Below are 62500 nucleotides of genomic sequence, written 5' to 3' on the forward strand. Positions count from 1 at the left end.
ACACACACACACACACACACACACACACACACACACACAAGCAGCGTATGGATTTTTTCTTCTGTTTTATGGATATCTCACTCGCGGGCCTAATATCCCCATAAATGTCTGCATACACAAACAGAAATAGATCGCCATCCTTTTTACCCGCAACTCCCTCTCGCTGCTCATCTGTGCCTTAACCCTCCCAGCCTCCTGAGACTCGGATTGCAAACCTATAATGAATATAATGACTTCTTAATCGAGCGATTTCTTTAAGCACGCTTTAAATTCAATAAATCTTTGTTAAGGTGTGTGTGTGTGTGTGTGTGTGTGTGTGTGTGTGTGTGTGCGTGTGTGTGCATGCGTGCCTTGTGGTGCAGTGTGTCATACATCCATGTTGAAGTGCATTGATATGGAGAGGTTTCATCAACAATTTAAGGCCACTCAGCACTTCAGGGGCTGGATGGAGTTCCGACGAAATGAGGATTCTCGCAAAAATATTAAGGATTTCAAAAACAGCACACGCAGCAGCATGTTACCGCGAGTGTGCAGTGCACGCTCAAGCGCCCTGCTCGGTCTAAACACACACACACACACACACACATGCACTGGCCAAGATTTAGTCAGATGAGAGGTAGTCTCGGGTTGCCAGACAGTCAGAGATCTCCGCCTAGCGATACATCTGGGGACATCTAAATTCAACATCCACCATAGCTGCTATATAGAAAGACGTCGCTAACAAACCTATGCCTGGTGCTTTGCAAACAAATCATCTCACCCACCCTAAAGACTTGGAATTAGAAAACCCTGGCTTACATATACGCCGGTATAGTTAGTTGAACACAGTTCCCCAGGGCGCTATCTTTGGCCCATAGGATTTTCCCACCCCAAATCTCTGCGTTGTGAACTTGTAGATCTGCTATTTGCGTATGAATGTTCACCCCCATAGCTTGTCACCAGTCACTAGTTGTTTAGAGACTGTTTGTCACAGGTCTGTAAATGAGCCAAGTGTTTAGAGACTGTTTGTCACCAGTCACTAGTTGAGCCAAGTATTTAGAGACTGGCTTGTGACTGGCAAATGCTACTGTAGATCGGTGGTTCTCAACCTTTTCTGGTTGTCCCCACCCATCCGAACCAGTTAACCACTTAACACGGCAGCCATCAGCCTGCACGTAAAGTGATCGAATGGGTTGGCCATGTGCATTTTTCAGAGCATGTTTAATGTAAAGATGGAGTGCCACGATCTATTATTATAATATAAGGAGGAAGAACTTTTTCCAAAAAGTGTACAGCATTTGTTAAAATCATGATGTTATGTGGACACGCCCACCAGTTCATTAAGTATGCCTGGTTTGCCTGGTGGGTGGTGATCCACCTGAACTGAAGCTGCACCCACAGCTGTAGTTGGGGCTGTAAAGGGGGAGGGGTTATGGGATGGGCTGATTGTGTGTCACTATATTACTGTTTATTTACTTGGCCCGTTTGACTGTCAAGGGTTCAGCCTCCAGGAAGAGACCCTAAATACAAAGTTAATACACCATTGCACATAAAAACGACTCCAGGGTGTCTAATGAAGTACTGTCACCTCAGACACATGAAAAACTGAAAAAATACAAAACTTGTGGCACTGACATAGTAAACTTTAAGTTACCGTTTCTCAGTATCGAATGAATGAACCAATTTTCTTTCAAACTAATATTATTAATACTGTCTACATATTTGTGGACCCACTTGCAGTACATCAGTGGGCCCGGCCCGCATGGTTGAGTGCCGCTGCGGTAGATGACAGCATGGTAAAAGACTCGCCTCTGTGACACAAGGTGGCACTGAGAGCTCATTATGTGACACATAAGAACATCTTAAGGACATCAAAGCCTATATACGGCTGACACATGCCACCGTGTCCTGTCTCGTCTATCTATCTGTACCTGGCTGCAGCAACACAAGCAGAACAGCACCGATGACTCACAGGTAATCAGGCCTATAACCCCCCCTTCCACACACACACACACACACACACACACACACACACACACAGTTGCGTGAGGAAGTCAGGGCGGCTGCAGTCTTTCTCCGCCCAGAGATAAGGCTGTCTCCAGCCAGCCTCGCACACCTCCTGTCATCTGTCTGCTGTCCTTATCAGCTGGCTGGCCACTGCAGCTAGGACGGCAGTGTTGAAGCTCTAATTAAACACACACACGGACGCACGCACGCACACTATCCTCCACCTTACAGTCTTCTACACCAATGTTTCCCAAAGACTGGGTCGGGACCCATTTGTGGGTCGCGTACACATTTTTATGTGTCCCTTTATCTTTGGTTTCCTACATTTTGTTTTTAATTATTAGCATTTCAAAATATTTTCATAAAACGTTCCCAAAACAAACAAAAAAAATCACGTGACTCCGCGTGGGGGTCCACGGGGTTCCCCGGAACTTCCAGACCCACAGGAACATGCCCAGGGTTCCAGACCCACAGGAACATGCCCAGCCCAGGGTTCCAGACCCACAGGAACATGCCCAGGGTTCCAGACCCACAGGAACATGCCCAGGGTTCCAGACCCACAGGAACAGTTGAGAAAGGACAGTTACAGTGTGGGGGTCCCTGTCCTGTACTGTACTGTACTGTACTGTACTGTACTGTACTGTCACACCCGAAATATATAGCATATATACAGTTAATATGTGTGTATATGTTAGGCTGTGCAACAGTGACACTTGGTTGTGAAAACCAACAAAACGCTATTTTTCTGACCACTTCACATGGCAGCCGATACTGGTGCATGTCAATGCTAGGTATTGTATGAGAGATTGTGTGGTACTGCACTAATGTCTTGCTGTGTCTTGTGGTAATGGGGTTGTTGCAAAAATAAGTTATTAAGAGACCAAAATCCATATAAGTAACTTTTGTTTTCTCTTCTCTTCATCTCTTGTATCTTAATATTCTCTTCAAGAGCCTGGAGTCTTCTGCCTGACGCCACTTTGGGCCCTAGACATTGTAGGCTATAGAAACACACACACACACACACACACACACACACCACCACCACCCCCCCCCCCCCCCCCACACACACACACACACACACACACACACACACACACGACTGTGTGTATTGTGATCCCGTTTGCTCAGCTGATAAGCGGAGTGAAAAGATAAGTGTTGAAAAATGCATCTGTAAAGCATGTTTCACAGCTCAAGTGGGGAATGAAAATGTTTGTTATTCAATTAGCAACTGTCGTTGTTATACTTAATGTTTCTAATGACGAGTCTTATCGCATTAAGGCTTGCGTTCAACAGCTCTGGTTAATGGCTCTGACAGTTCCACAACACTCAACACATTTCTCCTCATCCTTATCTGTGTAAAGTGATTACAAAGTGGGAGTGGTGTGCAATGAGTTATCTGGTATTATTTTGTATTTACCGCTACTTAACATCAGCATCGATTTCCATGCGTAGTCAACTGAGCTTTGTGTGCGAGGATTTTTTATTAAATATTTCACACCTTTTCTCATTTCTTATCTGTGCCTTTCCACCCAGAAACTATTCAATCTCCTAGCTAAACAGAGTCAATAATATATCAGAAAGACCCATATCTCAATCAATAAATTACATTGGACCAAGCAATAAAGCATATAACCTGTGGTGTCTCTTTTGGCCATGTCATAATATAGATGAAAACCTAAATCCCTCAAACATTTTCAAAAACTATTTCATAATGTTTGAATTGAATCCCAACACGAGTTTGTGGATCGGCAATTTTCTTACCACAAGTGGTTAAATTAGTAGCACATTTTTTGCCTGAACTCTTTGAATTTCCAACACCATGTGTATGATAAAGGGTCATTGATACAGATCTCCAGAGATACTGAAGCAGACGGCCTCTATGAGAGGGAATACTCATAAATCTTTATGGCTCACCATTAAACTTTGCTTAGATGTTGAATGTGCCACTCACTGATAGTAGGGCCTGACGGGTGATTTACGGTCAGCCTGCAGATTGCCTTACTGACGCCTGGAGAGGACTTACAACTGTCTCACATACTGTATAGGGTGCACTGGATGATATGGAGAGAGAGAGAGAGAGAGAGAGAGAGAGAGAGAGAGAGAGAGAGAGAGAGAGAGAGAGATACAAGAAGAAAGAACAACAGAGACAGAAGGAAAGCAACAAAAGAGCAAAGAAATAAAATAGACAGAGAAACCGACAGAGAGTGTGTGAGAGAGAGAAAGAGAGAGAGGGGGGGGGGGGGGGGGGGGAGTCTATGAATTTGCCTGGGGTGGTTAGGGGGAGAGTTTGAGGGTCCCTGAAGTGAATGGTCAGTAAACATGGCAGACATCTCTTCATCTGCCCCGAAGACACAAGGCCAGACTCCGTCTATTTGATCAGATCTGTCCTGCTTTACCTTGTTAGGCCGTGGTGTTCAAGGATCCATACAGGTTTAGAAGTCTGCAATTTATACAAGTGCACATTTCACATTTAAAACTGAATTTAATGGTGATCATTATCTGTTGTATTGTCTTCGATATCAAAGTTCTGCTGTTCTGGCGATCCATTTAGGCAGGCTTTCAGTTGGTCCATGTGGTCAACAAAAGCACTAATGCAGTATTTATCCAACATGATATCATTATCCTGAGTGTGTCCACCTTCTGCCCTCTCTCTCTCTCTCTCTGCCCCTCCTCTCTCTCTCTCTCTCTGCCCCTCCTCTCTCTCTCTCTCTTACTCTGTTTCTCTCTCTCCCACTTGAGACCCCAGGCCTCAACACCATTTATCTCAATCAACTCTCACTGTTTCCATTTGGTCCTTAATACCCATTCAATATTGAAACCAGCAGCGTATACCTCAGACACTCAACCATGCACGCACGCACTCACACGCACGCACCCACGCACTCACGCACCCACGCAGAACACCAGCATCTCTCACAGCCATGCACCCCGCCATAATGCCATTTAGAATAATAGCATTGTGAGCAAATAGCACTTAACTGTGTTAACATCTGAATCCAGCTTACCCTGCCTATGAGAGCATCTGTCATCTTTATCAAGAAGCAGAACCTCTGACATGAATCCAATTTGCTCCTCAAAATCTTTTGTCCCTGTGTCATCTACATTCAAATAGAAGCGTGCACACACACAGACACAGACACACACAGACACACACACACACACACACACACACACACACACACACGCACACAAGATTGTGACAGGTGCCCGTGCTGTCCTCTGACCTTAGAAGTGAGTGTTTTCATGGCGGTGGGCTTCCTTTTCTCTCGATTAAGGCACGCCAAATCACGTCACCTTGCCCCTGGTTGAACCTCGGTAGTAAAAAAAACACTAATTTTTGGGGGTCGGCTTCTTCGATTTTTTTTTGCGGGGTGGGGGGGCGGCTGCAACATGTAGGAACCGAGGAGCCGGGCCTTCCCCCTGACACTGACCCCTTGACCTACTTGACCTCCAGGGCGACTCGGACAAAGGGAGCCTTTCCCTTTTAATTGTGTCCAGGGAGGACCTGACCCCGTGCACCTCTTAACCTTTGGGACCTCCGGCCCGATGTCCGTGATTTAGGGCAAATTTCATTACATGCATTCTCCGGATGAGACTGTTGACTAAAAAGGACGTGGCACTGCAACGACTCAGTCTGATTAAGATGTCAGCTGAGATGACAGCCAGCGTCTCTTGTGGATACGCCGGCCGTTTCCTGACTTTGATTCATCAGGGTTAGTCTCGCGTGTATTGCCAGACGATCAGAGGTCTCCGCCTTCTCTGATACGTCTGGTGACATCTTAATGTAGAGGCTGACAATGGGTGGAAGCAATTTGGAGTTTTAAAAAAAATAATAAAAACTACTGCAATGCAGAGTGACTATAGGGCAGTCCTTCATATTGGGACGGTATCTGGGGTGGTTTTCAAAGCAGGAGGCGTAGCTTTGTTGTCAGCCATTTCTTACCACTGTTCCAGCCACCGCATTGAATTTTGATGTCACCAGATGTGTTTGTTGGCAGATATCTCTGATCGTCTGTCTACGCGAGACTGATTGGCTAAATCATTCTCAGCATATGAAATCGCAATGTACTGTAGTAGCCAGGCTACTGTATGTCTTACATGTACTGTAAGTGTATGGTTGATAAGGACAATAGGCTGGAATGGGAGATAGATATCCAAGAACAACTTTGGTTTTCACTTTTCAGGAAAGCACAAATTTGGCTCCGTTTGTCCCACTATGATACTGTTTGTAGTACTGTACATTTGGATCTACGAAACGAGTAATACGCGCAAACGCGGGAAGCGAACGCACTCAGCTCCATATATGGGCACAAAAGGGGCCAGGTCCACAACAAACAAATCACTGGACCCTTTTGTGCCCATATACAGTAGGGAGCTGAGTGGACCTGGCCCCTTTTGTGCCCATATATGGAGCTGAGTGGACCTGGCCCAACGACGAAGAAGGGGGGGAAGTCCCCGCGTTGTCTGGGCCAGCCAATGGCCAGCTGGACCCAAACGGATCTAGAAAGATGGCGATTTACAATTCAAGGACTGACAGGCTTCATCTTACGTCCATATCAGACCCGGAGAACGCTTTGTCCATATCCTATGGTGCTAACGTACCTGTGCCATGGCGATAGCCCCCCTCTTGGTGAAGGTGTTGTCGTTCAGGTTGAGGACACGGAGGCCTGGGTTGTGCTCCATGGCGTTGGCCAACGCCGTCACACCGCCGTGGTTGATGCCGTTCTGGGGCATGTGAACCTCCTCCAGGCTGCCCGTCAGCTGGGAAGTAAATTAAGTCAATTATAAACAACGTTTATAGTAAGCTAGAATTAGAACTACAACACAGGATTATTTTTTTCCCTCACTAAAATACCGTATCCGTGTGATTAGACAGGAAGATGACAGTCAATGACATGCAATAATAGCCAGTCATGAATATTGAATGGATCAAGAGGACTGCTCAATGTTACCCCATTACACCCACGCCAGGATTAATTCATCTATTTATGAGACGTGTCCACAGGTCTTCATAATTACACCCGTAGGAGGCCCAGGACATGTGGACAGACACGTCTTTAGGTCCTGGTATAAAGCGCAATCGCTAAAATCCATTTTTTGACAGCTGCCGTTGCTAGGCTGGATCGCGATGGTGGCATATTTATCGGTTCGACAAGCCATGGAACTATTTGCAGGGGGATTTTTATGGATCAAAAGGCGCAAATACTTAGCCGTATGCTCCAAACGGTAATTAAACAATCTCGGCAGCCTCTGCATATTGGATATATTAATTTAACCCATTTTGGGGCGGGAACCCCGTTTGGTGTTAGCATTACGCTATGCTTTAGCTATTGAGAAATAGCAGATCTACAAGCTCGTAGCGCGCCACTCGGTGGCGCGCTATGAGCTTGTAGATCTGCTATTTTTGAAAAATCGAAGAACGACTGACATAGAAACATAGCTTTTTCAGAAAACTGTCATTTTCAAACAGACATTTTTAGAATCTGATCTCAGGTCAAAATGTGTTAAACAATCTCGGCAGCCTCTGCATATTGGATATATTAATTCAAAGCCCTCAAAAGGTGTTCAAACAAAGCTCCAAAATGCAGTTACCTGGAAGGCCTGCGCCAGAGCTGTGGCAGCGTCGTTCTCCAGGCGGTTCCTGCCTGCGATGAACACCTTCAGGCGGAGCGGGGCTCCCAAGGCACTGGACTTCTCATGGCACTCCGTCAGCGCAGCGGCCAAGATCTGTACACAAAACAACACAGAGCAGAGATTCAGGCTATACAGTAAATCAAACGAGTAAGACGCGCAAACGCGGGAAGCGAACGCAGCTCGTACATATTTGGGTTTTGGACGTATAGCTCCATATATGGGCACAAAAGGGGCCAGGTCCACAACAAACAAATCACTGGCCCCTTTTGTGCCCATATATGGAGCTGAGTGGACCTGGCCCCTTTTGTGCCCATATATGGAGCTGAGTGATTGCTGATGCAACACACTCCATATTTGGATAGCGGGACAGACACACGGACAGACAGACAGACGCACGCACAGACATGATCTGCTAGGTCTCATAGTAAGTGCTCACTGCGTTCGCAATTACCCTTCACGCAAAAGGTAACGTGAGCCTTTTGCCATTCTCCCACACACACACACACACACACACAAACACGACTCCGAAGAGTGCACAAATGGAACCCAATGGACCCTTCCGGGTCCATGTGTGCACTCTTCGGAGTCAAATGAACACTAAGGACTTTACCCTGCAGAGTGATAACCATCATGCCCCATACAACCACCCCAGCTGGGAGACTTGTGTGAAGCCGTAACAAGCGGAACAGAATGCCAACACCACCGGAGACAAAAGGGGTGAGTGAAGGGGCCTCAGAAAGAGAAGCCTCTTGAGATCGCGGCTGCCACGCTAGGCGCCTGGGCCCGTGTGTCTGTCTGTCTGAGTGTCTACCTGCCCCTCTCCCCCTATAAACTGCCATGTTCATGTCAGGCCTGACACCCTGTCAGCCTCACCTCCAGTCGGGGCCCTGTGGGGAGCGGGAGCGGGGCGGGCAGGCAGGCTGAGGTGGAGGTTCAACAAAGCGAGCAGCCCCGGCTGAATGGGGCTTGGACGGGGTTGGGCTCCGCGTGGAGCCAACCTCCCAGACACAGACAATAGCGGGCCCCGAGGCCTGGGCCTGAAACCCGAAGCCCCGGACTGGTATTTTAAGAGGGCTGAGTGGCTCTGGAGCCAGTTGTCAATCAATAGGTGCACACAATCACGCCAAAACAAGACCTGGGACGGGAGGAGAGACCCTGATGATGACAGAGGGTGGAAAATATTGACAGATATTCTCTCTGTTTTTCTTTTTCTTCTCTTTTTTTTAAGCCCGGTGTTTAGACTCATCCTTTGATTTATCTTTTTACACGACTGCCTTCCAATCCACACACCTCCCTCTCTCTCTCCTTCTCTCTCCTCTCTCTATTCAATTCAATGGAGCTTTATTGGTGTCTCTTTCTCTCTCTCTCTCTCTCTCACAAACACACATACAAACACACATTAAAATTCAACTTCAACTTCATTGTCGCATCGTAAAGTGTAAAATAAAGTTCTTTGTCGTATAAGCTCCCATCATTTGCAGCTTCAAGAAAAACAGCAACAGGAAAACCGGTCAGACGTCGCATCAATATGAGAAGTGTAAAATATAGACAAAAAGGTGCATGGATAAAAATAGCAGCAGATATAATAACTGGCACTATATGTGCATAAGGTGCATGGTTTAAAAAACAATAATACGGTATTTGAAAATAGCACCAGATACAATAAGAAACGTGCCAGTGTATTCAGTTAAGTGGCACGCACGCACGCACGCACACACACACACACACACACACACACACACACACACACACTCTCTATGTTCTGTATTTCTATTCCCTCTATTCTTTTCAGATCAAGGTTGTAGCAGAGTGTACATGTAGGCCTCATTGTCTAAAGTGCACTCCCTGGGTGGAGGAGGGGATCATCAATACACCATCTAATGCTTTCACCAGTCAACGGTACGGTAGCTGTGCGTGTACGCTTGCGTGCGTGCATGTGTGTGTGCGTGCGTACATGCGTGCGTGTGTGTGTGTGGCGTGCATGCATGCGTTCGTGTGCACACATGCGTGCGTGTGTCTGTGTACACATACTGTGCATACCCCAGGTGGGAACTGCAGCCAAGTTGTTCACCCTTAACTTCCTTTCATAAACACTTGCATCATGTTCTTTTTTTTTTGTCAGGAAGGAAAGAGCCGTTCTGACTCTTCTCTCCTGTTCTCTAGACACCTCTCTGACATCTCTGCAACGTTTGAGGCCGTGCACGGTGACACCTACGTGACATCTCTTTGGCATCGGAGGGCATGGTGACACCTCTGTGGCGTCTGTGTGACATGTGAGGGCATGAGTGGAGGGTTTGATGATGCCGCCCGGGGAAGCTACTTCCTGCTTCGTTCACACTGTAGCCGCGATAAAGCAACAAACAGCCTATGAGTCATTTTCAATGGAGGCCGGCGACGTGAATCTACAAACAGACGGCCCGAAACTTGTCACTGCGTGACGGGCGTGACGCGATACGGAACGAAAAAAGATTTGAGCAGGCTTCAGCTTTTTTCAGCGCTCCAATGACGCGGTGAAACGTCAATCAATCATCTGTTTTTGTTTCGCCCATTTCCACTCCCCAACTTACACACACAACATTCAGCAATATTTAGTCTCATCTCTCGCTTTTGTTTAAAACTACGTCCGTCTGAGATTTCTTCACTCGTTAGCACTTGAGGTGAGGTTAACTCCCCTACCATTCGATGTGGGGTCCTTCAGGAGTTTCTAATGGGTGCCTAGATAAATAATTGTTAGTTCCATTTTACTCTCTCAGAGGTAGATTAAGATGATTTTACTTTAGGATGGGATAGAGATTATGAGATACCCAAAGATAAAGAGATGCCCAGAGATACACAAAATGGGGTAACACTAACACATATCCAACTAGAAATACTAAGTTTGAGAATCACTGTTGAACATCTCAAGTAAATGGTTCCATCTCAGGACTGCAACTGTTATGCAAGAGAAAACCAATCAAAATAACTGTTCTCCTGAGACCTTTTATGATGTCGCTTTCTCAAACTGCAGTTGAGCTTGATGGAAATACGAGAAAATAAGTTGCTCTTGCACAAATATGTAGTGCAGGAACAAGTGGTGAGGAACTTCGGGGCGTGATCCAGCGTTTCCCCTACCATGATTACCAGAGACCCTGAAAAACACTGAAAGAGTGGAATGTTATGGGACCTTTAAATGAGCACCGAGCATGTGTGTGCTACTGAAACTCCCCGCCACAGTGCTGAACAATCTATTAGTCAACTCATGTAAATATGCACGCCGTCAGGAGATTGGTCAAAACATTCCCATCAAGCGGTTCGGGTGTCTGAGGTTACACACGCGCGCGGTGGTGACCGCGGTTCTCCCTGCATGCCAGCGAGACGCAGATTAGAAGTGACCGGACGGCTCCGACAGAGAGGCAGCGCCTGCCTCGTGTGTGTTTGTCGGTGAAACATGCGTCCGGACACATCTGCAAGCAGTTGACTGACTGGGGCCTGTTCCTGCCGCTTGCAGTGTTCCTGAGAGGTCTGGAAGGGTGACACGCCAACGCTGACCTTATTGTGCCCCGGCTGTCACTTAACCTGCATGTTAGATGTCAGCTCCCCTGCCGACACAGCTCAATCGCCTGAACCCCCGACACCGCCACGACACACGTGCTGTTGCGAGGTCCTGACCTCAAACTGGGGGAGCCGAAGGAAAGAAAAAGCATTACGGAAAATAATCGTTCATTTGAATAGTTCAGTTGAATGTGTCGTTGAGTTGTGGAAAGATCAAAGTGAAGATAGAAAGAGAAGCCTCTCTGTCTCTCTATTTATGTACTCACTGTATCTGTCGGTCTGTGTGTCTGTGTCTGTCTGACCGTTTATGTGTGTGCGTGTGTGCGTGCATGCACGTGCAATCGTGCATGCATGCGTGTGCATGTGTAAAGAGAAAGAGGCGGGGAAAAGAGAACACAACAGAGAGGTGAGACAATCTCTGTAGGATAAATGGATATTTTGTTTGTGGTTGTGCAACACACTTACGTTACGTATGTTCAAGGTAATTGCCCTGGCATAGTGATGAACTATGAACAGAGACATGGATACATGACAGCTCAAACGGAGCTCTACAGGAAAAGGCACAGATACAACCGTGATAGCCAGCAGAACATTCACTTGACCTCGCTTCACGAAACCCAAACGGCCAGACTTAAGAGTCAGATACAGTGTACGCTCTCCAGGAACACACCGCCTAATAAAGATAAATCTGCAACCCTGCAAAGCAGCCATCCCTCATCTGAGGAGGCTATCATCTTTGACTTTTGATACAACGCTGGTTCCTGTGATAAACTGTTTCAAAAAGTTTACATTTTCTTTGCCTCTGGAGCCTTGGAAACACAAGCTCGAGCTGCGTAAATCTGTCAGAGGCGCGGAGCTGAGCATATACAGAGCCTTGATTTACACAGTCCAGATGGGAGATTACAGCACTGCGGTGAAGCGCTGAAGGAGAGCCCACCCCACCCTGCTCCATCCGCCCGTCCACCCACCCAGTCCCAGCCACCCCCGCCTCCTCCTCTTGGACCAAGATCCTCTTCGCATGCATTTATGCATTAAAAAAAAGCTCGGTCACAAACAAACAAAAGCACAAACGGAGCCATAAATTCAAGCTTTTGTGGGATACTTGAGATGGAAATATGGGACACATCTGTGCCATTTACAGTAGACACTGTACATATAGTGAAATCCTCCACGTTGACTTAACTCAGAAGAGTGTACACATTGAACCAAATGTGGACCCTTATGGGTCTATTTATATAAAATTCATAGTTAAAATAGCACGAAGTATTTGTGTATCTGGTCCCAATATAAGCCTTTAAGAGACAATACGAGCACATGAAGCCCTCTGCATGTGTCAGACGGAGGATATACGAGTATCCTCTGATGCTTCGATACAATAAGACATTGTCGATTATGTGATGAGGAATTGCTCTGTACTCCTCTCATGGGTGGACTTGCATAACAGGTCTCAGATACAAAGGACTCACACAGAAAATTAGAGAGCTCAGTGAGACAATTCAGTTAGTGAGAGCACACGCGCTCGTGTGTGTGCGCGCGTGTATGTGTGTGTGGTGGAGGCAGTGCTCTTTCCTCCCTGAAGGCTGAGCCAAGGGTGAGTAAACAGTGATCCCATGGTGCTGGGCGGAACAGTTCAGCATCAGGGAAAAGGTCAGCTATCGCTTCTCAGCCACATCAGGACAGAGAGAGAGAGAGAGGGGATAAAGTGGCGAGGGCCTGGAGAATATGTTTCCAATAGACCCTCGTCAGGCTGCGTTAGCATCTGCGTCCGGCGCATGCACCGCAGGGATCATGACCCTCCACTTCCCCTTCCCATGTTCTCCCCCAGTGGGCAAAGCACCACAGCAAGGTCACCGCGGAGCAAAACGGGGCTGAGGGAAGCTCAGCCCCACCCCCCCCCCCTCCCCCCCTGGATCCCCAGTCTCAGGGTAACATCATCCCTGCCAGGGTCACTGTCAGTCTGCAAAATCACACCAGTGCCTTAAGTCATGGGTCTGGGGGGCAGGAGAGCGCCAGGGTTCAGGGTGCGGCCCTTAAATTGGCTGCTGTGAACCGGGATGGGAGCCAAAAGAGTGCATATCCAGTCAGAAATTGGGCGAGAGAATGGCATTTCCACTGCAGCCCATCACCGGAGGCACCCTGTTGATCACACCGTAGCCAAGGGTTCTGTCAGCCGTGATCACAGCGTGCGCAGGCTTGGCACGGCATTGCAGAGACAGGCCACCGAGACCTTAACACCGCCTGTACCTGAAGCTCCATAACTCGTATAACTCATGGGCATTCAGAGCCATAAGTACATTATAGATCATATCCAAAATCATATCCAAAACGACCACCACAAAGTATGGGCATGTTTTAAAAAATGTTCAAAAAAGTTCTTGTACTGTACGTATATCGGTAATTTCTACTATTTTTACAGCGTGACTCTGCAGGAGGCTAGCTAAGAGGGCATGTGTCAGGAGCTAATCCTGCAAACCGCTGGACCAATCAGTGCCACATTTCTTGTGCACACTGCCAGTAGGCCTCAGGAAGTACGGTACCTCCTCCACTTAACTTTTTTTTTTGTAATATTTAACTTGCAAGACAAAATTGGGCTCTGATTGGGCTGAAGAATTGCCCAAATCTGGAGCCATATCGTACATGACAAATGTTATAGGTGACTGACATCACAGGCTGACCATACTCTCCTATAGAGTACGGCCCTGAACTACGTGTAAAGAAACTATGAAACTATATGTTGCACGAAAGATATATACATTTGACCCTTTTATACTTTCAGGCCTTCAGTGTTAAATTGACGATGCTTTCATTTGCAATAGGCTGTCTTAATTCAGCGTGCAGTCTGGTCCTCCATATTTAGTTTACTGTAAAGCACACTCCACCATTGAACCTTGCCACATAATAGAAAGGAAATTACATACAGTATGCATCCGTTATCTAATCTTCATGAGGTCCATTGATTGAGGAAGAGAGGTAGACAGTTTAATACCATGATAACGAAGCCATAATTGACATTAAAAGATTGATCATGAAAGGAAAGATGCTGTGTACGACCAATACAATGTACGATTCAACACAATCACTTACCGATGGCTATGTTCATTAGAGCAAAACAAAGAGCAATAGATCAAATCATATAGACCAATAAGACCAATAATATATAATGTATGTACTGTAGCCTACAGCAATGAAAAATAAATATTAGCAGTTTGTCGAGATTCAGTCATCGTTTTTGAATATAGCTTTACAATACAATGTATTGTACAATGTACAATCAACCATATGTAGTACAATCAATAAATATAACAAGTTCGGCACGTAAATGTTATAATGGCAAGCAAAGGGGGGAAAAAGAGATTATTACGCCTCACAGAGAACAAATAATTATTCATTAGAAAGCATCGCTTCATTTAATTAGTTCTATCGTTAAGGAAATGAAGCCAGAGACCCTGTGACTGAAATATTTTCCTGTTTTCCGATGCATAACCATAAAAAGAAAGGGAGGGGGGGGGGCTGGAGGGGAAAGAAAAACATCCCTGGCTAATTTAAATACAGTCTTATTAGACTAATGACCAGAGTTTGTGATCACTACTCATCACCATTAATGCCACGATTCTGTCTTGCTCCGATTGCCCAAGGCTGGGCTTTTTCCCCTTAGCCCACATTTGGCTGGAAAACCAACGCGGTTTCTCTTCCGCTACACATGAAATGTGACATGGGGACACTAATGTATGTGGAAAAGGGACGGAAAGCAAGGACGTGAGACACTCTACGCTCTTCCTCTCACGGTTAATGATATGACATGCCACACGGAAAGCCAGAAAACCCTCTCCTTTTAAAAGCAATCAGCTCTGAGGCATGTTTCTATTAAGAACACTCCTTCTAATAGGTGGCCCTAACAAGGTTTTTGGCCTCGCTTTTATATCTGCCTTCCTCAGCTACCATATTGGCTGCATGATGATGCTTATCAAAATGATGAATGCAGTATTAAGTTCAAATGAGTTGGAAGACTTCAGGGGGAAATTCCAATTTATTGTTGCATGATTTGGTCCTATTTTCTGCTTCACATTACACGAGAGCTGCTTATTATATCGGCCGTATGTTTTCAAATATTCGCTAAATGTGTAATACGACTGTGATCTGCAACAAACAGGCACACACGAATGCATTTATAAACTCAATTAAATTGAGGGAATGGGATGCTTGCAGTGGTAGAGAGCTGTATAGAGCATTTGGAAAACAATGGTGATTAGCTTGGAAAAGCAGACATCGGCTTTACATGAATGTAAAAAAAAAATAGAAATAGATTGAGATCAGGCCCGAGATACTGTGCATCAAACCCTCTGTATCCTGACCTTGAAAATGCCTCGCCTATCTCTATTCATCTCCAAAGCTTCATTATAAGAACCTTTGCCTGAAAAGGGCAATAGTTTCTGTGAGATTGGATGCAATCCTTTGTTATCCTTTTTTTCATGGGCTGCATATTCGATGCTCAAATAGAAATCTATTCTTCATGACATCCTTTATTATGAGCCATTTGCTTACCAACAGCTTGAATTAAGAAAGGCACTGTCACAGGAAAACCTCAATGAAAGGAAACCTTGGCCATAATAATATTATAGCGAAAAAGGTCAGAAGCCACCATAGAAGAAAGCTTATAATAATAGTGAATCATATTGTATAAATGCCAAAACGGACCAAAGAAAACCTCTTTGACTGCATGTCAACCACTCATACAACAGCACAACGTGACAAAACAAACAGGCCACCAATGCTCAGTGAAAACATGAAAGTCACACGTCTGACGCCCGTGTCACGAGGCGCGATGCCCACTCTGCTGGCAGAGAAAAGAGCAGGCGGCAGCAGGCAGCGTGTTAAATGACCCAGGGAGGTGGACAACCTTGGTGACTGGGGAAGGCCAGCACTAATTAGCGCCAAGCGGCCATTTTGGCTGTCAGGGACACAGTCCTTGGATTCCCCCTCGCGGATGTCCTCGTCACTCCCCCACCCCTTCCCCCAGGAGGACTGCTCACCCAGGCCAGTACCCCGTCCCTATAGGAGGACTGCTCACCCCCACTCACGCCATCCTCGACCCCTTGCATGATAATGAGGGGAATGTTTGTGTGAGGAGAGGATTACCCCTAAAGCCCGATTTATACTAACAGTAGTTGCGTGTGGGTGTCGTGCACTAAAAATAGCCAATCTACAATCTGTGTGTCGCAGAGACATAACACCCGTGCACAACTAAGTACAAGTCAGGCTTAAATATCAACGAAAAGTAGGCCTACTAGTAAGCTAGCTAACGCACTAGCATAATTACTGGCAACTCGTATTTCTGACACAAATGATACAGGTTCTTCTTTCCCCAATAAATTGTTATTATGATATTATTCAATGTGTAATTGCATTATACATTTATGTGATAAGTGTTACATCTGAAAATAAATATAGGCTGTTACTTGAACTTCAGACAGATATTATCATTACTGTAAACTTTTGCTCGACCAACCCTTTAAATAAATCATAACATAGGCTACTTATACCGTCTACTCTCCGGCCAACACTTAAGGTGCACTTCAGCATACTTTCCCATCACTGTTAGCAGTGCAAGTTTCACTTAAAACATGGATGCTACCTTTATACCTCTAGCCAAACATGCCTGTCAGTCAATCATCTGCCGGTGTTGGGGCTGTGTACAAACTAAGCTGCAACGTTGTATCACTGTATCAAATCTCTCCATACTCTCACACATCGTTTAGCATTTTCACAAAGCCAGCCAGAGCAATGAGGATTTAATATTCATTGCTGACAATTCATGACTTCATTTATCACCCATATCTTATTTTGTTTCTCTTAATCGGCCCTGGGGGTCCAGCTCTGGCCTCAGCCAGCCACCAGTGCTGGAGCTTTCTTGTTCTTCACACAGACCTAGTGTCAACGCCTCTGGCCAAGTTCACAGATTTGACTGACTGTGGACTTAATGCCGCTCGCCTTGTTTTCAGCACTTGTCCCTCCAGATTTGCCACCCTGGCTGCACAATTTCCTCCAATTCTAATTATTCATCAGCTCGTTATGCCCGCGCCTGGGCGCCTCTCCTTAATTAGAGGCGACACAGGGTTTCATTCCAGGCTAGCCCCAAGTGAGGGAACCAGTTCAGAACCAGTCTGCAGCGCGCGCTCATGTGGTACTGGGTGACTGCCAGCTTAGCCGAGTGCATGGGGAGTGGAAGGGTCTGGCTTGACAGTGTGACGTGACGTGCCAACACACGCCAACACAAATACAGATGCACACATAGGGCCTGTTTCTGCTGCTTTTCCCCCGTGTCCGTCATTAGCATTGCTTCTAGATAAACTAGCTCTGAAATCATGGAGCATCTTCATTTTAGCGGTGGCATTCTGTGTCACAACCATTTTCCGGGAGTGTGGATCTTTTGTTAATTTGCAATAATGCTGTGTGAAGCTACGGTTGTCATCTAGGGCTGGTGAGAACAACGCCAGTGGGCAGGGCAGATGAGTGTGAATTATTGAATTATTGTTTCCCAATTAATATCTGGCCATAGGCACACAATAGACTCTCAAGTACAGAACAATTTTAACATTGAGGTTAATAACTATGCCTCTTGTTAATATCAGCCCTTATAGATATGACAAAATGAGGATTAAAGATAAGTGCTGTAACCATGGATGTGAATGGCATATGTCTGATCCCATTTCTCCAACACAGGGAACCACACATCTACGCTCAAACAAAAATGAAAGGAGAAGTCACACTCGAGTGTTATGTAACTCTCAAGAGTGTAAACAATGACCCGTTAGGGGGGTTTGAGGGGTTTATGGTGGCACATTAACATTATCCTGGGGCTACTGAACCTCAGGACCTTTTGGGTTGTGGCTGCTTTAAAACTTTATGTGTGTCTATAATGCCTCTATAGGACAGCATGTTTGGCTGTCCTTAGCAAGTTAGGCTAGGAGCAAGCGCATAGTACCAAACCATAAGTCCTGTATTAATCGGAATGCTATCGATAAATTTAGTCGTGCTCTCGTGCAGTACTGTCACAGATACTGTACTTTATACCAATGGTTCTCAATATGGGGTCCATGATACGTCCGGTCCAGAGGCCATTGAGAGGGGTTCCAGGGGGTCCCCAGCAAATCAAAACTGCACCATTATTGCATTTACAAGCAAGTACGCCTAAAATTACTGTAGCCACAACGATGGCTATTTCACTGTTACACCTACAAATGTTTCTGAAATTTCTGAAGTAAATTATATCTACAATAGAAATCAAAATATTCTTAGATTGTGCTCCCAGAGATTACATCTAAATGGGGCCCATGGCCTAATCATGCACATCAAATTGGGGTCTGAAGTTAGTTTAGAGTAAACAACAGAGAATGGTTACGGCCTAGACCCTAGCATAAAATGATTGGGCAAATATGATCAATTATGTTATTTCCAAACTATTCTGTTAATAAAAGCAATTCTTTCATCATGTTTTTCGAAAATTGTGCATAGACTCCCCCCTAGTCATTACAGTGGTTTCAAATGTGACAATGTGGTGCGTGTGTGCGTGCATGCTTGCTTGCCTGTGTATACGTCAGTTGTTTTGCACATTAGCAAATCTGCTGCCACTATTAAGTGTGATCCTTCATCCTTTTCTCACCTAGGTCTCTCTGCCTCCCTGCTATTATTGTATCGCCTGAAGATAGTAAGATACAGAAGGTAGGGTATCAAGCACAGGGCATGAAGACATGCATAATGACATTGACACATACGTAACCTCATGCACACACGTAACCTCATGCACACATTCTATATATTATTCCATATCCGCACGCACGCATACACACACTATCCTTTTATCTCACGCACTAATTAAAGCCCTCGCAGTGCAAGCCTAGAAATATGTAATCCTGACATTTAGTCAAGGGAGATTTGGGTGAGATGAGAAGAAATTCTAGCGCTCGGCTTGAGCTGGCCCGCGGCGAGCTGGCAGACAAAAGGACAGCGGCAGGCAGCGGGGCAGGGATGGGAAGCGGCGGAAAGGTCATCTCCGTGAAAAGGCTAACGTGTCAGTGCTTTTGTTCCTGGCCCTCGGAACATATGTTTGGCCCTCCTCCATGGCTGCCCCTGCTATCAGGGTGAAATCTAACCCCCCCCCCCACCCCTACCTAAACTCTTACAAAACACACACACACACACACACACACACACACACACAAGCTTTCTTGTAGTGCCACAGTTGTTGGTCGGGGGTGAATGTGTATTGAAGTGACTGTGTCTATACAGTATTTCCTGCCATTAGAAAACACCTTTCTATATCTCTACTTTCAGAATTAAACATTGATAGATTAAACTGATTGATTGATTAATTCACCTGTCTCCAATATGGTGTTGTCAGATGGCCAAGCTTTTAAGGCAGCTTTTTAAAGGAAACAGCTGGTGTTTATGAAATTTAAGAATACCTTGTTAATTGAGAAGTGACATGGAATAAACCCAAATCTGGCACATACTGTATCACCCTTTGTTTATACTTGGAAATGTGCAAACCATTACTTCAAAAACAAAGCGGAACACAGACAATTTCCACGCAAACAAAATAGTGCATGCAGCTGTCTCCAATTCTACACCCAATTTACCAATACCTGCAAGTGAAAGGTCAGCATTATTAAGGTTCTATCTGGAACTTGTATCACTACACTAAAACACAGCATCAGGTCGGAGGAAAACATTTACAATTCTTTGCAGGCCAACAGATAATAACGTATTGTTTAATAGCAAGGCCAATAAAACAGTGCACCAAAAGCAGACTCCTTTTTAGTTCTCATAAAAACAATGTTTACATACTTAACATTTACAATTAGTAAGTTGAGCGATTTCTCCATTATAAGATAATGTTACAAATCATAGAATGACTAATGTGTCATAATTTATACTCTCATGTGTACGACAATACAACAAATTATAAATCAGATATAATTCCACGAACCACCAGATTTTATTCTATTTGTACTTTGGAACCTGTTGCCATTTAGCCTGATTCTCCAACTCTTATAGCAATTATGTAAAATAAATCTTCAAATATTAATAAAAACAATACAAATTTTAAATAAATTCACTCAAACCTCAACACTCACTCACACTCACACATTCACTCAAACACTAGAAGGTCTCACAGCCGTTGAGCAAGTACAGGTCATGTTCTACTGGCCCAAAGGTCGTGCCAACTTTCCCGAAAAGGAAATCATCCATTAAAAATAAGATAGATAGACAAGCACTTGCCGGGCGGGCAACCTGGGAGCAAACTCCACCTGCCCAAAAGTTTTATTTATCTGGGCAACCCATAGTGTCAATGCCTGCAACTTTTGTGACTTCTGGGCCCTATTTTGCGTGTCATAAGTACCAGGTCTTATGACTTAACTTAAGACCTGTAGGTGTGGCCACTCAAAACAGCTAAATAGAATTGATCACGCCTCCCGGTCTTAAGTTATTCCACTTTTTCTACTATTTTGAAAAACATTTAAAAATACTTCAAATAGCAGAGCTACATCAACACGTTGTGAACGTGTAGGTCGGCTAAGGGTTAAAAAGGCAAAGAAGTTTAGAATAAAGGGACAAGGCACTGGCTAAAGGGCAATTCTAAAATTCTAAAACACAATTCTCGTGTTTTTATATCAAAAGTCCATAAAAATAAAAATGTAATTACTTCCTTAAAATGAAAATGTGCTGAGTGATGACGTGTAGAGCTACACATCAATAAAAGCCAATAAAAATGAAGCTCACCAATTTGATTCCCATTACTGCATGTCCTCCAAACACAGCTGCTACTGATTATACAAATCCTCCCGTTTTGGTTTTTTTATATAAAAAAAATTTGCCCACGATTCTGTAACCCATTTTCCACCCCTGTGTCAATTATTGTGGGCTCTACACACCCTCCGCCAACCTAGTCCCCTTATATGGAGGACATAGGGAGAGCAATGGACTTGAACTCATGCTTCCTTCATGCCTGTCCAAGTTGCTCCTTTACACCTGGTTGGACGTACAGTATCGTGTGGAAGGAGCACGTTATTCCAGCCAGTTCCTTTCCCCTCCATCAGGCGCCCCGGCTGGCCAGGGGGAGGCAGTTTAGAGACCAGGATTATTGCATGTTTTTAGTGAGGGTACCTACCCTAGGGGACACGGGGAGAACATGCAAACTCCACACAGAAAGGCCCTTTCGCCAACCCCACCTCGGGTATGGGCACTGATGACTGAATCCTCCCGTTTTTAATCCAATTTAAGATGACATCCAGACAGTGTATAACTTGTTTTCAACTTAATCATCGCGCTAAAATATACATAGGCTTTTCTGTCGTCTCTCTGTCCCTTTGTAAACAAACCATTCTGCATACTGGTGGACCTATACGGCCCATATAGCCTCGAGGGATGCGACGCTCTGATTTTAAAGGGACACTTCACCCTTTTTGCAAAAAAATATATGTTAATGACGTTTAGAAGCTTTAGAACACTTTCCTTGGGGTCTTTGTGTGTGTAATATGTGGTTTTAGATATTTTAGATTGTAGCAGTGAGCCTGTTGTCTCTGATGTCATGGACACTGGGCTCACTTCCTTCCTGGACTACATGTTGTCTCAGTAAGACAGCTCTCCCCCCTATCCACAAGGAGGAGCAGTGCACCAAAGAATTATGGGAATTGTAGTCCAGGAAGGTAGTGAGACCAGTGTCCATGACATCAGAGACAACAGGCTCACTGCTACAATCTAAAATATCTAAAACCACATATTACACACATAAATACCCCCAGGAAAGTGATCTAAAGCTTCTAAACGTCATTAACATATATTTTTTTGCAAAAAGGGTGAAGTGTCCCTTTAAGACACGCAAAATAGGACCCTCTGGTGTGTACACACACACACAACCAGTTGACCAATCCTATGACTCTCTCTCATCCCATAGCCTGACAATTCGCATGGCCTGGAGGTGTGTGTGTTCTATTACTGGCTAGTCTGTTGCTAGGTGCCAACCAGTCAGCCAATCCTGCAACCACGTAACGTACAACCTTTGTCGCTCCGCAACATTGTCAAATAATGGTGAAGGTGTCCCAGCCTAAAACATCTAAATTGTAGTGTATTGATGTTTATCTATGGTTATGTCTGGCTTCCTTACTTTTCTTCCCAAACTAAACAAAATGAACAGTGAGGGTTTTAATGAGATAGTGAGGAGATGCAGTGATAATAACCACAAATGTATTTCCACAGGTAGGCTGAAGTGAGGAGAATCTGTCCCCTTGCTCTTGCTATTGTGGGACTAATGGAATTTCCCCTGGTTTTGCCTATGCCATCATGTCGCTCCCTCACTTGCACAGCACCCCCCCCCCCCCCCTCAATTGCCATTCCCTAACCTGAACCCCCACCCCCCCCCATACTCTTCACTCTACACAGCGTTCAAGCGAGCTGTCGTGATGCATCGGGGACAACGCCATGATGACAACATGCTGAACTGTTGTGAGCACTGTCTACTCTCTGACAGCCGGTCCTGGGAGACATGGGGGAACAGGGTGACGTGTGTGTGTGTGTGTGTGTGTGTGTGTGTGTGTGTGTGTGTGTGTGTGTGTGTGTGTGTGTGTGTGTGTGTGACGTGTGCACGTGTAGCAGAGCAGAGGTGAGAGGTCACTCTCATTAGTGACAGCAAAAGCTGCTGTCACTTCAAGATGGAGGACCATCACCACAGCACTCCCACCCATGCCCTCAACTCTCCAACACCCCCATTTAACCCCCCTCGACCACACCCCAATAACATACACCCTCCCTCCCCGATCATGTCAGGCTGTCCCTGCATGTCATTTGCATGTTGCCAAGCATGATGATGACCTACATTTGCATAGTGCAGGTTGCCAGATTGGAGTGGTCAGCCACCTTTACTTAGAAGACCCCCGCAGTCTATATTTAGCTGGCTGGTCATTCAACAACACACATCATCATCATCAGAACAGGTACGTAGCAAGTAAGCTTGACGAGAGAGGGGGACAACACAAACTAAAATGCAGACACAAATATACATACCGCTATTTTTATTTATTTATAATAATTGTATCGAGGCAAACAGGACTATATTAAACGTATTGAATAAATATATATATTTTGTACTACCAATTTAAAATACCAGTATCATGCAAGTGCATGGGCTAAATGTGCATGCTTTTGAGCATTTACTGTTTTGCTGCCTTCAGACAGGTAGATGCAAAGATACTGTCTACTCTTCATTTTCACTGGAAGCCAGCCACATGAAGATACAAAGATACAGTATGCGTGTGTGTGTGTGTGTGTGTGTGTGTGTGTGTGTGTGTGTGTGTGTGTGTGTGTGTGTGTGTGTGTGTGTATAGAATAATGTGTTTCCATATGTTTTTTAGACTTTTTACATTTGCGTGTCTTAGACCTCGCCTTTGGTGACATCTGGGTCCCTTTCTTCACAAACATGGGAAAAAATCTGAGCACTGAAAGGAAAAACAGTCCTGGGAAAAGGGATGAATAAATAAATGATGGCGTGGGGACAGAGTGCAAATGCGTGTGGCAGTGTAAACTCTGCAGAGGAGAGGAGAGAGAAGAGAAGTGAGGGTCGACAGTGATTAAGAAGCCATTGAGAGCAGGGGGCGATATAGGCTTCTCTCCCCACGGTCTCTGTGGACCGGGAAGATGAACCTGAAAAAGTGAGTATAAGCAGCAGACATGGCAACCTCTCAGCCTGCATCAGGCGGCCGTGGACTGTGATGTCCACCCCAGAGACCGCAGTGAGCTCTCAATGAAAGGGAACAAACTCAGAAAAGCTATTATTGCACAGATGGTTTCTGCTCTTCCCTCCTCAAAAGCTGTCAGCTTCAGGACACGGCGTGTGCGTGTGTGTGTGTGTGTCTATGGGGGGGTGGTAGAGTCCATATCTACTGAGGTTTGTTCTGAATTCATATCAGGCAGCACCAGTACAACTCTCAAAGTGTGCACGTGTAGCCTACAAGATTTCTCATCCGTGTCAAAATTAGCTTGTTTTATCCATTTGTAACTCAGTGGGCCCTATCTTGCGCACCACGTACCTGACCTTACCCCTTATCCATAAACATAGTAGCCATATTTTGAAAAACATTTTAAAATAGTTCAACTAGCCAATCTACATCGACATTTGTGAGCTTGTAGATCGGCTATTTTAAAATGTTTTTCAAAATAGGAAAAAAATTGCAAAACAGTTTAGGGATAAGGGGTAAGGCGACACACATATGGGCCACATAGGGCCCTCGAGAGTGTACATTTATACACTCTCAGAGTTAAAGGAACACTTTAAATATATTCAACCATGTCTTCGTATAATTGGATCTCACTAATGCTCATCATAAGATGGCACCGTTTCTCTGCATTTCAGAGGTGGAAACTGCCTACCAATGGCATCATTGGTGATGATTCCAAGCTAATGCAAAGTACAATATTTCTCTTTCTGGGAAAAAGTGAGCACAGGGAAATAGAATCCACTGTTGCATCAATAAAAACAAACAAAGTTTTTGAAATGACCACAGAGAGATACGGAAGAAATGTTGAGGAAAAAAAAGGTGAAATGTCCCTTTAAAATAACACAGAGGATTGTATGTGTGATGACCAAAAGGAGCCAGTCGCACAATCAGGGCGTGAAATGCTAAAGAGCTCCCAGCCAACACGCCTGCCTGGTGTTTCAACCTCACTACTGTTCATTTGACATTTAGTAAATCATTACTGCAGCCATACCCTTGGGACACACACACACACACACACACAGTACACACTCACACACGATGATAAGCATTTATTAGCAAGTTAGGCGGCCTGATTCTTCCCATATAGCTCAAATGTATGACACATATATATATAGATGTGTGGACAAATCCCTCCAGACATTCTGTCTTTGTTCATTCACTTTGTGAAAGGTCATCTTAAGATGAAGAATGTTTGCTATTGTGTTCAGTCCTGACAGCACATTCTTAACATACTGTAAACAAATACTGTGCTGCCTATTGCGCAGATTTTCCCTAACCACATTTATAATCTTTCCAAACTGTGGACATAAAACAACGTATACAATCATAGCACTAACCCTGCCAGACAGTATACACATTTATGATGCCATGACTGACCTTCCAGTCTTTCTCAACCCATCCCACGAAGAAGAGACACCCCATTAGGAACTGTACACTCAACATTGCGGGCCAGTCTTGCCAGCTCTACATGTGCGGGAATTAGTGGTGGCTTGTGTCTGGTATCTGGGTCTACACAGTAGATGATGGCCTGGGTCTGCTGCCTGGGTCTAGTTGGTGGCTGGCTCGTTTCTGAGCCTAGGCGGTGGCTTGTCTACTAGTCCATTTATCTGTATTGCTGCTAAGATTATCAGACTTCCCACAATCACACTTTCTAATATGAACAATAACAATTGGCCTTCCTGTTATGACATTCCATATGTTGATCTGACCCCCCAAAGCGCCAGCACTCGCCCAGCAGTCTGCCAACACTCAGGTGGACGCATGCCCTCAGGGCGTCTTACTGGTGTATATATACTGCAGGACTTAATGTATTGTCTTGGTGTTATGTTGTTATGTTGTTGTACTGTGCTATATGGTTGTGTTTTTTTGTTGGAACAGACTGAAGGTGAATAGTCTCCCTGAGAAGACAATAAAGACAATTGTTAGTATTGGTCTAGAATTGATGGTGGCATGTCTGGTGCCTGGGCCTAGATGATGCTTTCTAGGCCCAGGGTGCATGTATCTAGAATGGAGGCATGTCTCTGCTGAGTCTGGGCGGCACCTGGGCGGTGTGCCGGTGTCTGGGCCTAGATGGTAACTAGTCTGATCGGTGTTGGCGACTAGGCAAAGTGGTGGCTCATGGTGGCTTGTGCCTAGTGCCCGGGATTAGATTGTGGCTCGAGTCTGGGTCTAGATGGTGGCTTGTGCCTCATGGTGTTGGCGGACAGGCAACGGGGGGTGACAGGGTGCTGAGGGTTTCACACATCACAGCTGTGTGCTAAACTTCCTGCTAGCGCTCTAATCGTCAGTGAGCAAGAAGGGGCACAGGGTGATAAAACCAAAGTGATATGACGGCTATTCATCTCTGACTCTTCACACCATGTCAGTGTGTGATGGACAGCTAATGGCTATAGATGATTCTAGGTTGTGAATGATTGATAGCTGAATAGAAGAGCTCTGTCTCTATGTCATATACTGTACACACATGACATACACACTGTAGTTGTTGAGAGAGAGCGGGAGGGATTAAACTGTGGCTGATTCTAACTAGTTACATTTCCTCACGACTACATTCAATTGGGTGCTTTTACTCCCATTATATTTATTTTACTAATTATTCCAACCAACCAAGCATGAAGATATTAGTTAGATGTGTATAGTAAAACGAGCGTTAACACATACTCATTTAATCATCAGTGCCATCGTGTCATCACTTAACCATGCTGATCCACTCTCTTAATTGCCATGCTACAATACAGATGACTTCCATTTACTTAATTAATGCTAATGGCTAAAGTGAACGTTGAGCCTTGTAAAGAATCCGGCCTCCGCCTTCATCGTTATGCTGTTTTACAGGAGTGCTTTATGTCCATTGTCTCTGTGTGATTACCTAATAAAGAGCTCTTAATGCCTCTTCTGGCACTCACCAAGGGCATCCTCCTTTTATCTTTAAAGCTCTTAGAGCAGCTATGACTGTCTTACTCCAAGTCAATCAGGATACAAAAACACCTTATGTCAATACAAATTCACACGGTTAATATCAAGGAGTCAAGAGGAAGCCGGGGAGGACGGTTGTGTAGGAGCAATATCAACCATCAATTAACGATGGAGCACTTTATGTTGGCTTTGAGAGCCTTAACCTCTTAAGCTCTACTTACAATATCGAATTGTGAAAATAGCTGATCAACAAGCTCCCAACGCACTGCATCGCAATGCAATGTGAGATTTATAGATCTGCTCGTATTGCTGCTCGTATTACACAATTTTGGGATAATTGTAAGTCAAAGAAATTACTGTACATTACATTTTCTAAGTGGACACAGTGATGCAATCAATAGCAAAACAAACAAGCAATGTTCCGTCTCTCTGTGCATATTCCTTTTGAAGCTCATGATATGGTAAGATGCATTGTAATTAGGGGTGTAACTGTAACGATATAGTAACTGTATCGAAATATCGATTTGAATTAAAATAAATCTAAGTATATTGATATGTAAACAGCAAATATCGTATCGTATCGTTTGACTTTGTATCATATCATTTTGCAATGCTAATACTAAGTACTTGTGCATTGTATTTAGCAATTTCAAGAAGAAAAAAAGAAACAGGTGGGTTTAATTACTTTTCCATTCCATATAGCTACAATTGGTCTATCGAAAAATGTGTGTATTCTGTGTTCATTTCAAGGTGTGAGTTTGTCCATACGTGTTCAAATACAATGGCCTTCCATTTGCCAGAGAATCACTCAGTATCAGAGTTTACTTATTTATATACATAATAAATCTTTCCCTTAAAAAACTTGCACTATCCTCAAGTTTCACTCATATTTAATGTAGTTGCTAAATATCCCATCGTATCGTAAATGGCTGTATCGATTTCATGGCTGTATCATCAACCATGTATCGTGATATGTATCGTATCGCTGTTAAAATGTATCGTTACACCCCTAATTGTAACGTAGCTCTTGAAACTGAATGGCCTTGCACAGTATACCGCACCCATCTGCCTGTAGTGTCCTTTATGCCCTGCAGGGATATGAAGGAGCCAGACACTGGACCTGAATCCATCCAACCCCCGAAGACATACATGATACAGATGCGACACTGCTCCATGTCCTTCTTCTCAGTGCACTTAAACGCAAACCCTTGCAAACTGCACACACACACACACACACACACACACACACACACACACACACACACACACCCCTATCATGGCTTTAAGCAACAGAGGCCCAAGATTAAGCTATAGTGATAGGCTGGCTACTCCTCAACAAAAGCAAACAGGCTTATTTGTCCATTCCTCCCTCGTACAGCCCCACTTAAAGGTTACGTGGACTGCGAAGTATAGGCAGAGCAGTGGCAGCGTTTCAGCCCCAGAGGCAGGGAGCAATGACACACCGAGGTGGGGAGCATCCGCCAACGCCACCACGACTCACACACAGTGGACGCATCGGATCACCCCTGGGGGTGTTTGTTAAGAGTGTGTGGTTGGAGGGTGCAGTGTGGGCATGGGGCTGTCCAAGGGAGCGGGGCAGGGTGGGGGGGTTGTAGCTGGGTGTTAAACCCCAAGCTGCCTCTGCTGTGGTGGAAATAACCTGGGATAGGCCATCAGGCAAATAGATGGATGGAGCAAAGAGGGCATGTAGGGGGGTAGTCAGAGAATAAAAAGGAATGAGAATAAGTGTGGGGACTCTCTTATACAGAGCAAATTAAAAAGTGTAATATCGTATAGCAAGTGGCATGAATCGTCAACAAACTATTCAGTTCTACAAAGTAACTAGGACACCATGTTAATATTATCAAACCTGGCATAATGTCCATGATCTAAACAACATTCTATAGTCCTGACATCACTCGCTCATCCCCTGGTTCCCGGAAGTAATTTCTGCATGGAGAATAACATGGGGTCATCTTAAAATCTTCTCATATAAGAATTGTGGTTAAAAAATAAACAAGCTGTCTCAGCTAAACGAACCTGTGGACTTGCGCCCTCTACCGATATTGACAGTGCTTTATACCAAAATATCACTCTTAGCATTTGTGGACAAGAAAACAGTAAGCTATAAGTAACCAACATATTCTACAAGCATGTTCAAGTTTGCAGTGCACTTTCAAATGTATTTTATCCCAAGGCCAGATAGGAAATGTGTGCTTCAGCAAGTATAAAAACAGACACACTGTATAGGCCTAGCCTACATGATAACCTACCACACAGAGGCAAACTGTTTCCGTCTAGACTACTGTCTCTTCAGTTGTCATGCTGACAAGATGAGTGTCCAGTCAGTAACCCATGCACTCCCAAGTCATAGGCAATCAAATGACAATAAAGTGCACCTGTTCTTGTGTCAATAAGTCTCAGAGTCATTGACATCAACAATAACAATAACAACATCATCATCATATCACAGTCATCTTCTTTGTAAAATGACAGGCCGCAAGGTTGGAAGTTTTTATTCTATAGGCCACAAGGTGATGCGTGTCCTGGTCGGACATAGCCTACTGCACACTTGCACAGACAGTACACAATATACATTGTACAGTAGCCTGCCCCACGACGCTAATGTGCCACGGCCCACGAGCGCCCATTATTCAGAGCGTCGAGCAATCGAGCAGCATCATAATAATAACAATACAGGCCTAATTTAAGATAAACAACACCTGTGCAAACAAACAGACTCATTAACCCACAGCAACAAACAGCCAGACCAAACCAAGCCGCTACAATAACCCTACTCCTATAGCCATGGACCACGCAATGGACCACGGCTACAATAACCCCAAACCATATGATGAGGAAATAAAATGAAATATTCTACCATTATTCTGGGATTCCAGCACGCCAACTCTTGCAGTCAGAACGGCTCCGCTTCAGCAACAGTTCCAATTGCTTGCTGGACGGCTGGAAGTGTCACAGGGATATTATACGTCTCATGTAGTATTTCTCATTGTAGGCTTATTTTGCTAATAATATACTATACTATACTATACTATACTATAGGCTACACACTTGTCTTTCACAGATACCGGAAATCACAGACACCGGAAATCACGTCACCAACTTCACCAACAAGCGCCAGGTGACCGCCCAAGACCTTAATGCAGTGATTGTGACGCAGTCAAAATGCATCTGAAGCGCGCCGATTAAAATGATTTATTTTCAAGATAGCCTCCTGTAAAACATTATAAACAAACAAACAAAATGTACAAATAAATAAAGAGATATGCCTATCGCATGGCTATGATATAGACTGGCCTCTTTTCTTTTGTTCATTCACTGATCCTGACCTGGGCATATAACGTGATGAAGAGGATGGAGTAGGCTGGCTGCCTATCATAACACCACAAAAGACTGGGCTTAGGCTACAGTATTTAAGCTTTTAATTATGTGTTTGCAAAGTGACATGTTTTTTCACCACGTTTAACCCCCGGGGGAGACCAATGAGAAAATCCTACTGATCCATAATTAACACGTCAAGGAGGCCAGGGCCTTCTCACCCTCTGGGGAAAAAAACTATAGGCATATGTCAATTATTTTTACATCCTAAATCAGCATTCCCAAAAACTGTCAATGACCCAGACTTGCAATATGGTAGGCCTACTGGATATATTGGATTCATTCAGTTGGTGTGACTTGACTCCAGTAAATATGATTGAATCAACTTTATTATTATTCAATTCAACTCAAGCATAATAATTTATGAGCATAAGAGCTTATTATAATCTAAATGAATATGACCCTTCTGGTTACAACAACTTCAGAATGGCACTCCTAAAATGAGCTGTTCATTCTGTGGAGGTACAAGACAGATTCTCAGATATATGATATTACTTGTGGAGCCTTCCAGACATACTCTGTTGATCTCTACTGTGTGGCCCCCCAATCAGAAGCTGAGCTCTATAGCCTTAAGCGATTGTCTGCTGACTTCCTTTATGCGTACATGTGTTTAAATAAGTAATTCAGGCGCCATGTGAAAGACTGCCCATGTTTTATCCAGCTCATCTCCTTTATGCACGATGTAGAGAAGATTGTTAGCACAGAATAGTGACCCCTGTCACTGTGCATGTCTTGTGGCGGTTGTTTGTGTTACTTGGCAGGAGGGCTTCTGGGTGCGTTTGATTGGGTCAGTAGTTCACATCCCATCCATCACTTTAGAGAGATGTTTGACACCTACTTTCAGAGATACTGAGAGCGTAAAGGAGAAGAGAAGAGAAGAGAAGAGAAGAGAAGAGAAGAGAAGAGACATTCAGATCTAATACCTCCCTCTGTCGCCTGTTATCCATGCTTATCCCAGAGCAGCAGCGCAGCAGGTCTGGTGTCAGAAACAGCCGGAAGACTTAACGTCTGATCCCTCCCCTGGTCAGCTAGATCTGGTTTCTGCTAACCTGGCGCTGGCCCTCTCCTCCACTTGACCCCACTGATTCAGAGCCACACCATGTTTAAAGTGCCTGTGTGTCACGTCAGGGGTTGCCAACCCCTGTGCCCAGGGGTCAGACCAACATCATTTCCCGTTTCACCTCAGCTGTTAATGATCTAACAGATGTGGGCCATAACTATTGCAGCCTCTAGCTGTCGAACCCACTTTGCATTTCATTACCGTAACATCCACAGTTTGCACAAGACCACCACATCTCCCCTATGTGCGACCTTGAGAACCTTTAACCACTTATTAAAGCCCTATGTACTTACTGAACATAGCAGTACTAGGTCACCACTCGTTGCATTGTGACGTGCTGTGAGCTTGTATAGATTTGCTGTTTTCGCAATTGTTTCCCGCTTTATTTTGTGAATTTGACAACCAGATTTTGATATGAATGTTGAACATGTAGGCCTACACATTTTTGGATACATGCAATATGCAGCTAAGGTGGACCGAATATCATGTTGTAAATGGCCGCACATAAAAAAAGGCATTTCAAAAGGTCCCTAATCCTGGTTGATTCAATGCCAGGCCACATTTTGGTAACTTAAGAAAATTGCACAGAACATATCATTTTTGCCAAATCCCTTTATATAAGATTTCTTTTGATCTACTCAAAATAATACACAACCATTTATTGGGTACAGGCTGCATTATTTTCCACAATGAAATGGAATACAGGTGGGGAGTATCTTTGTGAATCTACAGCTGGTTTACTTGTAGATTCACAAAAAATACAGTAATACTTTATAAGCAGTTTGAAGCAGTACAGCAGTAGGCTACAGTACAGACTATAGCAAAAGGATAACACGTGTTGAATTTAGGGAGAGAAGGATGCTTCTTCGCTTTAAATAGATTGTGCATTACATTCACCCATTCATACCCACATTCACACACTGATGGCAGGGGTTCAGCATCTTGCTCAAGGACACCTCGACACAAACTCTGGTGGAGCCCAGTATCGAACGACTCTAGTCTAATAAATCTATACCCCTTAGCAACTGCTGCCCCTGGTTTCTTCTGAGTATCTTGAAGACCAGACCCATTGCAAGTTGTTGTACTCTTCCATGCACCCTGAGAGAATGTAATGAACGTAATTGAATTCCCATTCTTACTATTGGAGGATATACTATTTTGCTGAATTTGTAGTGCACTGGTTCTCAAGGTAGCCTCAGCCCCGGCCTTACTCATCTGTGAAGAGAAAAGCCTGGTCACAACCTAAGGCAGAGAGTATATCAGATCTGTATTTCTCACAGATAGGATATTTTTTGACCAATCAAAACATTGTTTAATTCACGAAGAATGTAAACTGATTTGTAAAGCGTCAACATCATTTCCTTGAGTGGTACTTCCGCCAATACACTCTACAGTGGGTCTTGCTCAATGTGGTCTCAAGGTGGGTTCAATTGACACCCAGGGGTCTGTAAGGAGGTTTCAGGGGGTCCCCGGGTAAATTCTTTTTAGTTAGGAACCAAATGAACCCTTACGAGTCTGTAAGTCCATACAAATGGAACCAATTGGGCATGTAAGGTTCCATTTGTATACTGTCAGTTTAATTCAGACTGAGGAAGATAAAAATTATGTACATACATCAAATGGGAGTCCTTAACATTTTAAAGGTTGGGAATCACTGGTGTACAGTATGTAACATAATCCAACACCATGACATACACTAGCACACGTCCCATACAAAGTTCCACGCTCACTTTAAAGTGCTGCAAATATTATGGCATGTTGATGTTGCATTGCACTGCAAACATTACTTTCCGCTGTTATTGTTTTTGTGTATATACTGTACATCGTCCCACTTCCGGGTATAGTATTTTTATACTATTGCTTTGCCAATACTGAAGTCAATACTATGCATGAACAGAGGGAATATAAGCTCCAAATCCAGGGAAGCCTGTACAGTAACGATTATCAATAAAGTGCCTGTCATTGATTCATTGGGTACTTTTAATTGACATGTCAGGCCTCTGGAGATGGAAATCTGCATGATATGTACTGTATATAGTTATGCAAGGAAGTCCCCCACGTTCAACTGGCACCAGTTTCAAACACACACACACACACACACACACACACACACGCGCGCGCGCGCCCGCACACACGCACCGACACACAGAAATCAAGACCAAATATTTGCACAGCACACACATTCAGCCACATTTGTTCATCCGCACACTCTCACTCACACACTCACACACTCACACACACACACACACACACACACACACACACACACACACACACACACACACACACACACACACACACACACACACACAGACTGGAGAAGCGGGAGCACCATCACTACATTAATTTTTCATAACATCATGCTCAATACAAAATGCAATAAGTGTTTCTTGTAAGACGACTCCCGGGCACTTATAGCACTTGAGCGTGCTGCGAGGTCTCCTCCTTAGAGGTCCACGACTCCACCCCTCTTGTTTCTCTGACGAACTTTGTCTCTGGCAGGCTGACATCTGAGAGGGACGGGGAGGGGGAGAGAGAGAGAGAGAGAGAGAGAGAGAGAGAGAAGAGACACATTTTTTGCTTACAAGGCTGTAAGAGTAATTTGTGCACCAAGAGTTACAAATGGATAACACTGGGGATTGTATATGGTGTACTGTAGAATATCATGACAGATACAGTCATCCCTAGCCTTGGCATTGTTCATCTGATCAAACCTTCTTCACTTTACCTGCAGGGGCCTGGTCAACACCTGCAGTCTACTCTCCAGGTGGTGGTGGAGGGTATCATTCTAGCCGCCCCAACCCCAGTGACTCCCCTAAATAGAACCCCACTCACTCACCCCTAACATCACACCCATTTCTTCAATGATTCCATTATTGCTAGATTGGTGTGAACATGATCTCAGCCACTAATGATGCGAGGTAACTCATTTAGTGACATGAATCCAGCTCAAACACGTGTTAATGATGATGACACAGACGCTATAGGGACGATGGTATAGAGTTGGGAAAGAAGAGCAGCGGTTTGGTGGAGTGTAATCCGAAACGCGTCTTTCAATCTATTGATTGGAAGATGGGCAGTGGCATTGAATGTCATATTAAGACATTAAGACAAGATACAATTAATCGCTGCTAGTCAAATGAAACTATATGGGTAAGTTCTATGATGTATGAGGATGTAAATGTGGAACACACTCTCCCAGATACGCTACTATGTTGTTATAGGTATAGGCTGACATGCATTTCACTGGTCTAAACTGTTCGGAGCCATCTGTAATATGATTAGGCCTACTGGACACCTATAATATTGATGGAGACATTAACAAATGCATGTTGTCAATTGTCGTCATAGGCAGAGTCATCATTAGCTGTATAGTCTGATGACTAACAGACAACTCCAAACAAACAGTACGACAAAGTACATTTGTTGTGGAAAGGTTAGCTCTATATATTCCAATAGTAATCATTGCTATGAAGAGTTCAGTAACTTCTCTCTTTAGTACACAGAAAATACATTTTCAGGTTGGGATACTGCTTTGATCCCATCAGGAGAGAGAACCCCCACAAAGATACATTTACAATACACCCCTACAACATCACAATACACCCCTTTCACAACAGCAAATAATGTAACTGAAAGAGATGGAAATAAACAAATGAAACCGATTTTCAAATTGAAGACATTTTTGTCATGTTTTTTTAAATCATTATTCATACATTATTATTAGTATTATACCAGATTGCTAAGTTCCCATTTCAATTAAACTCCCTTTCCCTTAGCAATCAGCTAATAATTGTATAATTGGCAACAGTACGGCAAAATCACAACCATCTTAACTTACAGTAGCTGGAGGATTTGCACGAGTCAGCTGTATGTTTGGGAGAGCCCTGAAAGAAAAAAGGACATTGACATGCAAATGATTGTCTTGAACTTTATTGAGCGGGTACATTTAAGTTAATTTGCAGTAGTTGGGGAGTGGCTAATGGAAGTAGACTCCTCCAGTAACTCTTAAGAAGTCAATCCACCTGATTTAAAGGAAGCCATATAGTACATAGATCTTTGGATTGACAATGCGGTTACAGTGCTGTGAGTCTGTGACATAACAGACGGAAGTGAAAAAGAGACAGAGAAAGAGAGAGGGATACAGGCAGGGAGGAACATTGGGAACGTCATTTGATCCATTCCAACTTTATTTATAAAGCATATTTAAAACAGCAGAGTTGACTAAATTGCTGTACACCCGAACTAAGTAGCCTACAATAACACCACAAAAGCACAATAAAAATACAACCAAACATTAGTAGGTTACTAAACTCAAAAACCAAGGAATAAAAAAATGTTTTAATATGCATTTTAAAAGCAGTGTTTAAAATAATCCATAAATACATCAGTGGTAAGTATCTATAATGACTGGCAGGCAGTGGGGGACTGATTCCTTTGAGCAATTACTCTTGTGGTGAAAAAGTTATTAAAATGATCAATTGATATGATATTATGTCTATGATTTTCGTGCCATATTTTGTAACAGGTTTATAAAAGCAATAGGCACCATATGAGGCCATGATTTACAGTACAGTCTGAGTCTGCATTGTGCCTAACAACGCCACTTACAGTAGCTGTTCTAAAATCATTGTAAACCACGCCCTCTTAGAGCTTATTGCTTTCATTTGTACCCTGTCGGGTTATGTTATCACAGGGCAAAGACAGCCGATCTAGATCTACAAGCTCACTGAACTTTGTGAGCTTGCAGGTCGCCTGTTTTGCCGTGCGGCACTGCTGTACATGAAGTATAAATGAGGAGCATGCGAAGGTTCCTTCTAGTTCCTGCACTGCATCACATCAAACTTTCTTTGTTCCTGCTCCAGGGTTTGGCAGCTGGATCTTGTCACAGTGATCCTGTTGGGAGAAAAAAAGTTAAGTATTGTTTTTGAATGAATCAGGGTGGATCATAAATATTGCACAGGAGGGTCTCATGAAAAATGCAGTGCATACCCCCTCCCGCCACCCCCAACCCCATGACTGGAGCCTATATGCTGATGCACCTCTGGGAACCGGGCATAATGCAAAGATTACTATCAAAACAAGACAGGGGTTCTGCCAGTTACACAATGGGGATCCAGGAAATGAGGAAATTAGCTGACTAAAATATAAATCAGAGTACAGTACTCGACCACTGAATGAGCAGTGGTCAAAAGGCCAGAATATCTACGAGTTTCAAACCTACTGAACTGTTTTCAGTAGTGACTGAACTGTTTTGAAGGTAATAGGCTAATGTTGGACATATTCAAAATCTAAGTACCGTAAGTCATATTCAACATATCGTTTGAATGTTTGAAGTGATTCTGAGAGATCACATTGGGTGATATGCATGGGGACAAAATGGTTTACCACAATACCTGCATGGTGATCACCCCGTTGACACGAGAAGGATAATAGCCCACATCTAAAGTATAGTATCGGGATTTGTATGAAAAAATAAGTTGTTGTTTTTAGTTTGCATGACTGAATCCGTTGAGACTGTGTGTGTGTGTGTGTGTGTGTGTGTGTGTGTGTGCTTGCGCACGCGCGTGCGTGTGTCTATAACTATGCCATTACAGAGCCTTTTCGCTCCCCAAAATGTGTATGTCTGTCTATGCTCAAACACTTATATAAATGTGTGTGTGTGTGTGTGTGTGTGTGTGTGTGTGTGTGTGTGCGTGTGTGGTTGTGTGCCCTCTACAGATGTGTGTGAACGACCCAGCAGAGGAGCTAAAAGTAAAGCGTCAGGCTGTAATTGGGTTATGGTGGCCGGTGATGGATTAAAGCACGACCAGGGAGACGCTGCAGTAACATTAGGGTGTCTGAGATGTCAGGGCCAGAGCGCTCTCATTAATCGCCTCGGCCCTTACATTACTGCATTAGCTGTATTAGCAGCTAGGAGTCTGCAAGCACTTTGGGATTTTCTCGCTGAGACAGGCCACATCCCTCTCTTTATACTTCAGGATGCTAAGCATGCAGAAGAAGTGGGCTTGGTGTCACTTCTTCATCTCGGCCATTACAGTATGTGCAAGAAAACAAGGGAAGGAAGGACGTATAAGGAAGGAAGGAAGGAAGGAAGGAGTATACCAACCAACCAACCAATGAAGGAATAAAGGAATGAAGGGTGGGAAGAAGGAAGGACATATATTTAATAAACAGTGATGGTTGACAACATAATTATAGGTGTTCTGAATACTAACTTTAATTGGCCAAATATAACCATCAGCAATATGTATGTGCTCTACGAGGAATAATGTACCGAAACAGTCACACATACATGGCATGCAGTCACACCAATGTATAAAAGAAAGAAATGACCACCCTCGTGCATGCACAGCTAGCCATAGACACAGCTCAGCTCACACCCATACATGCATGCACACACACACACGCATGCGCACACACACACACACACACACACACACACACACACACACACACACACACACACACACACACACACACACACACACACACACACACACACACACACACACACACACACACACACACACACACACACACACACACACACACACACACACACACACACACACACACACACACAAAAAGTGTGAGTAGGCAATTCATCTCTACATCTCCCTTCCCGCTACAGTCTCCCAATCAGTCATCCCACTTCTCAATAACGTAATAGTTCTGTTGTGTGAAAATTGATTTTTAGGAACATGCACCCCCCCCCCCCCCCCCCCATCTCCAGCCCCAGTTCTTTTCTCCATTTTATCCTTCTCCCTTGCAGCACTGAGATTTACACCATAGTCATTATTAATAAGCAGGAATTGATTTTCTTTTGTGTAGTAAAACACTGTGCGTGCGTGCGTGCGTGTGTGTGTGCAGGGTATCGGTGACGGCAATGTCTTGTTGGTTTGGTTGGGAAAGGGGGAGTGATGCATTTCCCTGATTGTCATTCTCATTCCCTGACAGAGCGAGGTGGGCGGGGCAGAGTGTGGGATCATGGGATACCGTGATGAAGATATATGGACCAAACATCGGACCGATCCTGAATGTCCACCCTTCCCCCGCCCCCTTCTGCCTCGGAGAAAGTGAGAGTCCCATCACTCCAACTCTCCTTCCTCCGTCTCTGCTCTTACTGTATATGGACAGCAATACGTTTATTTAACTCTGAGAGTGTTACAAATGTAACCAAATGTACATTTCTGTCTATACACGCTCTGTGCCTCAGAGGTGGACTGGCTCGTTTGGGAATTAGTCTACTGATGACATCATCAAAACTTTTTTCAGTGTCTTATTGATGCAACAACAGTGGCTTCTATTTCAGCGTGCTATTCTTGCCAGGAAGAGAGAGGCTGTATTTTCCATTCGTTTGGAATCATCACCGATGATATCACTGGTAGGCAGATTTCCGAACTATCCACAGCCCACCTCTGGGACACAGAGCAAGACAGAAATGGTATCTGTCGTATAATGAGCATTATTGCAGGACCAGACCGTTGTAAGAGAGAGCTATGACACTCTTTCACCTCACCGCAGTGCTATCACGTGGTTGATGTATCACGCGGGCTTCATCAACACCCACTATAAGGATTCAATGTTTGGAACTGCATGCACAATATAGTGTTTGGAACTGTTGGTCGCCGATTCTTCTTATTCTTGCTGTCGTTATGTCTGAGCACACCGAAACAACTTACACAGTAACTGTTAGGTGGTTTTGGCAAAACATTATTGAATACTGAATATTGGACGAATAATATTTTCTATTTACAACAGATTGGCTTTGGTATGTCGTAAGTTACGACATACCAAAGCCAATCAGCCCATGTCCTGATCTGGTCCTCACCAGAGCTATTGAGAGAGAGAGTTACAACTTGTAACTCTCTCTCACAATGGCTCTGGTGAGGACCAGATCAGGATATCAAGATAAAGTTTTACATCGGTAAAGTGTTCCTTTTATCTCTGAGAGTGTACAAGTGGAACCAGAAGGACCCGTATAACATTTGTGCACTCTCAGAGTTACAAATGGACACAATTAACGCGGCAGATTGCACCGTGTGAGAGGCAGCCTCGTCATCACTCTCCCTCCTCTGCCTGCCCCTGGCTCCACCTCAGTGTTCCCATGCTGAACGCTTCAAGTGAACAGTTTGGACACAGCTGTCCTTGCGTCATTAAAGCGTGGGCCCTGCACAGCCGTGCGCGCCAGCGTCCACCAGGAGACTATTACGGTCTGACCTCGCAATCAGTCGGCCGCACCCTCAGAAAGCACCACTCGATGATCCGCTCATCACGGAGCTCCGGTGAGCGTGCCCACTTTAAGTAAATACTGTATTTCTAAATCCTCTCACAAAGAACCAGGGTACAAACTCCCCAGACCCCCCCGTCATCTGAGTTTCATGGATCACTTTCTCAGGGTGAGTTGAATAGTCGAGGGCGGCAGGTGTGTATGTATGTGTGTGTGTGTGTGTGTGTGTGTGTGTGTGTGTGTGTGTGTGTAGGGGGGGGGGGTCTCTCTGTGTGTGTGTGTGTCTGTGTGTGTGTGCATGTGTGTGTGTGTGTGTGTAGGGGGGGTCTGTGTGTGTGTGTGTGTGTAGGGGGGGTCTGTGTGTGTGTGTGTTGGGGGGGGGGGGGGGGGCATTGGATAGTCAGTGGATCACAATCTCAGAGAGCACAATTTCCCATGAGTGTCCTTGGGTACCTGATCTGTGCAAAGCAATACGGGACCCCCTTTCTATTGTTGCTCACACTTACACCCACCAACCCACACATGCGCGCGCGCGCACACACACACACACACACACACACACACACACACACACACACACACACACACACACACACACACACAGTCTCTCACTCGCACACAAAGCCTCACACACAGGTATCTGTCTGTCTGCTAAGCGCCTCCGTTCACATGGAGGGCTTGTCCTGCCGCTCCAGCGAGACAGGTATTAGCTTTCCCCTGAGGGAGAGAGTTCTAATTAGGTAATTGACTGATGCATAAAGCAGGTGCATGTATCCGTTACAGCGGGCTCGACCTGTTCATTATTAAACAGTGACCCTCTCTGCCACCCGTGCCAAAGCCTGCGGTGCCGCCGGTGGAGAAAGTGGTCAGTGGGAGCACTCACAGGGATCAGGCGGACGCGTAATTACACCTTCCTGGTTACCTGAGTCCGTCTCTGTCGCCGCCGTGTACGCCGGGTGAGCGAGGCCCTGACCGGTGCTCCGTTTCCCACTGATTGAGAACATCACCACATGCGGCCGTCAATGGAGGGCTTTCTGGGAAGTAGAACAAAAAGGACATTTGCAAAGTACAAATTGTTTCGGTTGTCTTTCAAGGTGAATAGAGAATACACTGCAAAGTCCTGAGGGTTACTTGAGAGGGAACAGATGGAACGAAATGGACCGATTTGCACACTCTGCAGGGTCAAATGAACACCGAGGAGTTTACAGTGCAGCATCTTATACGATAGGCCACTGATCATCGGTTTTCAGCGTCACACATTTTCACATTGACAGACACACAAAACTTGAGCTATTCTCGGCCAAGCACCTTTCAAGTGGGGAGACATTTCTGCCAAGTGCCAGAAGGTATCAGCTCAGTTTGAGACTTTGACACCAGTGAAATATATAAAATATTGGGTTGCTGTTAGGACTGTAGCTCAGTTTATTCACAGAAAGAGGCCAAACGTTCGGGATATGGATTGATAGTGGAGACAGGAATTGATTCACTCACTCACTCTCTCACGCGAGTGTGTGTGTGTGTGTGTGTGTGTGTGTGTGTGTGTGTGTGTGCGCGTGTGTGTGTGTGTGTGTGCGTTCCAGGTCTTGTGTCGGCATGTGCATGTGAGTGTGTATGTGTTTGTGCATGCCACTGTCAGCCTCTAAACAAGCGCCGGTCAGTCCATTTTAATTCACCCAGCTCCACATTTAATCTCCCAGTGTATAGTGAGTTATGGGGGCCAGAGAGACGTGATGCAACAGCTTTTCGGTCACAGCTTTTTTGATTGGGACTTATAAATAATCTTTCTTCAGCACTAGACCAATGAAGCTGAGATGATTGGCCTTTTCAAAAAACGACCACTTTGCTACATGTGCCAGCCATCACAAAATCAGTGACATCATAAATAAAAGTTGCACTATAGCTGTGAGTTTTTACAATATCTTCAAGGCCAGCCTAACGACTGCTATCATAAATGTCCACAAATGGGATCACGGTAATCCTTCGACCCCCATTTATTTTTTATATTAAGCAACAAAACCGTGCACAAATTATATGATCCAAAGTTAAACAATGTCACATTTTAGATGAGAATTTCATACTGAGAGACAGATACATTTACCACAACGTGTATCGCGTATCGGCGTCTCAGAGGACGGCGTTTACTCTCACTGAAAGACGTGGCAGGGTTTCAGTGTTCTTCTGCCACATTTGCTGATAAAGATTTTATATAAATAATCCGATACAGTTACACATCACATATCATGTTTCACGGCCAGGATAGTTTTCCTGTAGTGTGTACTGAGGACAGCTGGTGACCCTACAGAGTTCACGTTGTTTGGAGGGAAGACGGACACCCACTGGGCCTAATCAGACACATCCTGAGACACCGCAGAGGGATCGGACACCAGGGATTACTAGACTGGGATCAAGTCGCTTCGCAGTTTGCTGATCCAGTCTTGGTCTGAGAGATATAATATGTGTGTGTGTGTATATATAGAAAGAGGGCTCTAGACCAGATCGCACTGTCAATTCGGAATGAAAACCAGGCTTTCCGCCCACTGGATCAGGATAGGGATCATAAATCCTAATTTATATCCACAACCCCTTTGCTCCGTCCCTTTCCTACAACTCCTAACTCGGAAGAGAGTACAAACGGAACCAAATGGACCCAGGTCCATTTGGTTCTGTTTGTATACTCTCTTCCGAGTTACATTAAATATCACTAAGGATTGCATTGTGTAAACAAGCCTGCCCATGGATTACAGGGATTACAGGCTATAGTGCAAGGATTACGTGTTCGGAATCACATTGAATGTTTATTCTCAAACAATCCCTAATCTTATCTAACCTAATCTAATCCCATCTACTGTATATAGTGATCACTGCATGGAGAATTAGGCCTCCACATGCCAGAGAAGCACACAGAGGTGAGGGGGTCATTTTGGACATTTTCTCAGATTTCGATGTGTAATGTTTTTTTTAACAAGCACACCAACATTGTGTATGTATGGGGTGTGGCGGCTGGGTTCAGTGGGTTCAAGTTATATTCCAATTATGACAAACAATTGCATAATATAAAATGTGCTATGGGACATTGAAATTGAAGGCAGCAAATTAAGGCTTGAAATGCTGAGGTCATGCTATTACACAAGACATTTATGCATCTTCTTTTTCAGTTTACATGAAGATAATAGTGAACTGATTCTCAGAGTGGACAAACTATTGTTGCTGCAATGTCAAGGAGTGTGTGGAATCTGGAGGAATCTGGAGGCCTGTTTTTAAGACCAAATATGAGGCCCCCATATACCTATGACATCATTATTTTGTTGAGGCCCCCCTGAGGGTGGAGGCCCGTTTCAATTGAAACTGGTGAAACATACTTAAGGCCTCCTATGCCTGTACAATATATACAGTATATGAGATGTAACAAATGAATTGTATTTAGTACTGCATGCATGTGGTCATTTCTGACCACTGGGAGGATCAACCGGTTTCCCCAAATCTGAGACTAAATAAATTAACCAAAATCTAATCACAGCAGAGATATCGCCATTGGCTTTGATTGCATCTCTGATTACGATTCACTGAAACTACTTTTGTTTGTATAGCAGCAGGGACTTCTGTCATTGGCTAGTGAAGAACACCTCTAATCCCTTCAATACTGAGTTGAACGTCCTCTTTGTGATTTATTTTTTATTGTCCTGAATTTCCACCATAGCACTGTCTTGTCTTGAACAATTCAGAATGTCCAAGGGAACATTTCAAATTGCAGGTTGTGTTTGTGTAACTGCGATTCATTTCCTCAGCTCGGTTCCAGCGCTACAAGCCCTGGTAGAGGCCGCGGAAACGTGGATGTGTGTTCGGGCAGCCAAGAAAAACATTCAAAACCCACAATACAGTTATCTGAAAATGTGTATAGCGTCTTTACTGCTTCTCTTAGCTCTGTGGCCATGTGCGATTCAAAGCCACAATCTTCTCCCTCCTTCTGGGCACAGGTCCCATACTCATCGCTCTACACTTTATGTTCCACTCCACGGACATCAATGAGTGGCTATAGATTTTCATCCATGCTCCCTTTTTACTCCTACGAGGTCCAGCTCTCATTCCCCACTTGTGTAACCCCGACTTTTAAAAGGACCATGCCCCCTCCGCACGCGCGCACACACACACACACACACACACACACACACACACACACACACACACACACACACACACACACACACACACACACACACACACACACACACACACACACACACACACACACACACACACACACACACACACACACACACACACACACACACACACACACACACACACACACTTCACACGTGTCTTTATCCGAAACACTATATAAAAAGAAGTCCTTAAAACACAGTGCAGCTCACCTCTCTCCTGTCTGAACCTGACCTTTGACCTTTGGGAATGTTGACCCCCTTGAACTCAGCCTTAACCCCTTCCCCTTGTCACTGTGCTATCCCTACGGAGAGAGAGAAAGAGAGAGAGAGACACACACAGAGAGAGGACTTTGAGTCTTTTTTCTTTTACCTCTTCCTGCTCTCAAATGCCTTCCTGCACACACAGAGTACTATAAAAGGGGAAAAAGTGCAAATAAAAATCATTTTTACGAGATGGTAGAAGGGGTCGAGGGCCTCGTCCCTGTGAGTCTTGTCACATTTGGATTTGACCCCAGTGTGCCCACTCCCTCCTGAGCAGCATGGACAGTTTGGATTTGACCCCAGTGTGCCCACTCCCTCCTGAGCAGCATGGACACTTTCACACTGGCTAATACACTCAAACTGACTAAAGAAAATACAAGAACTGAACATTTAAGCATTTTCAACATCCCTATTTCGTGCATGTCATTATACTGTAGGTGGGATATTGTTCACAAAAGTAATTTTCTATTTTTAAATAGACACAAGCTCACTACCTGTCGCGTTGTGACCACATGACAAAGGGCTTAAGTGGTTGAGCAATAGAACAATTTAGCATGAAGTGGTAATAACAGTATTGAACCTTGAGTGTAATTACATGTTACCATCAAAACTATATATATTGTCTTGTAGGCCTAATTCAACTAAATCTAACCCATACAGTATATTTAATGGTGAAAATTTCAAAAGTTCTAGTAAGTAAATTAGTACTACTTGATTTGACATTGAAGATTCTAGCCTAGCAAAGCGGGCGATTAGCATCCCTTTAACCATGGAATTGTATTTTGAGCATGGCTATATTGTGATTTGAGCACATCTGGAATCATTTTGACCAATCAAAATGCTTGTCAGAACTGTCCAGAATCTGTTGTAGCTAATTGACATCCTTAGCAGATTGAAGTAATCTTGGAACCCATTCGATAAAAATATAAAAAGAACGGATGTCCTGAATATTGTATTGTATTGGTGGATTGTAGGCTAATGAGAGCATCCTTATCACTCATTTCACAATGATCAGTTGTTACACTATACTGATCCTTTTTCCTTCTTGTCCTGTGACCTAGTTTTCTGGGGTTGGTGGTAATCATCATAAAGCATCGTTAAGCAGTAGTTCAGTTTCAGCGCTGGATGGTAACTGTGTCAACATACATAAGGCGCGCAGCCACTGAGACGAACCAGGGCAGCCATTCACTTCATCCGACTGTCTCTCACATCTCGGCTGCAGAGGACTCGAGTCTGGGATTGTTCGGAGGTCACAAAGTCATCACCACAAAGGGAAAGAGACACCTCCCTCTCTGATTAAAACAATAAATCTGATTAGCCTTCCCCCTTCTCCACACGATGTGTGGGAGCCCCCCCCCCCTTCCTTTCATTCCCCTCCCCAGGTGCGCTCATGTCATATGTGAAATCTGATCGTGGATAAAAGTGCCAACCCCAGAGAGGAAAAATGCTTTTAGGAACTTTTAAAACTGTGTTTTAACAGTGTATTTTTAGTGCCCACTAAAACCTCTGTGCCATACCACATGCTAGAGAAGGAGAGCAGATGCAGAGGGCTGAAGACCGAGGGAGAAATTAAGAGAGAGAGAGAGAGAGAGAGAGAGAGAGAGAGAGAGAGAGACATTCACTCATTGTCAGCACCCAGAACTCAGATTCCATTGCCCTATTTTAAATGAGAGATAGCATGTTTTAATTTTCATTTAAACCTTTTTTAAATTTATTTATCACCATAGTCACCATAGATGACCTAAAGCCGGATTTCTATATCTCATTGTACGCATAGCAGCCCCACACCTGCCGTTTGTACAGGTATAATTTCATGGCTTTTTATCATTCAGTGACACAGGCTGGGAAATGTTAATGACATGTCGCATAAAGCCAGTAAATGTTTTAAGACACTTAAGTGTGTACTTCTACAACACATCTGTTGTAATAATACCAATATGGGTTTGTCGTTTTCTTAGTCAACATTGGGGCAATTTCAGGGCGTGACAACTGACACATTTCCATATAGTGCTTTAATCAACTTGAAGGATCTTGTTGATATGAAAATGAAAGTCATAAAGGACTGCTATTAAGGTGTAAATATTTATGACTCTGACCAGGATTGGACTGTGGACTTTGACTTTTAAAGGACAGTTGTTGTGTTGCAGTGCCTCTTGCTACAACAAGGCTGTCCTCGGTTCTGAGTTGGAAGCACAGAACTGCATGTAATAGTTAGCATTTGCACAACTAGCTGTCCACAAGGTGGATGCAATAACTTCCTGTGACTTAAGTGGTGACAGCTTAATCAAGCCATACTTATAGTGCCAAATCACAAGTCTCAGGGCACTTTACGTGTAGAGCAGAGACCCAACATTTCCCCCATGAATGAGCAAGCATTTGGCAATAGTGGCAAGGAAAAACTCTGCTGTAAACGGAAAGAAGCATTGAGCAGAGCCAGGCTCCAGGGTGGGCGGCCATCTGCCTCGACCATGTTGGAGTTCAGTTTGATCATTTACAATTTAAACAATAATAATATTTTCATTTTACGATAATGAACCTCTCTGTCTTCCATCACACAGTTCAAGTTACAGCCTCCTCATTCTATACTGTCCAGTCACGTCTTCTGCTATCCTTACCTATAAATGTACTTCTTTACCTCTCCTCTCCTCTCCTCTCCTCTCCTCTCCTCTCCTCTCCTCTCCTCTCCTCTCCTCTCCTCTCCTCTCCTCTCCTCTCCTCTCCTCTCCTCTCCTCTCCTCTCCTCTCCTCTCCTCTCCTCTCCTCAGCCTTCAGGTCATTGACAAGGGATCTCTTGACCTCTTCATCCCTGCGCTTGTAAAAGCAGCCACAGGGGGTCCCAACAAGTGAAGAAATGGAAGCCATGTGACATAAGACAGTGCCTATAAATATGGCCGAGATCACAGGGGCACTTAATGCAGGAGAGGGCAGACTGCTTTTTTACCAGCGCGTCTACAACATCTTAAAAAGGCCCTGTCGTGTCATATGAAACCAATAAAACCCAAACACTTCCTCACAGGCAGTGAAAGGCCCCTAAAGCCTATTTCTCTTTCTTCATCGTACGACTGTGTTGCTCATTGAAAATACCAGATTTTCACTGGAGTTTTTAGTTATTTCAGCTATAGCAACCGCAGCAGTCGGTCAACAAATTATAAATTAAGTATAGCAGGTCTAACCTGCTATAACTCACCTTCTCCCGCCAGACCGGCCTTTTGCTGCTCAGCTATATAATTTTTTCTCTTTCTTTCTCTCCCTCTCATGCTTCTCATCCTCCCTCCCCTCTCGCTCTGATTTATTCTCTATCTACCATTTATTTTCTCTCTCACACTCTCTGAATGCCTTCTCGCTGTCTTGCTCACTCTTTGAATGCAGGCGAAGGAGGATACAGTTGCGGCAGGAAATGGGTGCTGATTCATAGCTTGCAAGGATTTAGGGTCAAGAGGAGTGGCCTGAACTCCTTTGAGGCACGACAGGAAAGTGAAAAAAGAGCAAAATAGAGTTACATCAGAGGGGAACCACCAAGCCAGACTAAAGGGCCGTCCACAGCAAGAACGATGACTAAAAGATAACTATAAATTTTGTTTTAACAATCATTATAACGGAAATGGATGGTGGGGTCTACACCACAACTAACGACAAAAACAGTGACAAACAATGTAGTTGGGATCACTTTCAGAGCGAATGAATGAATGAATGATGCAAACCACTGACACAGTGACAGCCAATACAAATCTTAGACAATCTGTTTTATTTTTCTTGTTAATTTTTGTTATTTTATTCATTCTGTTTTTTTTATCCACATGCCCACTAGCAGCTCTAGCGCTGAATTCACACCACATGGTATTCCACTCCCACTTTTGGAGAAAGCAACATGGTTCCATGCTTTGTCTGTGAGAAGAGACCTCACCGCGGCAGGAGGTGGAGCCAACAAAACACAGTATGAAAAAGTTGAGGAAGGTTTGACTTTATGATCAGACAACCAATCAGGAGCTCGCTATGGTCTGAACTCGACAGGGACAACCAACCAGGAGCTCGCTATGGTCTGAACTCGACAGGGACAACCAATCAGGAGCTTGCTATGGTCTGAACTCGACAGGGACAACCAACCAGGAGCTCGCTATGGTCTGAACTCGACAGGGACAAGGCGTACCCACGAAGGTGACGTGGCTATTTCAGATGTTTTATACACAATCATGTATACAATTGAAAACCACAATTTCTGCTGTCGTGAATTGGGCATAAGGACAGCAATCTCAGTTGGTCAAGCCATTTGTCCATCCAACAATTGACTCCCAGGAGATGTTTCAAACAGTACTGGGGTGATTTGCAGAGAAAAACAAAGAAGCCAGCCATGTGCTCAAAGGAGATAAAAAGTTGTAAAAGTATATACTGATGGTGTATGATATGAAAACTGTTCTTGGTCATAACATGTTGGAATTTCTGATACAAGTACTCTCCTCCACATTTGTGCTCAGATCTCTTCTTTTTAACAACTGTGGTGATTTTCTTGGAATTTCTAGTGCACCTTTCATGCCCTGCAGAGGATGAATAAACCCTACTGACTTTGATGACCCATGGTCTTTCCTGTAGCGCCACCATTAGGCCAAAATGTCCTCTTGTATACAAGATGCCTCAAAACCTAAGTGGGGATTGCCATGATACACCTTTCCTTTAGTCCCACCCTCAAAATATCAACTTTGATATCTCACAATGCCTCTACAATAATTAAAAGGTTTCTGGGGCAGGATATGCAATGCAGTGCATGCAATTATACAGAGATATTCACTTAAATGATGAATGGTTATTATGAAAGATTGCTTCAGTCATCAAATCAATTTCTCTTTGCGTTTTAATGGATGAAACCCATCATTTTACAATGCTAGTAAAGCAAGCCTGATAAAAACCCCACATTCTTCAGAACACAGGACATTACATCTAATCTGTTAAAAGTCTAGTGTTGGTAGCCCTGCTGTTTGAACGAAATCTGGAAACCCATTCGGTAAAAAAGTGAGAAGAAATCTGTAGAAACAGGAACTTGGTTTGGCTCCCCCACCTTTCTTAGTCCACTTCCTCCTGGGTGGTAATCTGTGTTTATTCCTACTGACAACAACACTACATGTTTTGGGCAGTGGTGGTGTAGTAGTCAATGAGGGTCGGATCGGGTTGAGTATATATATGTCATATTGTAGTTTAGTTTCTGCATGTCATAGATGACCTACACTGTACGTCATAGACTGGCCATATTACATTACTGTAAGTCCCCCAGGGCTCTATAGTAGGCCTATAGGGTCGCTTGTATTTCTGTCTACACTGAATATCTTTGTACATCAATCGCACATCATCATCAAGAATGGTGGTCCCACCGACACACATATGCCGATTTGCTCAGACACATATGACCTAAATTCTATTGCCATTGGCAGTTTTAATGTTTGTTCAGACAACACAAACATTAAAGCTGTATACAGGAGGGGCTATCGCCGCTCAAAAAGAAAGAAAAAACAAGAAAGAATTGCAAGCAGTAACATTTAAGACCCTTCTTGGCCCCATCTCTCATAAAATCTTGCCAATGAAGTCATCAAGTCTGACAACACAGTGTATAAGCACTGTGGTCTCTTTATTATGGTCGCAGGCGTCATGGCCTTCTATTTATTGCCGTACCCTGTATCTGATCAAGACAAAGTGTTATATTCTATACTAGGTGGCTTCTCTAATTTGGGACAGAAAATGTTAATTGAAAACAGTAACAGTCACACGAAATAGCAATACATATGCAACACCAAAGTAGCCGTGATACATTATTTAATATGAATCGGCTGAGGAGTGGTTATGAATCTATTAACACAGCCTTTGGTGTGTCCCCACAGTGGCTGTCACTTCTTTAATTGCATCCTTGTGTGTATCGGTATGTTTGTCTGCCTGCCTGCCTGCCTTATGCCTGCCTGCCTTATGCCTGACTGCCTGCCTGCCTGCCTGCCTCTGTCTGTTTGTCTGTAGTTAATCACTTAAACCCTATATATATATACTTTGTTGTATGATGTACAAAACATTGCTGATCAACAAGCTCACAATGCGTAGCAACATGCTGCTTTGTGAGCTTGTAAATCAGCTATTTTAGGTATTTGTGATAATTTCTGACCAGTTTTGCCCACAAATATTGGACATGCCTGGGAATGTCCAAGTTAAGCAAACATTCTTCTGCAAGGTGAGAATTTTCTGAATTCACTGAGAGATGTTGCATGCTGGTTTCAGGGTACATCTGTTAACACCTTTCTTTTCAGATGTGCCAAAGACAAATCAGGCATCCTCTGAAATGAGATACACTTCCTTTATACAGCTTCTACAGACTATCGTAGAGCAATTCATATTTCAACTTTTTCATTTTTTTTTGTAAATTAATGTCTTGCTTCATCATACAAGAGTGTCACACAAAAGTAGTGACAATAGCTGATCTATAAGCTCACAACGCCTCACATCGCGAGCCGTTGTGAGCTTATAGATGGCCATTTTCACTACTTTAAAATGTTTTTAGAATAATGATGAAAAAGGGAGCGTTTTGGACATACAAGGTTTACACCCGACAGCTCGGTCCTGGTAGGAATCAACTCAAAGACATCCTCCTATAGGAGCCTTTTGTGTAACTAACCACACATACCTCTGTTGGTCTGCATCATTATTTCCAGTGATGTGTGCATGTGCGTGTGCGTGTGCGTGCGTGTGTTTATGAAAAGAGTCTTCTTCTGAAAATGTTTGCGGTTCTTTTTCATCTTTCGTGACAATGACATTGATCAGTAGTCCCTCCAAAGCCAGAGCAGGCATTATGAGCTGATAGGAAGGAAATGAAGGGCCTGCAAGATAGTCACATGTTTTATAATGAGACAGCTGTAATGACCCTCTATGGTTCCTCCAATTTGACAACGGACACAACACGCATGCACCCACACGCACGCACGCATGCACCCACACGCACGCACATCTCAAATTCAAAGATTTCAGTGAGCATATTATACTAGCAAACTTACATTATGCAGCAAATATTAGGACACAAAAAGACATGCGCACACACACACGCACACACACACACACACACACGCGCACACACACACACACACACACACACACACACACACACACACACAGAAAGGAAAACTCCCACACTCGCCTGGCCTCGGTAAGACAAAGGAAGTAGGGGGTGGCATCATGTCAGTGATGGATCCTTTTCATTCACCATCGGGACATTGAACAGTACAAATGGCTTCTTTAATTTACTCAATGGGATTTACAATTAGCACTGGAAACATGCTGGCCTCATGTGCACCATGAATGGCTGCATGAGTGTACAGTATTGTTCCGTTCCTCTTAACGCAGAAACACAGCAAAGGAAATGATAAACCTGAAAAAAATAATAATAATACAAATGCAAATACAAATAAAAAATGTTTCAATTTAAAAGAAGAAACAATTTCAAATATATAATATAATATATATTTTCTAAAGATAAAAATGGGACTTGTGGAAAAGGCACATATGTTTTTTTAACTAAGTTAAGACCATTCAGTATTTAGTGTGATGAACCTCAGTGTTCCAGGATTGACCTCTCAACCTGCTCTTCCTAAGTAAACGTCATGAGATCAGAAACCTTTGTAAAGAATTGTATTTTATTTCAGTAGGAAATATTTTCCAGCATGCTTACTGATATTTGGTTTTATTTGGATTGCATTGTTTGTCCATATTGATGCAGTGTTTTCTGTCCAGCCCTATTCTGGGTGTTTGATTCGGCTGATCAAAACCAAATGGACTGACATGCCAAACTAAAGGCTGATTTATATACAAACCCCCAGCAGGGCTGGCCAACGTTGAAGCTGCCACTACCTGCTCGCCAAAAGTGGAACTGCAGCACGTTCATGGAGGTGGACGGACGTTCAGTGACGTCATGTGCATATAACGTGTGTCAACCCTGACCTCAAATTTGAGGTCCGCTCTCAACTTCCGCTCGCTCGAGCCATTGAGTTATAATGGTACTTCCGGCAGTCTTCCGGGTGCTTCAAAACTCCACTGAGCAACTTCTATTGAAATGAATAGCAGGGGGCGGGGCTGTCGCTCCCGGTCCTCACTCTATCCTTTATAATTCTATGGATTTATACTGTCTCACACTAAAAATGTAGATCGGCTATTTCCAGTAAGAGTCATGCAACTAAAGTAAATCAGGAGTAAGATTTACTCAGTGCTTGGTGGCAGAACACACACGCGTGCGCGCCACACACACACACACACACACACACACACACACACACACACACACACACACACACACACACACACACACACACACACACACACACACACACACACACACACACACACACACACACACACACACAGTGTTCAAGCAGTGCAGCCAAACTTGTATTAATGGTTGTTTGATTAGTTGCTTGACACATGCTCAGGGCAGTGAACACTTGTCACATGAGATATTGATAAAACGGCCATGAAAATACAAAACATGGCAGATGTATCACTCACTTTGACAGCACTGGGGTATCCTCTCTGTCTCTCTCTCTCTGTCTCTCTCTCTGTGTGTGTCTCTCTCTCTCTCTCTCTCTCTCTCTCTCTCATCTGGGATGGTGAGAGGCTTTAATCAGGCAAGGGCCTGCTAATGAACGGAGGCGGAGAGTCTGCCCAGTAGAAGAGGAAGAAGGAAGGCAATTTCTGGAAATGATTACAGACCCATTTCCTTGTTTATGCAGCCTTTGAAAAGAGAGAGAGAGAGAGAGAGAGAGACAGAGATACATATGACACCCGTGCACATATGTAGGTCCTATATAGCTCATTCAAATTCTCGCCCTTGTCAGCAATATTTCACTTTCACTCATCTGCTTTATCCATTCTGTTTGCCTTTAATTTTGATCTTTTATCTTCTACTCTCTCTCTTCTCAGCTATCTTGTTCTCATTTTCTTGTCTTTCTCTGCACTGTTCATCGTGCCATTTTCGCCCCCACATATACTTGTAAACATTTGCCCCAAAAGATAAAGCCAAGTCCTGCCTCTTTTCATGTCAAGGCCCGGGCCTTTGCTTTGGCCCTTGTCTGATTCAAGTGCAGGAGGCGGCTCAGTCTGAAGTTAATGGCTGGAAATCTCCACGTAACCTCCCCAACAGCTGTCTCCATAATGCACTCGCTTTCTTCCTCTCTTTTATCCTAGTTTCCCTTCTCTGTTTTGTTTTCCTCTCTCTTGCTTTCTCCTCCCCTGTCTCAGAAAAGAGAGGATGAGGGTGATTGTTGATAGCAAAAAAGAAAAAGAAAAACACTCTAGCATATTTTCAGAGACTGGCTTTTTCCTCCAACAAGTGGCTTGAGGCCGGAAGAGAAGGAAAGACGAAGAACAGGAGAGAAAATGTATGTCTAAAGCTCCCTTTTTTTCTCTCTCACTTGTTCTCTCCCTCTCTCGCTCCTCCTTTCAGTGAAGAGAACAATGGGGAAAAGCTGTCCGTTGGAAATGTCTTTCATTTTGCAATGCCGGTTCAAAGAGGCTCAGAGATTTGGGCCCTTGGTAAAGGTTTGAGGGTACGGACGAGAGGGGTGGGACCACATCCCATTCCAAACAGCTTCCTGGCCTATTCTCCCTATGCCTCTTCAAGTCCTCAGCATGAGAGCTGTGGCCTAATCCACACAAATCTACACTAGCTAGCCAGAGAAAAGCTGCGCCCAGCCTTCAAGTGGATGGAAGCACTGTTGAAGTGGAAGCTGCATGTATGGATGGCTGTTGAATCCTGGAGGTTGCCTGTGTTTAGATTTACAGAAAACACACAAGGTCAAACTAATTGTGATTGTTACAAAGGTTAGCATGTATAACCACTAACAGAGCTAAGAATTGATGTAATGCGCCCTATTCTGTGCATGGGATATTCAAAGCACATTTCAAAGTACATAACATGAGAACATATTTGCTTTGTTTTTCTGTGCCCACGTCTATAGTCTGTCTCAGTCTGGTGGACTGTGCCATCTGCAGACACCCTGATGCCCTGGAGAGACAGGTGACAAGCTCCCATCAGGCTGCATCACACCCTCCATGGCGGTGCCACACTTAATTTGGCCTGGCAAGTAAGCATTTAACCTGGGCCCACATTAAGGGACATTTGAACCAGGCCAACTGGCACAAACATGACGCACGCACACACACACAAACACACATTCTCCCCTCTGTTGTCACGCTGACAGTGGTCAGGGGCAGTGAGGGCTGATGAGTGAAATCTCAGGCGACATGCCCTGGAAGAAGAGATTTGTTGTCTTCCTTCATCACACCTACCTGCTCTTTCACACTTGGCTTCCTCGCCTCCTTTTTCACCTTTTCTACTATCCCTCTGTCCCCATGTTCTCTCCTCCCCGCGCATAAACTGTATAAGTAATCGCCTCAGGAGCCTCACTCACACACACACACACACACACACACACACACACGCACACACACACACACACACACACACACAACAGGTCATCTCACACAAGCATCCCCCCAACACACACGCACGCACGCACGCACGCACACGCATACATGCATACATGCACGTGCGTGTCTACCATCTGCAGATCTGCAAAATAATATCACCTTCAACATCTTAAAAATAATAATGGGCTTAATACTTCTACCCTTAAACAAAGAGCCCCAACTGCAACCATCTTTCACTTTTTTTCTTTTTTGCAATGTCAGTCCCGTCCGTCCAGCTTTTCACTTACAATTAGCCGCGTGGGGCTTCGCGCTCATCAGCTGTCGTGAGTTTAGCACCCAGTCATGAGAGGCCTCCACGGATCACGCTAAGGCGCCCTGACACCACTGGTGTGAACGAAGATTCTAATTCTGGATAATTAGCTGACGAGAGCATGCGAGAGGCGAGGGTGGCGGGGGCGGGGGGGGTGAGGGTTGGCATGGGGCTGGGGGTAGGGAGAGCCGAGGAGAAATGGCACGAGCGTCGTAAGCATTTTTTGTCAACTTACAGTCTGATCTCTCCCTCACCAGCTTATCTATCTGTACATCTATGCTACTCTCTCTCTCTCTCTCTCTCTCTCTGGCTCTCTGTACCCCGCCTCCCCCCACTCTCTCTCTCTGGCTCTCTGTACCCCGCCTCCCCCCACTCTCTCTCTCTCTCTGGCTCTCTGTACCCCACCTCCCCCCTCTCTCTCTCTCTCTCTCTCTCTCTCTCTCTCTCTCTCTCTCGCTCTCTCTCTCTCTCTCTCTCTCTCTCTCTCTCTCTGTACCCCGCCTCCCCCCACTCTCTCTCTCTCTCCCTCGCTCAGACTCTCGTTCAGATGACCTCATTTAAAAGTCTTGGTCTGGGGGCCATTGAACTCAACGCTTACTCTGGACGAGGTGCCAATCAAGGCCTGTATACACTCATTACAATCAGATTCATATCTGTTTAAGCCATATGATGTGAGATGTAATTCACTTCACGTCAATGGCTGATGAAAACGGCCATGATCAGAAATGTATGCATTAAGCAGAAAGTTAATACCAATAGCTTAATAGATATACCGCCGGTATATGAGACAGAAATGACATACAATCTATAATGTTGCAAGTGTATTTATGATTTAATTTAATCCAGATTAAATGTTCAATCAGGACAACTCATGAATCTGCTTTTAGGTACTCAGATCAAGCGCATCCGTCCCAACCATAGGGACTTGTATCCCCCGTACCTAAACAGCAGATCCAAAACGACAGGTGGTAGCAGCAAAAGTTTAAGCAGACGGCAACGCAGTCCAGGTATGAATATGTAAATGGCCATGGCCGGACATACCTTGATCCCATGCCAAAGAAACAGCACTCGCCCAGCAGTCCCAAGCGGATGCATGGACAGTGGACACGCCGAAAAGATTAATATAAACTATTAATTAAACTTTAATCAAACTATAGGCTAAGCTACAGTGGTATTAATAGCGTTAATTATGTGTGAACACAGATAATTACAGACAGACAGGCAGGCAGGCAGGCACGCACGCACGCACGCAAGCACGCATGCACGCACAGACATTATGCACACTCTTGCATGCACACACTCACACACTTGCATAGATACACAAAAGCATCCACGTCACGTGCATGCACGGGTACGCATACACACTCAAACACAAAGAGCTAGTGCTGAGTGCCAGGGAGACTAGTTGTCTTGGAGGGAATCTTGACACGAGATGGGTCTAATATAGAGTGACGTCTGGGATGTAAGATTCTTTGCACCACCGGCTGGGTGCTTAATGGCCATTAGAGGCCACACAGAGGCTGGGATTGGTGCAGGATGACTACAGTATGTTGATGCTATGGTGTGTGTGTGTGTGTGTGTGTGTGTGTGTGTGTGTTTGTCGGGGGAGGCTGGGGGGGGGGGGGTCAGGGTTGAAGATGGCACACAAAAAATGCAAACTTGGCATTCATAATGAAAAATAGCCATCCTAAAGTTGTCCTCACAATTATATTATATCAACGCACGCACGTGTGTGTGTGTGTGTGTGTGTGTGTGTGTGTGTGTGTGTGTGTGTGATGGTTAGTTGAACCAGTGAGCCAAGCACACAGACATCCCACTCCACAGGTCACATATCTGATGATGACACACTGTTGGCCCTCATGGATGCATTCCACAATAGTCCTTTCTTCTACATGTCCCATAATTCCACCTGGTGTCGCAGTATATTCACTCACTGCATCGCTCAGCCCGTCCACTCACTTGAGCTCTCTGGTCATATCAACACATTTACTGAGCCAACCATCCGTGCATGTCTGTATATCAGACCTTGACCCAGCAGTTAAGGCCGGCGCCGGGCCCCCTGTGCACTGCGTGCGGAGTGGACCCACCCACCCGTGGCCAAGGTGGGGCCCAAGCCCAGTGGCTTGAGCCAGACACAATGGGCAGGTCCGAGGGATTTGAAATGATATCTATTACTGTTAGTGACAGCGGTCCCGAACAGTGCCCTTTGATGCTCCCCCAGACTGACAAGCCCGGCCGAGTGACGCTGATGGCTGTGGGCACAAATCAGAATCGCTTTACTGCATCATCAGCGACCGGCGCCGCTTCTCTCCAGAGTCCCAGCCCTAAACCCCCCCCCCCACTCTGCCCTGCTATAGCCCCCTAAACTGAGAGGGAGAAACCCCCCCACTCTGCCCTGCTATAGCCCCCTAAACTGAGAGGGAGAAACCCCCCCACTCTGCTCTGCTATAGCCCCCTAAACTGAGAGGGAGTAACCCCCCCACTCTGCCCTGCTATAGCCCCCTAAACTGAGAGGGAGAAACCCCCCCACTCTGCCCTGCTAGCCCCCTAAACTGAGAGGGAGAAACCCCCCCACTCTGCTCTGCTATAGCCCCCTAAACTGAGAGGGAGAAGCCCCCCCACTCTGCCCTGCTAGCCCCCTAAACTGAGAGGGAGAAACCCCCCCACTCTGCTCTGCTATAGCCCCCTAAACTGAGAGGGAGAAACCCCCCCACTCTGCTCTGCTATAGCCCCCTAAACTGAGAGGCAGAAACCCCCCCACTCTGCCCTGCTATAGCCCCCTAAACTGAGAGGGAGAAACCCCCCCACTCTGCCCTGCTATATATAATAGCCCCCTAAACTGAGAGGGAGAAACCCCCCCACTCTGCTCTGCTATAGCCCCCTAAACTGAGAGGGAGTAACCCCCCCACTCTGCCCTGCTATATATAATAGCCCCCTAAACTGAGAGGGCGTAACCCCCCCACTCTGCCCTGCTATAGCCCCCTAAACTGAGAGGGAGTAACCCCCCCACTCTGCCCTGCTATAGCCCCCTAAACTGAGAGGGAGTAACCCCCCCACTCTGCCCTGCTAGCCCCCTAAACTGAGAGGGAGAAACCCCCCCACTCTGCCCTGCTATAGCCCCCTAAACTGAGAGGGAGAAACAGGGAGGGAGAACACGGGGGGTGGTATGTATGGAGAGAAAGTGTGTTTGTCACAGAGAGAGAGAGAGAGAGAGAGAGAGTTTTAAGCTGGAAGAGACATATAGTAGGGAGATAAAACGAGAGCCTGCACGAGGAACTACTGATACTCTCTACTGTAGCATAGCATCTATCTCCTCCCCTTTCCATTCGCCATTCCATCTTGCACTTCTTTTCTCACTTTCAAACGCAAACACGGCTGCACACATGCACGCACGCACGCACGCACACACCACACACACACACACACACACACACACACACACACACACACACACACACACACACACACACACACACACACACACACACACACACACACACACACACACACACACACACACACACACACACACACACACACACACACACACACACACACACACACACACACACACACACTGTAATAATGGAACACAAGTTCCACAAAATATAAGTTGTTAAGTTCCACTTAACTGCAGATGGGAGGGCTGTGTGCATTTTAAAAGCATTTTATTGTAATGATCAATCCATTGATCCAAGTTCTGGCTCGGAATGGAACTAACATTATAAGTTCCTATACTTATATCATGGTAAAATAATGAAACTCATGTGCATTTTGTCAAGGTTTTAAAGAAAAAAAATCCCCTATGTTCCCCTATGTTATATATTATTCTTAAAATAATAATGTTTGCCAATTATTTGGGGGACCACTAAAAGGGTACATTTGGTTATCAACTCTCCTTGATGTAGCTGGGGACCACCAGGAATCCCCTCAAGGACCACTGGTGGTCCCCGGATCGCTGGTTCGAAATCACTGTCTAGAGCATTATTCTCAACTATTTCTCTCTCCCCCAAAATGTCCCTAAAGGAACTTTACAGAGCCTCTTTCTTGGCCTCATTAAGCATTCTAGTAGCAATGCATACCAGTGGTGGAAAAAGTCCTTGAATTTTGTATTTAAGTACAAGTATCAATACTGCAGTGTAGTGTATTTGTGCTGCCATGGGACAAATAATTGTTTTGAAATTACTTTGTTGTAAAGATATGTTTTAAAAAATACCAAAATACTGTAGTGTAAGTGTAGTAGGAATACTGTGTAAATATAAATATGCAAGTAAATATTCCGGAATTCAAAAAAGTACAAAAGTATTGGTATCAAAATGTACTTAATGTACAGTTTTCATTTTTATCTTATAGGGTTGAAGTGGTTAATGTATGTTTTGTAATAATAATCAAAGTAACTAAGTAACTAAGGCTTTCAAATGATTGCAGTGGAGTAAAAGTATAATATTTGCCTGTGTGATGTAGTGGAGTAGAAGTAAAATGACTGGAAATTGGAAATACTCCAGTAAAGTAAAAACAAAAAAGGAAGACAGAAATCCAAATTGCACTTGAGTACAGTACTTGAGTGAATGCACTTAGTTACTTTACAGTTTACACCACTGATGCATATTACATACATTTGATCCTACAGAACTCCACTAAGATTGGCAAATCCAACAAGTATCCACAGAAAACAGAAATACCAAACGCACCATGTAGCCCTGCTCATTTTGCTATAGGGTGGCATGGCTCAGGGTAGAAGACAGAGTACATACACCTCATTGACACCATGTACCTGTCTAACTACTTAAAAAACATCAATGAAGTCCAAAATCACAACACCAGAGGGAGCTCTACAAATCACAGATTTGGCTCAAACAAGGGTTTAAATTCGTTCACCTGCTTGCCACCAAAATGTGGAAATGGAATGCCCTACCAACAGTCATAAAGAAGTGTGAATCCTTATAGGCCTACTCTCTTTCAAAACCACTCTAAAAGAACACTTACAGGTGGCTGCAACTGGACGCACGCGGTGTGATTTTTTGTTTTAGCATAGTATTGTATATTTGTCTCTCAATTGAGTATAGCCTACAAAAGTATAAGAAAGAAGCCATATAGGCTATGGCTAAAAAGCATTTATCCATGTTGTTGTTGTTATGGCTATCCATAGGTTAAATGCTTTTAGCAGACCGTGTATTGTACTGTACTTCCCTGTGCTTATGTCCATGCAAACCATTAATAAACTATTCAATCAATCAAACCACACAGCACAAACAAACAAGTATAGTCACTTACTCATGGACGGGACCCTCTGTGTGTCGGGTTAACGGGCAGCACTTGTTTTGTTTCTTTAAATGTGAGAGTATTGTTCACATTTCAATAATTTGTTCAAGACAATGGAGATAATCTATCGTGCAGGTCCCAGCTCTTAGTCTGTCTCTGTTACCACAGTCACTAACACATATCTTCTGTAGCACAGGACTAAACAGAAACGAGGATGTGGCTTTTAATTCCGATTGGACCAGTAATGGACCCTTACTGGTCCATTTGGGTCAAATGTCACAATCAGAGTTAAATGAATGTGTTATGTTGTACTGTATATTGTATCCTGTATCCTGCAACATTACTTGAGATCTCATCAGTTAATCCATGCTGGGGTTGTTAGTAGGGAACTATAACAAAAACATACACATCATCTTTTCACGGGTGTGCACACGCACGCACGCACACACACACACACACACACACACACACACACACACACACACACACACAATCTCTCTCTCCCTCCATCTGTCTCTTTTGCGCACGCTGCATGTTCGCCAGCATGCACGCACCATGAGATAATGTAAGTGAGTGCAAGAGCAGGACATCGCTTTGTGTGTGTGTGTGTGTGTGTGTGTGTGACACCAGCACGCAGATATTCAGCCATATAGAGGTATAGTGGAACCAGCCCTGCTGAAAGGCCTCTGGCCACCATGCCAGCACAATCACTTCTGCTCATCGGGACCCCCAGCCGCCACACCATGCATTCCTCTCTTCCTCTTGCCACCCCCCACCCCCAAACCCACGTTTATTTCTGTCAGCTTCCATATTCTTGTCTTCACAGTGTGTTTGCTCGGGAAACGCTTCTAGTCGGTTGCGGATGAGACGCTGCTGCGCTGTGGGGTCCCTTGGTAAGATGGTAAACAGGCACACCAGCTTGAGCAGGCAGGCTCGCCAGTAGTTCTTAAAGGGCCTGGGGGACACGCTGGAGTCAAACCTTGCTCTAATCTCGTTCCGTTGTACAGGGAGAATCAGCAGCGCTGCCGGGGTCCTGCTGCAGTGACATGGCCTGTCCCATATGATACACCAGCTCACCCCCACCCCGCGGTCCTACGGCCTCCATATGCACACATCACTGCAATCAGGCTACGTCTGTGAAGGCCCCGGCTTTACCGATATCAAGGATATTTATCTGGAGAGATTGTTGCCGGTGGTTAGCAACAAAAGGGCACAAGGCCGGCGTCTGCCGACCATCACGATAAACACAAGGCTGAGCTGAGGAGAGTTGTGCTCTGTGCTTGTGTTGAAATACTATACGTGCATTCTGAGTGCAGACAATATTGTGAACATGTGCAATAATATGTAAACTAATCAATAATAATATAGCAAACTAGAACTGCACTCTGTCGAGTGCCTACTTGCTTGTTGCACACAAGTAGGCCATAAATGGCTAGGTTTACTACGTACCTAGTTTTTGGAGGTAAAAAAGTAGTATTGTTAAGTATGGTAAGAGACGGCTTTCGATGGTGACGTATATGTCGATCAGTGTCGGGTGGATTAAAGGAAAGGTGAAAGGTGGAAAGGAAATGCCTCTATGTACTGTATATGTAATTTGTAAGTTGATTAGCGGTAAACTGGGGTTACTTTGCGTATGCCCCGGTTGATGCGTATGTATCGTAGCAGCATATGACGTCAGGGTATAACTGGTATAACTAGCTCTCAATGATGACGTAATAAAGGTGTGGATTAAAGGACCCAATGCCAGGGTGTAATTGGTTTTCGATGGTGACGCAAGGACGATATGTTTTAGTGTCAGGAGGATTAAAGGTGATGCCGTCATTACGTCATACGCTGGCACGGTGCATACACATCAAAGGCGACATGGACGGAAACTATTACTTGCGCGCTCTGCTTGCGCAAGTAATAATAAACATTCTAAAACGTGACTTAACCACTTGAACCATCCATATAGGACAGTGGTTTTCAACCAGTGGTCCGGGGACCACTATAATGGGCCTTGTGGGGGTTCCAGGTGGTCCCCAGCTAAATTATGGAGAGTTGGTAACCAAATGGACCATTATAGGTCTTTAACTCTTGAGAGCGTAAAATCAAACCAAATGGACCCGGTTACGCTCTCAAGGGTTACATTATTGTTAAACATCTGCATTACTTAATTTACAAGAATTCTACACAATTATCTCTCCTATGGTACCAACATCAATTAATACAGCATGGAATTGTGGACAAAGTCTTGTCCAACGACAACAAAATATTCTGTTTTGGGTCTGAGAGGCTAAATCTCATGAAATGGTGGTCCGTGGCTCAACTACCCAATAAACAATGGGCCTTGATATGAAAAGGGTTGAATACCACTCACTGTTCTAGGAGAAACATTGTGTCGCACATTGCATATCTACAAGTTCACGGCGTGTTTCAACACAATACAGTACATTGAGCTTTAGATCGGACCAAGTACAGAGCTAACTAAGTATTAGTTTACTAGGTATATGTGTTAATTTGTTGACACCTGTGACCTGCATAAACCAATTT

The 62500-nt window shown here is 44.4% G+C and overlaps 1 long non-coding RNA gene across 1 annotated transcript; it reads right to left on the reverse strand.

Moving 5' to 3' along the window:
* Positions 1–32951: 32951 nt before the first annotated feature.
* Positions 32952–43979, reverse strand: LOC308310005. The gene is made up of 4 exons (XR_013963446.1): positions 43903–43979; positions 40452–40563; positions 35138–36192; positions 32952–33806 (listed from the first exon to the last, which is right to left on the reverse strand). It is a non-coding gene; the product is annotated as an uncharacterized lncRNA (long non-coding RNA).
* Positions 43980–62500: the final 18521 nt, after the last annotated feature.

The sequence above is a fragment of the Protomyctophum bolini genome (assembly GCF_963924005.1).
Source record: "Protomyctophum bolini genome assembly, chromosome: 22".
In the NCBI taxonomy this organism is placed as follows: Eukaryota; Metazoa; Chordata; class Actinopteri; order Myctophiformes; family Myctophidae; genus Protomyctophum; species Protomyctophum bolini.